Source organism: Macaca mulatta, chromosome X (assembly GCF_049350105.2).
Source record: "Macaca mulatta isolate MMU2019108-1 chromosome X, T2T-MMU8v2.0, whole genome shotgun sequence".
Lineage (NCBI taxonomy): Eukaryota > Metazoa > Chordata > Mammalia > Primates > Cercopithecidae > Macaca > Macaca mulatta.
Window position 1 is genome coordinate 121,834,977 of NC_133426.1, and position 72,089 is coordinate 121,907,065.

General features: G+C 40.0%; 1 protein-coding gene across 1 annotated transcript; it reads left to right on the forward strand.

Moving 5' to 3' along the window:
- Positions 1–5,937: 5,937 nt before the first annotated feature.
- Positions 5,938–23,749, forward strand: LUZP4 (leucine zipper protein 4). Its single transcript, XM_015128001.3, has 4 exons — positions 5,938–6,074; positions 17,896–18,030; positions 19,220–19,338; positions 22,438–23,749. Exons 1-4 carry the CDS (start codon positions 5,984–5,986, stop codon positions 23,005–23,007), a joined length of 915 nt encoding a protein of 304 aa, XP_014983487.1. The 5' UTR covers positions 5,938–5,983; the 3' UTR covers positions 23,008–23,749.
- Positions 23,750–72,089: the final 48,340 nt, after the last annotated feature.

The following is a 72,089-nucleotide window of genomic DNA, read 5'->3' on the forward strand; positions in this document are numbered from 1 at the left end:
CCCCACCCTGTTGCTTGGCTATCAGTTCCCACTTGCCTATGAAGTATTCAGAGTTGAGCTTAATCTCTTAATCTCTGGTAACTGGGATATCCATCACTTCAAACATTTATCTTTTCTTTGTGTTGGGAACATTACATATCTTCTCTTCCAGTTATTTTGACATATACAATAAATTATTGTTAACTATAATTTCCTACTGTACCATTAAATGCTAAATTCAAAATTTTTTAACATAGAAAGTGTGGCTAGAAGTAAATAAATAAGATGTTTAAAATGATTTGGTTCTATTTATTTACTTTTTTTTTTTCTTTTTTTTTGAACTGGAGTCTCACTCTGTCACCTAGGATGGAATGCAGTGGTGCAATCTCGGCTCACTGCAACCTCCGCCTCCCGGGTTCCAGCGATTCTCCTGCCTCAGCCCCTCAAGTAGCTGGAATTACAGGCATGCACCACCACGCCTGACTAATTTTTGTATTTTTAGTAGAGACGGTGTTTCACCATGTTGACCAGGCTGGTCTCGAACTCCTGACGTCAGGTGATCTGCCCACCTCAGCCTCCCAAAATGCTGGGATCACAGGCGTGAGCCACTGCGTCCAGCCTATTTATTTACTTTTTTATATTTTCCAGACTGCCTACAAAAATATGAGTGAAACTGATCATTTAAATTTATAATTTAAAAATTGGGGGTTTTTTTTTTGGAAAAAGGAACAAATAGAGGTTTGCCCTAAATATCGTTGGAACATATATCTATTTAGGGATCAACTGGTTACCCACCAAAGAATAAATTAAGCTTATCTTAAAAAGCACACAACCTAGCAATAGAAATTATTTTATTCCTAAAAAATGTTGGCCAAAAACCATATAACCGAGCTCTTTCTCTAAAGAACTTAACCTTGGCCAGGTGTGGTGGCCCACACCTGTAATCCCAACACTCTGGGAGACCTACGCGACTGGATTGCCTGAGATCAAGAGTTCGAGAGCAGCCTGGACAACATGGTGAAAACCCGTATCTACAAATAATTTTAAAAATTAGCAAAATGTGGTGGCATGCACCTGTGGGCCTGGTTTTGCAAAGGAAATCTGCAAGAATTGATAGCTAAGGCCAGACACGGCAGCTCATGCCTGTAAATCCCAGCACTTTGGGAGGCCGAGGAGGGCAAGACACTTGAGCCCAGGATTTCGAGACCAGCCTGGGCAATGCAGGGAGACCCCTATATCTACAAAAAAATCAAAAAATTAGCGGGTTCAGTTTTTTACTGAAATATAGTGCTTAATTTCCATTCTAGGTACTTAAAATCGTTTATGTTGCTATTGCCTCTCTAGTGCAATGATTAACTATATGTTCCTTTATTACTATGTTCATTTGTATTTTAAAAATCTGAGAAATTGAGAATGGTCTTAAGTCATGTGATTTAAATAACCAGCAAGAGAAGTCTCTGTATGTCTGTTTTTTCTGCAATATCAGATTAAAAGGAAGCTCGGTAACCACTGAACCTATCTCATTGAAGTAGGCAGTAATCTAGCTTCTGCTTTAATATTCACAGTGCCAAGTATGTCCATTCAATGCAGCTTCTCCCACTGTAGTTTTGTCCCATTGTTTTAGTTTTCATTATTAGAAAGTTTATCTCTATATAGTGCAGAAATCTGTTTTCCTGTAATTTGGGTCCACTTGGGGTAATAATGCTGCCCTCTCCTGCCAGACCAAATAATAAATTCACTTCCTCTTCCCATAAAATTATTTGAAGAGTTATTATAGTCCCCTGAGATTTCTGTTCTACGGGCAAAATTTCTTCAACCATACTTCAGATGACATGATTTAAACCTCCTCACAAACCTGGTCGGTTTTCTTTGGTTTCACTGTAGTTTGTCCAGTAACAACTGGTGCCCAAAACTGAAGCAAAAACCAGTGAATTATCTCCTTTATATTGCTCTTGATGCCAGTAGAAGCAGAGTTCTTAGTTGAATGCAACAAATCCTAGCTGCTTTAAGCATAGAAGAAATGTATTGAGAGCCTGTTATGTTACTTAGTTCAAGGAACAGCCAGTATGTCTAAAGAACCGAGCTCAGGAAGAAGTGCAGGAACCAAGAGAGGCGAGAAATTTATAGTATCAGCTAAAATCACACATCAAAACAAATCTGAAGAGGCCACCACTGCTAGACACTAGATACCATGATTTGTAACACTGCCATTGCTGCCTTTTGAAACTGGCTTTTGCTGTTCCCACTACTGTGGCCAGTATTCCACATTGTCCCTGCTATTTTGTTTTGTTTCGTTTGAGACAGGATCTTGCTCTGTCTCTCACATTGGAGTTGCAGTGGCGAGATAATGGCTCACCTCAACTTCTGCCTTCCTGGCTCAAGCGATTCCCCTACCTTAGCCTCTAGAGTAGCTGGGACCACAGGTACGCACCACTATGCCCGGCTAATTTTTTAATTTTTTGTAGAGACGGAGTCTCACGTTGTTGTCACTTTGTTGGCTGACCTCGAACTCCAAGGCTCAAGGGATCCTCCTGCCTCAACCTCTCAAAGTGCTGAGATTACAGGCATGAGCACCACGCCAAGACTGATGTTTTAAAAGACTCACTTTGGTTTCTGCGTGGTTTTGCAAGTCTGTCTCTAGATGCTAGATTTCTGCTCGCTCTTTGAATTTGAGAGAACCTATTTGAATGAAGGTAGAGAAGTTCAACTAAGAGAAGTGAAAGTTATGCAAGATCAAATTAATCAAATAATAAGCAATTTCAAGCAAAGCACAATGTCTTTCAAAGTTATCTCCCGGTCCCATCTCTACTATGGCTCAATTCTGAAACCTAGGGAGAAAGGAAATTCATTGATTATTTCCTTACTCCCTTTTCTTTGTTTTTATTTATTTATTTATTTATTTATTTATTTATTTATTTATCTGAAACAGAGTCTGGCTCTGTCGCCCAGGCTGGAGTGTGGTGGTGCAATTTCAGTTCACTGTAATCTCCGCCTCCCGTGTTCAAGCAATTCTTCTGCCTCAGCTTCCCAAGCAGCTGGGATTACAGGCGCACACCACCATGCACGGCTAATTTTTGTATTTTTAGTACAGTTGGGGTTTCACCATGTTGGCCAGGCTGGTCTGGAAGTCCTGACCTCAAGTGATCTGCCTGTCTTGGCCTCCCAAAGTGCTGGGACTACAGGTGTTAGCCACTAGACCAGCCTCCCTTTTCTTTATTTTTAATGTGTCTCTCTTTGCTAGCTCCTTTCTCATGACCTATAAGCATGTTTAATTTAATCTCTTCCATTAAAAAAAAACACACCCTATACTACCTTGTGTAAAGGTAGGAGTTACAGGCATGATTTTTAGAGCTGAACTGCATGGGTTTCAATGTAATTCCAACATTTACTAGCTCTGTGTCCTTGGGCAATTTTTTAAATGTCTTTGTGCCTTCTTTTCCTTGCCGGTAAAAGGAGATATTATTTCTCATGAGGTTATTGTGAAGACTAAATTATTGAATATTTGTAAAGCTCTCAGAACAAGGCCTGGCAGATAGTAAATGCTATATGTGTTTGTTTAAAAAAAATTAGTTATTTATCAGTTTATAGCCTGCTAGAAATCTGCAGAAGGTAAAAACCAGATCTCATAATTACTAAATTTAATGAATTAATCAGTTCTTAGCTCATTTGACCTTCCATCAACCCTTGACAAGATGGACCTGTCGGTTCCTCCTGGAGCTCTCCCTTAATAAATGAATACTTCTTTCCTGATTCTACCCATATCTCTCTGATATTTTCTACTCAATATTCTTTTCAATTTTCTTGGGGTTCTATCTTTGATGCTTTTTCATTCTCACTTCATACCTGACAGAAAAATAAATCTGACAGAAAAAAAGCCCCAAACCATTAGCATAATATATTATAAAAGTCACTCCATGATCTAATATCTCTTGATCTCTTTAGAGTCATCTCTCAGTACCCACCACACAGAATTAACAGAACTTTCCACAGTGTGTTAGTAGTGCTACTTCCTCTGCCAAGAAATACCATTCCCACCCCTACCATTATTCCCTAATTTTTCAGGATTTAAATAATTTTTTCTTGATTCCTTAGGTGAATTTTCTCCTTTCAATCCCAAATACATTTTGTACATACCTACATCCTCAGAACCTAACACAGCAGGAGCTCAGTATTTGTTGACAGACTAAATTACAGCACCTAAATTAATATTTTGCAGGCATTTATTGTCTTCAGCCAATTGTATATGCATGGAGAAAAAGATTTATTAATCTTTAGGTCTTAGGTGTGAAGCATTTACTTAAATGCAATAAAGAGTTAAATAATTTACATTTTTCAAAATCTCTTCAGACATTTATTTATGTTGTGGCTTCTGTAATAGCTTGAATATATTTTCAGCTTTGAAAATGTATTAATTTGATCTTTATTTCTACTGAAGAGCCAGTGACAAGATTTCTCTAACATTTTAAAACAGCGTTTGATTGAGCAGTATTAGGTGATAACAGGAACAATTACATTTTTCTTAAGAAATGTCATGGACACAACTTTAAGGCCATCGAACAGCATGTGGCAGGTCGGGTATGGTGGGTCATGCCTGTAATCCCAACACTTTGGGAGGCCAAGGTGGGAGGATTGCTTGAGGCCAGGAGTTTAAGATCAGCTTGGCCAACATGGTGAGATCCCCATCTCTACAGCCCGAGAGGAGCCTGGGAGGTTAAGGCATGCCAACCTGGGCAACAGATCCAGGAAAGAAAGAAAAAAGAAAGAAAGGAAGGAAGGAAGGAAAAAAGGAAGGAAGCTAGCAAGGAAGGAAGGAAGGAAGGAAGAAAGGGAAGGAAGGAAGGAAGAAAGAGGAAGGAAGGAAAAGAAATAGCCGGGTGCGGTGAGGGAGGGAGGCCGAGGCGGGTGGAAAAAAAGAAGTTAGGAAGAAGGAAGGGAGGGAGGGAGGGAGGAAGGAAGGAAGGAAGGAAGGAAGGAAAGGAGAGAAAGAGGGAAAGAAACAAAAGAAAGGAAGGAAGGAAGGAAGGAAGGAAGGAAGGAAGGAAGGAAGGAAGGAAGGAAGGAAAAGAAATAGCCAGGTGTGGTGAGGGAGGGAGGCCGAGGTGGATGGAAAGAAAGAAAGTAGGAAGAAGAAAGAGGGAAGGAGGGAGGGAGGGAAAGTGTGGGCACGGTGGTATGAGGGCAGCCGAGACGGGTGGATCACTTGAGCCCAGGAGACCAGCCTGGCCAACATGGTGAAACTCCATCTCTACTAAAAATACAAAAATTAGCCAAGCGTGGTGGCACACTCCTGTTATCTCAGCTACTTGGGAGGCTGAGGTGGGAGAATCACTTGAATCTGAGAGGCAGAGGTTGCGGTGAATGGAGATGGCACCACTTCACTCCAGCCTGGGCGACAGAGAGAGATTGTCTCAGTAAAAAAAAAAAAAAAAAAAAAAAAAAAAAAAAAAGAGGAAAGAAAGAATGAAAGATGAAAGAAAGAAACAGAGAAAGAAAGAAAGAAAAGAAAAGAAAGAAAAGAAAGCATGTGGCATTGCAAGCCTGTGAATCCTCCCTAGATGTAAATTTGGGCTCGCTCTTGGAATTTGAGAGAAGCAGAGCACCAGCCCATTAAGTCAAGAATATAAGGTTTTATTCCCCATGAATGCCAACAGCAAAGAGGAGAAATGGGTTCTAGGAACTGTGAAAGGCAAGGGTCGGAACACCACATACACTAGAAACTTGTAGCCAACTAGGTAGTGTTCTGGGTGGAGACAATATTTTTAGAAAGGGGTATGCAGTGGGAGATGAGCGGGTCTTTCCTTTTTTTTTTTTTTTTCTAGTGAGCCAAGCTCCTGATAGGAGACTTGGTGAGAGGTATACGCCAAGCTCCACCCCTTGGGGCTTAGCAACAGCAAAGGAAGAGGCTATGATTGGAGGATCAGGTTAGCCCACCATGCTCCTCCCGCGCGGTGAGGGGGCGGTACACGCGCCTGAGCTCGGAGTGTGACGCCATGATACAGAGGAGATGGCTTCGTTTCAGAAGCTAACACTTCCTGAAAAAGTGTCGCCAAATCGTCCCAGTCGGAAAAAGGTTAACTTCCTAGATATGTCTCTAGGTATGTAGATCTCGGATCCCAGTCCCCACTAGTTTGGGCTCACTGGTCTTGAGCGCAAGACCTCGGCATACCGCTGACTAGAAGTGGCGTCGGGAGGAGCACACCGCTTCAAGGAGAGGCTTCCCCCTCAGGGCATCTCCGCACCTGCCCGGCCCCTATCCCTCCTCTCCTCTTCTTCTCCTCACCTCCAGCCCTCTCCTTTCAGGTGGGGAACTCTGAGGGAGGCTGACAAAAAGTGCGTGGGGATTAAGGATTGCTGAAAGGGGCAGGCGGAGAAAATAGACCATTTCCGTGTATTTTACTCTCCCAAGAATTGATACCTAATTACTGGCCTCCTTCAAACACATGGGGCCAAGTGCTCTTCTCAGTCCAAGCGGATGTCATAAATCACTAGATTCCAGGGCCCGGAGGAGCAAGCCTCAGGCTATTTTGCTAGGGATTCCAGCGTGGTAGTGCCAAGAGTTGTTGGTGGGTTGGTGTATCTGCTTTGTTGGAAGGGGTGGTTGGTGCGTTTATTTGCTTGTTGGCTGGTGGTTATTCGCTCTGGATCGCCTTTCTTTGCAGGCACTCTCTAGTCTCTAACTTGAGACCTCTACACGGAGAGTGGAACCTTAGAAAAAATAAATCCTTTATCAATGCCCCTAACCTCCTCCATTCGCACCAAACCCAGAAAAAGTGAATTTTACTCGGACCAGTTCCTCTGCTATTATCCACCTTAGAAATGGGGAAGAGGGGAGGGAATAGACTTTCCAAGCCAGATAGGGAGTGAGCAGAGCTGAGTAGAGGATGGAAGCTGACTTTAGAAATGGAGAGGGGCATCAGAGCACGGAAGAAGGAAACTGTAGAAATGGGGGAAGGAGGACAAAACAGAAAAGGCCTACTTTATTTATTTAGGTTTGTGTGTCTGTGTGTGAAACAGGGGCTTGCTCTGTTTCTCAAGCAGGTGTGCAGTGGCATCATCTTGGCTCACTGCAACCTCCACCCCCTGGCGTCAAGCGATCCTCCCACCTCAGCCGCCCGAGTAGCTGGGACTACAGGCACATGCCACCACACCCGTCTAGGTTGTTTTTTGTTTTTGTTTTTGTTTTTTTGTATTAGTAGAACGAGGTTTCACCATGTTGCCCAGACTGGTCTCCTGGTCTCAAGTGATCTGCCCCCCTCGGCCTCCCAAAGTCCTGCAATTACAGGCGTGAGCCACCGCCCCCAGCCTGGTTAGTTGTTTTTGAGACAAGGTCAGGGACTGTTGTCTGGGCTGGAGTATAGTGGCACGATCAAGGCTCACTGTGGCCTCAAGCTCTCAGGCTCAATCAAGTGATCCTACCACCTCAGCCTCTAGAGGAACTGGAACCACAGGTGCTTGCCACCACACCTACCTAATTTTTAAATTTTTGTAGAGAATGGGTCTCCTTATGTTGCCCAGGCTGGTCTCGAACTCCTGGCCTCAAACAATCCTCCCGGCTCGGCCTCCCAAAATGCTGGGATTGTGGGCCTGAGCCACCGCGCCTGGCCAGGGGCCACTTTAGAAATGAGAGAGGGAGAGGCAGAGCAGTGGGAGCTGAGCTTCAATGTGGAAGTGCAGGGGTGGAGCGAGGAGAAGCAGGAACAAGGAGGGCGGACCTTAGAAATGGATGGAACAGTGGAAAGAGGGTTCACCTTAGAGATGAGAATAGGGGAGCAGAGCAGGGAGGGCTGAACTTTAAAAGGGGCAGGATAAGTGGAGGGAGAGTGTACCATAGAAATGAAGAAGTTTGGCTGGGCTTGGTGGCTCATTCCTGTAATCCCAGCAGTTTGGGAGGCTGAGGTGGGCGGCTTACTTGAGGCCAGGAGTTCGAGACCAGCCTGGCCAACATGGTGAAACCCCATCTGTACTAAAAATACAAAAATTAGCTGGGCATGGTGTTGTGTGCCTGTAGTCCCAGCTATGTGGGAGGCTGAGGCAGGAGAATTGCTTGAACCCGGGAGGTGGAGGCTCCAGTGAGTTGAGATCGCGGCACTGCACTCCAGCCTGGGTGCCAGAGTGAGACTCCATCTCAAAAAAAAAAAAAAAAAAAAAAAAGTACTGAAATGAAGAGGGGCGCTGTGGCTCATGCCTGTAATCGTGGGAGGCAGAGGTTAGGCTGGTCTTGAACTCCTGACCTCAAGTGATACGCTTGCCTCGGCCTCACACAGTGCTGGGATTACAGGCGTGAGCCACCTCGCCCGGCCTAAACTTTCTTTATAGTGTCCTTTGAAGTCCTGAAGTTTCAGATTCTGATAAAATACAATTTATCTGTTTTTTTGTTGTTGTTCATGCTTTGGAGTCATTTCTAGAAAATCATGAAGATATACCCTTGTTTCCTTCTGAGTTTTCTAGTTTTAACTCTTACATTTACATCTTTGATCCATTTTGAGTTCATTCTTGTATATGGGGTGAGTTAAGAGCCAACTTCATTATATTGCATTTTGATGTCTAATTGTTCCAGCACTACTTGTTAAAAAGACTAATTTTCCTCCATTGAAAGCTCTTCTTGGTGGAATTGCTTTCTTAATTTCATTTTTGGATAGTTAATTGCTGGTATATATAAATAGAATTAATTTTTGCATATAGATCTTGTATCCTGCAACCTTGCTGAGCGTGTTCATTAGTGCTAATCTCCGTGTGTGTGTGTGTGTGTGTGTGTGTGTATCTTTAGGAATTTCTACATACAAGATCATGATATCTGAGAACAGAGATAGTTTTACTTTTTTCTAATCTGCTTGTCTTTTGTTCTTTTTGACTAATTGCTCTGGATAGAATTTCTAGCAAAACGTTAATTAGATGTGGTGAGATTGGACATCTTTGACTTGTTTCTGATCTTAGGGAGAAAAGTTTTCCGTTTTTCACCATTAATCATTTTACCTTTGGTTGGGTTTTTGTAGATGCCCTTATGAGGTTGAGGAATTTACCTGCCTCCCACTTTATTTCTGAGGAGGAATGACCATGAAAAGTAACTAAGTATTTTTTGTTGTTGTTGTCTTTAAGGTGTTTAAGCAATCTATTTCAAGACTGGTATCAATTTCCTCTTCTAAGACATGGTCCCTGTTGATCCCATACTGCTACTTTCCCCCACCTCAACTTCATCACAAGTTCTGAAATATTTTGTGGCATTAAAATGACTTTAAAAATAATATTTGGTCACTGGCCAGGGCTGGGTTAAGGCGAGGTAAATGAGGCATTTGCTTCGAGTATAAAGTTCAAGGAGTCACAAAAAAATTCATTAATAGGGATAATTAATATTTTAATGAAATATTTAAAAAATTAAATGGACAAACTATAGCCATCTTTCTGGCCACCTGTTTTTGTAAATAAAGTTTTCTTCACTTAAGAACTAGGGTGAAGCAAGTGAAGGAGGGCTGTGCAAGTACAAGGTCTGATCTGATCTTTTTTTTTTTTAATGGAATCTCACTCTGTCACCCAGGCTGGAGTGCAGTGGCATGATCACAGCTCACTGCAGCCTCGACTTCCTGGGCTTAGGCAGTCCTCCCACCTCAGCCTCCCAAGTAGCTGGGATATAGGCGTGTGCCACCACGCCCAGCTAATTTTTTTGTAGTTTTGTAGAGACAGGTTCTCCCTATATTGCCTAGACTGGTCTTGACTTCTGGGCTCCAGCAATTCACCCACCTTGACCTCCCAAAGTGCTAGGATTACAGGTGTGAGCCACCACGTCCAGCCTTTGATCCTATCTTTTCAAAAAAAAGTTTGATATTTTGTTCGTCACGGATTGGTTTTGCATTGATTTTTATTTTTGAAAATATTGTGAGGCTGGGCTCGGTGGCTCACGCCTATAATCCCAGCTCTTTGGGAGGCTGAGGCAGGTGGATGACCTGAGGTCAGGAGTTCAAGACCACCCTGGCCAACATGGTGAAATCCTGTCTCTACTAGAAATACAAAAATTAGCCGGGCGTGGTCGTGGGTGCCTGTAGTCCCAGCTACTCGGGAGGCTGAGACAGGAGAATTGCTTGAACCCGGGAGGCCGAGGTTGCAGTGAGCCGAGATCACGCCACTGCACTCCAGCATGGGTTACAGAACCTAGACTCTGTCTCAAAAAAAAAAAAAAAAGAAAGAAAGAAAATATTGTGTTAAGATATTTCAATCTTGATTACTGAGTTTTGGGGGGCCTCCTTGAATTTTGTGCCTGAAGTGAATTCCTCACTTACCTCACTCTAGGTCCTGCCTTGTCACTGGGACCTTGAAGGAAGAAAAACCCAGAACTGAAGGAAATTTATAGCACTGAGTTAAAACTTCATGCTTCCTGCACTTTTCTTTGTGTTGATTTCACTGACATTTTTGCAATTGCCAACAGAAAAGAAAAAACAAAACTGATAAATAGCTAAAGCAATGGGTTTATCTCAAAATTCAGGGAAATAAGGGCCATAGTTGCAGAGTGGCTTGGTCCCAAAAATGCAGTCGTTGTGTGACCTTGTGCAAGTTGCTCCATCTCTTGGGGCCTGAGTTTCCTGATCTGAATAAAATCTACATCATAGAGTTGTTGAAGATTAAATGAGATAATACAGGTAATGTTCACAAAGTATGCTGCCTGACGTGGATAAAGCTGAGTAAATATTTGCTATATGTGCCCCGGAAAGTGGGCCTAAACCCTCCCTTTTGCGTAGCCAGCAATTTGGCAAGCTGGAGAAATTACCTCTCCTCTCAGGATTTTGTTATCAAACTTCAGAGATGCAGTAGTTATGAAAGAGATTAAAAACTATCCAGGTGAAAGATGGGGTTTAAACAGCTCGCCTAAGTCTCTGGGAGACTGAGAGAGGAGGTGGTGTCGTGTAACTTGAATAATAGTGAAGTAAACAGACTTAGGAGGCACTTACATTTTAGTAGACTATTACAGCTGGAAGGATACTGGAGAGTCTGCTTTGGGAAAGATTAGTTCAGTTATTTGAAAGGCTGAGGAAAGATGTTGAGTTGAATTTGGTAGGTTAGCTGGAGATTAAGTATAACTGTAAGACCTCATAGTCACTGAGTTGTTAAAAATCTTGAAGTCATTGTTTTATCCTTTTAAACGCTGGTTCTGTGTATCCGTGTTTTAAATGTTGGTTCTCTATATCCATGTTTATACCTTTTTAGACAGATGAGAATCCCAGTTTTGATCATGTCAGGAGGAACAGCAAACTTTCGACTAGTCATCACAGGCCCTTGCAATTTATTTTATTTTTATTTTTATTTAATTTTTTGAGACAGGGTCTCTGTCGCTGAGGCTGGAGTGCAGTGGCGCAATCACAGCTCACTGCAGCCTGGACCTCCCAGGCTCAAGCGATCCTCCCACCTTTGCCCCTAGAGTAGCTGGGACCCTAGGTGTGCACCACCACACCTGGCTTATTTTTGTATTTTCTTTGGTAGAGACAGAGTTTCACCATGTTGCCCAGGCTGGTCTCGAACTCCTGGGCTCGAGGAATCTTCTCGCCTTGGCCTCCCAAAGTGCTGGGATTACAGCCGTGAGCCACCACGCCAGGCTGAGGCCCTTGCAGTTTGAAGGCAAGAAAAATACACAATAAGTAGCAAATACATGTTGCTTTCTACGGTGTAATGAGAAAGCCATACTTTTTCCTGATAAATTTCCCCATGTTTTTCTCAGTGAAAATAATACTTTTTAATAATACATATCTTTGTTTTTATATAACTAAACACATGCTTTAGAAAAGCAGTAGTATGTTGGATGCAAGGTTTTTACTTCCATTGTAGTACATGCTAAAGTAGGAAAAGGCTCTACAAATGAATTTTTGTTTTTGTGCTCAGTAAACATACCCAAAAGGTATTAGAGTCTTTTTTTTTTTTTAAACAAATAAAAGGCAAAAAGAAGACCAAAATTCGAACTGGTAACAGCAAGAACTTAATAGGAACTCCACTCCTCTGTTCATTACTTTTACCTAAAAGAGACATGCAAAAGTGTTGTAGTTAGAAAGAAAAGAACTTTTTCTGCCTGCTAGATGTATTGGACCACGAATTCACAAATATGGATTATCCACTCTGTATTCTGTGCTAGGCACTTAGTACACTAATAAATAAACAGTGGTCTCTTCTCAAGTACCTCCTAATCTAGTTGGAGAGACAGCTAAGTAAATATGTGCAATTATACATTGTTTTAAGTATTCTAGAAGTATGTATAGTCAGAATTTTTCAGAAATTGAGAGGAACCTAAGTCACTTACATTTTTTGAGGTTTCCAGCATTTTAAATATTTAAAAAATGGCAAAACAAAAATTGTGGTTCATTTTACATGTTTATAAATGTAAAATAGTGCTTTCAACCCACTGTAAAATAAAATGCAATATAAGTATGCTTTTCACAAGAAAATTACACAATTTAAATAAAAACGTAATTATTCATATGGCATCTCAAGCAGTGCAATCAGTTTTAAACTGTGTGAGGAATACTGTCTTTCTTCAGTCCTGACAGTTTATTTCTGAGACTAAGTATATCAAGAATTCAAATTTAAGGCTCTTTGGTGAGGCCTGAATCAAATGTCTCTCCTTGAGAGATTGGCTAAGTGTTCTCTAGGTGGATTCGGTGGAGAATATCATTACAGAGAGCAGAATGAACAAAGCCCCATGTCTTTATAATGATGTATTCTGAGAACTAAGGAAAAGGACATGAGAATCTGGAAAAATACTGTAGTATTAAGGACGCTTTCTTCATAACCTCATAGCCTATGTTGGAAGGGCATTTACACAGCTTACCCAGGTTCATAGGCATTTGCTTTCTCTTCAATATGAAAGGCTGAGCAGCAATTTGATTTCATCTCTAAATTGTAGCTGGTGAGATCTACCCAATTCCATTACAATCCGACAAATCAAATGGTGGTCTCTGGAATTACAAAGTCTAAGGATTAAAATTACATATGATTTCACTTAAAAAAAAATCCAGCAACACATTCCAGGATGTGGATAATTCAAAAACATTTTTTAAAATAAGTTTTAGGCCGGGTGTGGTAGTTCACATCTGTAATTCCAGGAGATGTCAGCCTTTTCAAAGAAAATCAGAATCAGATTTTTTCTTATTATTTTAATTTTTATTTATTTGTAATTTTTGTGGTTATATAGTAGGTGTATATATTTATGGGGTACATGAGATGTTTTGATACAGGCATGCATGTAATTGCAATGTGAAATAAGCACATCATAGAGATTATCCATCCTCTTAAGCATTCATCCTTCGAGTTACAAACAATCCAATTATTACACTCTTTATTTTAAAATATATAGTTATTATTGACTATAGTCACCCTGTTGTGCTATCAAATAGTAGGTCTTATTCATTCTTTCTATTTATATTTTATTGTACTGCCTATGTACTGAAAAGTTGTTGTAGTTATTATTTTTTATTGGTTCATCATTTACTACTTAGGATGAGAGTAGTTTATACACCACAGTTACAGTATTTTAATATTCTGTGTTTTTCTGTGTACTTACTATTACCCATGAGTTTTATACCCTCAGATGATGACTTACTACTCATTAATGTCTTTTCTTCCTGGTTGAAGCACTCCCTTTAGCCTTTTTTGTAGGACAGGTCTGGTGTTGATGAAATCCCTCAGCTTTTGTTTGTCTGTGAAACTTTTTATTTCTCCTTCATGTTTGAAGGATATTCTCACTGGGTGTGCTATTCTAGGGTAAAGTTTTTCCTTTCAGCACTTTAAATATATCAGCCCACTCTCTCCTGACTTGTAAGGTTTCCACTGAAGGGGTTGCTGCCGGACATATTAGAGCTCTGTTGTTTGTTATTTGTTTCTTTTCTCTTGCTGCTTTTAGGATCCTTTCTTTATCCTTGACCTTTAAGAGTCTGATTATTAAATGCCTTGAGGTAGTCTTCTTTGGGTTAAATCTGCTTAGTGTTCTATAACCTTCTTGTACTTGGATATTGATATCTTTCTCTAGGTTTGAGAACTATTTTTTTTCTTTCTTTTTTCTTTTTTTTGACAGAGGGTTGCTCTGTAGCTCAGGCTGGAGAGCAGTGGCATAATCTCAACTCACTGCAACCTCAGCCTCACAGGTTCAAACAATTCTCCTGCCTCAGCCTCCCAAGTAGCTGGTATTACAGGTGCGCACCACCACACCCAGCTAATTTTTGTAGAGGTGGTGTTTAATCATGTTGGCCAGGCTGTTCTTAAACTCCTGACATCAAGCGATCCACCCGTGAGCCACCACTCCCAGCCCCGTTGAATAAACGTTCTACCCCTATCTCCTTCTCTACATCCTCTTTAAAGCCAATAACTCTCAGATTTGCCATTTTGAGGCTGTTTTCTAGATCCTGTAGGTATGTTTCATTGTTTGTTTGTTTTCTTTTGTCTCCTCTGATTGTACATTTTCAAATAGCCTTTCTTCAAGCTCACTAATTCTTCTACCAGATTCATTCTGTTATTAAAGGACTGATGCATTCTTCAGTATGCCAATTGCATTTTTCCAGTTCCGGAATTTCTGCTTGACACTTTTTAATCATTTCTATCTCTTTGTTACATTTATCTGATAGAATTCTGAATTCCTTCTGTGTTTGCTTGAATTTATTTGAGTTTTCTCAACACAGCTATTTGGAATTCTCTGTCTGAAAAGTCACATATCTCTGTTTTTCCAGGACTCGTCCTTAGTGCCTTATTTAGTTCATTTGGTGAGGTCATGTTTTCCTGGAACCTACTGATACTAGTAGATGTTCTTCAGTGTCTGGGCATTGAAGGGTTAGGTATTTATTGTAGTCTTTACTGTCTGGGCTTCTTTGTACTCATCCTTTTTGGGAAGGCTTTCCAGATATTTGAAAAGACTTCAGTGTTGTGATCTGAGCAGTTTCTACTTTAGGGGACATCCCAAGCGCAGTAATGCCGTGGTTCTTGCAGACTCATAGAGGTACCGCCTTGATGGTTTTGGACAGGATCTGGGAGAATTCTCTGGATCACCAGGCAGAGCCTCTTGTTCTTTTCCCTTATTTTCTCCTAAACAAACAGAGTGTCTCTGTTCTGAGCCACCCAGAGCTGGGGTGGAGTGACACAAGCACCCCTGTGGCCACCACCACTATGACTGCACTGGGTCAGACCCGAAGCCAGCACAGCTCTGGGTCTCACCCAAGGTCTGCTGCAAATACTCCTGGCTACTGCCTAGCTTACTCAAGGCTCTGGAGCTCTACAATCAGCCAGTGGCAAAACCAACCAGGCCTGTGTCCTTTCCTTCAGGGTGGCAAGGTCCCCCAAGCCCGAGGTGGGTCCAGAAGTGACATCTGGGACTCAGGACCTAGAGTCAAAAACCTTAGAAGTCTACCTGGTGTTCTATTGTATTATGGCTGAGCTGGCACTCATACCACAAAATGCAGTCCTTCCCACTCTTCCCTTCCCTTTCTAAAGGCAGAGGATCCTCACCCCATAACCAGTCATCCTAGGCCAGGAAGAGTATTGTTTACTGTGGACTACCATAGATGTTCCCTTAAGACTCAGGGGCTCTTAAGTCACTTTGCGATGAATGCTGCCTGGTCTGAGACTCACCCTTCAGAGCAGTGAGCTCCCCTCTGGCCTAGGGCAGTTCCAGAAGTGCTATCCAAGAGTCAAGTCCTGGAATCAGGGATTCCAAGAGCCCACTTGGTGCTCTACCCTTCTGTGGCTGTGCTGGTACCTGAAGCCAGCAAGTCTCAGAGGCTCACCCAAGGCCCTCAACATAGTACCTGGGTATTGCTGCTAGTTATTCAGTGCCCAAGAGCTTTTCAGTTAACAGTTGATGAATTCTGCCAGGGCTGAGTCCTTTCCTTCAAGGCAGTCGGTTCCCTTCTGGCCTAGGGTATGTCTAGAAATGTGGTCCAGGAGCTAGAGCCTGAAACAGGAACCTCATAACTCTAACCGGTGCCCTAGCCTTCTGTGGCTGAGCTAGTATCCAAGATGTAAGACAAAGTCCTCCCCACTCTTCCCTCTCTTCTCAAGTGGAAGGAAGGGGTCTCTTTTGGAGCTGTGAGCTGTCCAGCCTGGGGTTAGGGGAGAGGCGATGCCACCACTCCCTTGGCTGCCCCAGCTGGTGTCTCAGTATGTCGTGTGGCCCCCCAAGTCCACACTCTGTTGGCCCAGTTCAGCACTAAGGCTTGCCTAAGAGTTGCAGCCCTTATGGCCTAGACCAGGTGTTTCCAATCTTTTGGCTTCCCTGGGCCACACTGAAAGAATAATTGTCTTGAGCCACACATAAAATACACTAACATTAACAATAGCTGATGAGCTAAAAAAAAAAAAAATTGCAAAAAAAATCTCATAATGTTTTAAGAAAGTTTACGAATTTGTGTCGGGCTGCATTCAAAACCATCCTGGGCCATGTGCGGCCTGCAGGCTGCGGGTTAGAAAAGCTTGGCCTAGACTGCCTTTCAGGTTTACTTGGAGATCCAGAGCACTGTAACCCTTGATGGAGAGGTTTGTGGGAACTCATGCTCGGGCTGCCGAGATGGGTGATTCCTCTCTGACTGGGGCTAGTTTAAATCTTCCTTCCAATGGGCAGGTGTCAGGTGAGTTTGGTCCAGTTTTCCTTTCTGCTCTAACAGGACAGCACTAAATTCAATGCCTCACGATTGCTGTGTTCTTCCTCCCCCAGTGCCCAGAGATGCTCTTGGCACCACCATGCCATTGCTGCCGGGGGTGGGGGAGGGGTGGCATTGGCGATTCAGGACTGTTTTTTCTGTCTCTTCAGTGCCTCTTTCAGTGATATGAAGTTAAAACCAGTTACTATGAGTGCTCACATGATTTTTGGTTTTTATGAAGGTGATTTTTCTGTGTAGATAGTTGTTAAATTTGTGTCCTTGCTGGGGGGACAATTGGTGGAGGCTTCCATTCTGCCATCTTGCTCCCTATCCCAGAATCAGATATTTAGAGACCTGAAGCAGGACTAGTACTAAGCAAAATAAAAAAGGAGTGATTAATCTGTGTCACCCAACTGCCTCTTTTGTACCCTTTTCAGCTCTTCTTTTCTTTTAGAATCTCCAGTTTTTTCCAAATACCTAGCTTGTCCTTCCCCCCCCCCCTTCCTGAGTGTAGCTTCCGGAAGGTGTGGGGACTTGTGCTTATTTCTAAAGATGCCTTGACATGAGTATAGTTTTATCCACTGATAGAGCATCCCACCTGTAGACTCTTCCATTCTAGATGTTAGGAGAGATATTTTAGAGCAAGTTGTACCTGTCTCCCAATCTTTAAATTATGCCATGTAAGTGCTGTCTGCCTGAGTACGTGTAAGTACGTGCCTGACTACAGAGTCAAGTCTGATTGCTTCCTGCTGCTACAATAATCTAGGTTCCTCACTTCTGTGGTGTCTCCTGTGAACTTCCATCACCACTTTCTTACTTTTGTCACTTCCTTTTTCTTTGTTACTTTTTGATAATATACATGTAACTAATTGTCTATTACTTACATTTAATCAGATAGACATTTAATGGTCTATCACTTTACATTTAATTACTGATTTACATTTATTTATTAAGCAACTTAATGACTGTATTGCTCTATATTTCTGTGACACTGAAATAACATTTAGTAAAATCATTTATTTAGATGATATCCCCCCTGAGCTATTGCAGTGTGAAAGTATTTTGCCTTTGCGTAAATAAAGTTACCATAAATCTAACAGGAATTTTTCTTTCTTATTCCAGCAAACCCTAAGATGTCGGTATTGATTGACCTTTGTTACAGTTTAACAAATTTATTATTATTATTGTATTATCATGTTTTAGGGATACCAGTTTTTAGGTATTCTGAAATATCATGAGATAGGATATAGATTATTCACTTGAGACATTATTATTTGGTTTTTGCCATTTTATTGATTTTTTTATGTATTTTCTAATATAGATGACATTATAATCTATAAAGAGTTAGAAGGGACAAATGCTGAAAAAGAAGAAAAGAGTAAACGACAGAACCATAGTAAAAAGGAATCGTCTTCAAGACAGCAATCAAATACTCATGGATATTGCCATCAGAGAGGTAAAGTATGCTGAAAATAGTCACACATGGTAAAAAGAGTCTGAAATATTTGTGAATAACTAGGTAAGTAAAATCAAGAATTCACAATATTGTTCTAAAGTTGCATTATATTGCTTGTTTTATTTTTTCTGGGCATGGACTTATACAGGGTTGGTAAGAATTTATGCCATGTCATATGAATACAAATTTATTTTAATTTATAAGAATTATTTCCCTAATGGAGAGTGGGATAAGAAAAGTAACCATATGAGCTGAGAGATATTTTGTACTTGTTTACAAGCCTGGGTTGGTTGGTCCAGTTCTGCTTTTAGGAGGCAATAAAGGAGGGTTAAGAGCATAGTCAATAATCTGAACACTATGGCATCCACATTTTGAAAATACAAATGTTGTAAGACAAAAAGAGTAGGGTAGAACATGACAAATGTCCTCTGTATACCTAACCTCATTGGTAAGTGCAGTGTGCATTTTTTAATATGAATGTGCTACAGATTGCCACGATACAGAAGTCTTTTCAACAATTAAAGGTCTTTATAATCTAGTCAACAGATTGGAACCATTTTGACATCATGATTACTATAAGCCCCAACAGTTGCCTATGCAGCTTCATTTCAGTTCTTGTGTGAATCTCCAGTAGCTCAACATGTTCTGAGAAGAGAAGATAAATGATGGTAGTTATTACAGGGGCAGAGCAGCCAAAAAGGGTAACATGGCCCATTCTTATGTGCCTAACCAGTCATCACAAAATTGATCTTTGTGAGCCTTTTGGAGATATTCTTTGATGGGTTTTCTACTGTCTTTGTTTGTTTACCCAAACAAAGCAGACAATTGAGACAAATATTCACATGATTAATACAAAGCAGACAGTTTCTCTCCATCTCTCCTTTTTCTACTGGAGTATTCTTTCATTTAATTTCAGATAGTATGTCCCAACTTTGGTGGCATATGAAACCAAAATTGAGGTATTATATACTGAGAAGACTACCCTATTAAGGTATGCAAATTGAAATAGTATGGCAAAGACTGTTCTAGAATTCAGTGAGACTCCCAGATGATACCAGAGTAATGAAATATCAAAAGTTTTGCAAAACCCAGTGCATAGCTTTAAAAAAATGAGATCAGAGATAATACTTCTCTGAGAGATACGTTGAATTTACTACTTGAAAATACAGAAAATATTTTTTTTTCAAAGGCTACTCAAGATTCAGAAGCAACTCTGAGGAAAGAAATCATGATAAAAAAACATCCCAAGAACCTTCTGGATTCAAGTCTGGACAACACCCTTTAAATGAGCAGCCTTTAATTGAACAGGTAGATAACTACCAAGAATTAACCAATATTAAAAATCCTACATTTAATATATTTCCTAATATTAATGATTTACTTTAAATTCTATTGAAAGCAGGGATTGTTTCTTGGTATTCCTCCATGGTGCCTTGAATGTACTTTAAATTCAATGTTTGTTAGTTGATTTTTCCCCTGTAACTATTTTAAAAAACATTTGATTTTTGCTGTTTTCAGTCATTACTAAAACTTCTGAATTTATGAAATGCCAAAACAGATTATTAGTTATTGTCATTAATCCTATGTAATCATTTTTATTTGTCCTCATACAGAGGCTTTGAGCTTAAGTTATAATATAAAAAGTTTTAGTATCTTTGTGAATGAACTGTAAAAGTCAGAAGTCAGATGATATCAGATATGAAATATACTCTAGAAGCAACAGGTGGCACAGACTATACCTGTACGAATCCATTTCCTCTAACCACGTATAGGTGAGCCAGTCAATAGAGAGGAATTTGAGAGGTGCTCAGATCCAGATTCACTAGCTAACATTGGTGCTAATGTTTCATCCTAGCTTATAAACTGATTCTTCTTAAGGTGTTACGTGGTCATTTAGCAAAAATGGCAGTTCCGGGAGCTTAAATCATTTTTGCCAAATCATGTAAAAGCAAATGTTTATTTATTTGCTTATCGATTTATTTTGGAGAAAAACATATTGCATTTTCAAATATTTAAAGGATTATTTTAAATTGTTCAAATGGACCGGGCGCGGTGGCTCACGCCTGTAATCCCAGCACTTTAGGAGGCCGAGGCAGGCGGATCACGAGGTCAGGAGATCGAGACCATCCTGGCTAACACGGTGAAACCCCGTTTCTACTAAAAATACAAAAAATGAGCCGGGCGTTGTGGTGGGCACCCGTAGTCCAGCTACTCGGGAGGCTGAGGCAGAAGAATGGCGTGAACCCGGGAGGCGGAGCTTGCAGTGAGCCGAGATCGCGCCACTGCACTCCAGCCCAGGCGACAGAGCAAGACTCTGTCTCAAAAAAAAAAAAAAAAAAAAATTGTTCAAATGATGATTCAATGCCTACTCTATGCAGGCACTATGATACCAGAACAGCCTGCTTCAAATAGTCTGTACGGTGGTGGAAGAGAAAGATAGGAAAGAAATGTAATGCCAGACAGTATGCAGTATGTGCATAATAGGGCATAAGTTATATATTGTGGGGATGTAGTAATTCATTCTGATTGGGGTTCTTGAGAAACTTTGGTGGAAGAGATGGCATATGATCTGTGCCTTATAGGATGAGGAGATTTATTTATAAAGTTTGGAAAGAAGAGCATGAGCTTCCTTCTGATACAGTCCAAGATGCATAAACTGAGAATAAATATTAAACAATATTTTCAAATTGAAAGCATCCTTTTCCTTTTATTTATTTTTTGTTTGTTTGTTTTTTTGAGACAGGGTCTCATTCCGTTGCCCAGGCTGGAATGTAGTGGTGTGATCATGGCTCACTGCCCCTTCTACCTCCTGGGCTCAAGTAATCCTCCCACTACAGCCTCCCAAGTAGCTGGGACTATACCCTGCCACCATGCCCTGCGAATTTTTTTTTTCTTTTCTGTAGAGATGAGGTCTCACTGTGTTGCTCAGGCTGGGAAAGTATCCTATTATTCATACTTTCGAAACTTTTGAGACTATCATAGCTGAACTCACCAGAAAAAAAAAATTACCCTGCAATAAAGAAATGTGTTAAAATTTAAGCATAATTATTTTACCAATAAATTGAAATAATTACAGTTTTCAATAATACTTTACAATTCTATTAAGCTAGTTTTGTACTCAACAAGATTTAGTCTTATTATCAGTGGAACACAGTTTTATTTGTTCACCCCATGTATTTATTCAACACAACCTTTTGATAGAAGGCTTCACTTGTTTATAAGGAAAGAAAACTAATGTGCACTTTGTTTTCCAAAGGTAGGAAATACATAGTACACAAGTTGATGAAAACATTTCTTATATAAACATTCATAAAAGGGACTGCAAGCTCCTTTGGAGAGGTACTTGGATACATATGGGTCTTTAGAAGATGGAACTCAGTCCTATCTTTCCTACTGACCTACTGTGCTCCCAACACCAGTCACTTAGAAAAGAGAAAAGGTACATGTGCATTTCACCCAATCTCCCTATTTAGGTTTTTCAGTACAAAAGCTGGAGAGTGGCTATAGCTTTATGTTTTAGCAAAACAACTAATTTTTTACATTTTTTATTTTAAAAAAAGTTTTCTGTGCATAATATCTTTTGTACTGGTACCTCCCCTGCTGTTTAGCAGTTGCATCCAGCTTCTGTTAGTGTTAAACTAAAAAGTCATAATGCCAAATTTAGGGCATGTTGTGCTTGTCAGGCAACATATACTAGTAGAAAGCTTGATTTCTCAGCATGGTCTATAGGACTTTATCCACTTACATTTATGTAGCATCATAGAGTTTTGTCAGAGGTTTCATTATTTCCATTTGGCTGATTCACTCCACTGCCTTTTTGGCTTAAAAACTGAAAAGGTAGAAAGGCTGTGTTGTTGCCAAGCTAATTTACTTGAATAGTATTAAGCCAACCTTCCGCTTTTTTACAGCTTCCTTTCCCCTTACTTACTTCGTCTTTCTCTCTAGAATTAAGTATTAATTTATAATGAAAAGATAGTTTCTTTTTAATGATCATTGAGTAGGCAGAGAGTAAATATGATTTTGAACACTTTCCTTTTCATCCTAAGGACTTACACTACAAAATATTCTATCAAAGTCGCAGAATCTGTTGTTTGTTTAGTAAAACATACATTCAGAAATTAGTAGGTAGAACATGACCATAGAATACAGTCAAACTCATAAAACAACTAATTTTCCATACTTTTATTTTATTAAAGTTTTAGTTGCATAGCATTTTTGTGCCAATGACATGATACAATGGAGCTATTCTGTAAGTTAGTTCTAAAAGCTGGTTGATAAATAAAATTAAGGACAGCGGAATTCTAAAAGAAACAGTTGCCCCTGAAAATGGTCTTGAGAATATATCATTATGACTTAAATCATGAAGTATATGTTTCATTTGTTTTTCATAATTGGGATCTTTTTCAGGAGAAGTGCAATGACAATTATGAGGCCCAAGCAGAGAAGAATCAAGGCCAATCAGAGGGGAATCAGCATCAATCAGAAGGAAATCCGGACAAATCAGAAGAATCTCAGGGCCAACCAGAAGAAAATCATCATTCTGAGCGATCCCGAAACCACTTAGAGAGATCTTATTATCATTTAGAGAGATCTCAAGGGCAACTAAAGATATATCATGCCCAATCTGAGAGATCTCACAGCCAATCCAAGAGATCTCATGGTCAGTCTGAGAGATCTCATGGCCAATCAAAGAGATCACATGGTCAATTAGAGAGATCTCATGGTCACTCCAAGAGATCTCATATCCAGGGAGATCTTGTGGTCACTCAGAATGATCTCCTGGTCACTCAGAGAGATCTCATAGCCACTCAGAGAGATCTCATAGCCACTCAGAAAGATCTCATAGCTACTCAGAGAGATCTCATAGTCACTCAGAGAGATCTCATGGCCACTGAGAGAGATCTCATGGTCAGTCAGGGAGATCTCATGGCCAATCAGAGAGACATCAGAGATACTCAACAGGTAAAAATACAGTGACTTCTTAATCATCAGAACAATGTGTTGAATTCTGTGAAACTAGAAAAGCATATATCTATATTCTAATGGCTAATACATATTTGTTGAAACAGACATATATTGGGACAAAGACATAAATATTAGAATGGAGGCAATGTATACATGGTATCAATATTCTTTCAACTTGATGTCCTCTAAGCTATCATCCAGTTACCCAAGATGTCCCATTAAGTTGTTCCCTGTAGATCTGCTTTCCCTGGAAGAGCCCTATGTACTCAGCCTTTCCTATTGGGCCTTTCCCACAATTAGAATATTTTGATTTAGTGTCCTGTCTCCCTTGGACATTCCAACCTGGTAAGCAAGCTAATCTAACAACTAATTGCCAAATTGATAATATATAATCTATGATAATGAATATCTCTGCTTCCCACTCTCTCTCCTTCCTAAACCGTCCTCAGAGAGTCCTTAGCAGACAAATGGTAGATGTATCTTTGGGCAGCTGAACTTTTCTGCTTTCCTCAAATCAGACCATAGGAGAGGATATATTCTATGCATAGATGTAATGCTAACCTTCTGAATATATTTTGAATACATTTATATATTCACTGTTGCCTTATAAAACTGTTAGGGTAGGTCTGTCTACCCTAGCAAAAGAAACAGAGAAATTTAAATGTACTGGGAGTTATGTTTTTAAAAACACAAGGTATGTTTATTGCAATTGCAATTTGTTTGGTTATTCAATAAAAGTTTTAGTTTTAGTTTCTCAGTGATTTCCTTGCTTGTATTGACTGTAAATGTCTAGTCAAATATTTTAGGTTCATATTAACTGCTGCACAGAATTACTTACTTCAGCTAAAAAAAATTATTTCCGGCTGAGCGCGGTGGCTCATGCCTATAATCCCAGCACTTCGGGAGGCCAAGGTGGGCGGATCACTTGAGGTCAGGAGTTTGAGACCAGCCTAGCCAACATGGTCAAACTCCATCTCTACTAAAAATACAAAAATTAGCCAGGCGTGGTGGTGAGTGCCTGTAATCCAGCTACTCGGGAGGCTGAGGCAGGAGAATTGCTTGAACCCGGGAGGCAGAGGTTGCAGTGAGCTGAGATCTTGCCACTGTACTCTAGCCTGGGTGACAGAGCAAGAATCTGTCTCAGAGGAAAAAAAAAAAACTATTTCCAAGATGTGTGTATGAGTTATTGTGTATGTAGACGATGTCTGATGCAGGGATAATTTTAATGCAAAAGGTCCCACCCTACTTACATTAGCAGTATACACATAATTTGCTATAAAAATGAAAATGTTTAACACTGATGACAAGCAATCCATATTTCTGCATTTATTAGGGATTTGTACACATTTTACTTAATTTTACATACCAATTTTTGTTTGTCAAGTGGTATAATACTTCCATTAAGGGCGCGGAGGCTCACGCCTGTAATCCCAGCACTTTGGGAAGCTGAGGTAGGTGGATCCCGAGGTCAGGAGATCGAGACCATCCTAGCTAACACGGTGAAATCCTGTCTCTACTAAAAATACCAAAAATTAGCCGGGCATGGTGGCAGGCATCTGCAGTCCCAGCTACTTGGGAAGCTGAGGCAGGAGAATGGCGTGAACCCGGGAGGCAGAGCTTGCAGTGAGCTGACATCACGCCACTGCACTCCAGCCTGGGTGACAGAGCGAGACTCCGTCTCAAAAAAAAAAAAAAGAAACTTCCATTAAGGCACTGAAAATTCTATTTAAATTATTGTCCATTGGCATATTCCTATCGTTTTGCAAATACATTTTAAAATATAATAAACAAGTCCACTCAGTTTTTTTCCTTTATTTTCCATTATAATTTTTTCATATGCTGAGCACAAATAAGTACCACCTGAATGGTTAAGGTTAAATTAATCACATGTAGAGCTATTACTAAAGAATACATAAATTACAGAAAATTAACATGTATTAATTGATCCTTTGGAGATTAATTATTCTACTCCATAACTTTCTATTCTAATATGTATTAGAATAACAATAAGTTGACCAGATGGGCTTAATAGCACCCTTCAGAACTAAAATTTGCTTCTATGTCAAGTATAAAATAAAGATTTCAGTAATTTCATGATCCCACTCAAAATCTTCCCCTCAGGCCAGGTTCACCAGAAGGTAAAGACATGCCAGAGAAGCTACATTTCTGCTTTAAACAAACAAGTTAAATCTAGAAGGCCATTGTGGCCTTAATAAATAGCTGGGCAAACACCTCAAATAAAATATGATAGCATATACAGAATATTATTTATGAAGTTTGGAATAACATTTTCATTTTTGAAAAACTAATATGCCTCCCAATAAAAACTCTAAACAGGATGTATGCAAACAAGGTGGAAATTTGAATTTTTAACTCCCTTAAAATACCTGATAATTTCAGCTTTTTGTCTTCTTTCCTGATATGGTAATAATATTCATAGTCAAATGCCTTCCTTGGCTGGATTGATAGGTAAATAGAGAGGGATAGCAGAACAAAAACTGTCTTTTGTACCCCCACTAGGTGTGGCAAAATGAAATGTGTGGCAAAATATGCATATCTTTACATTAGTTGGGCTGTCCACCAGATTAAAGCTTTTGTAAACATAGATAATAGCTTCAGAGGAAATTACGTATTTAATTTAGTAGTGCTTGCTATTTGAACTCCAATTATAGAGTGACAACTAATACCTCATTATTATTTAGCATCTCTTTGAATTTTAATACTAGACAGCATTCCAAGTAATTCTTAAAATAGATTCAGGCTTGATTATAATTGACAATCTGATCTTTGGGTCTCAAATCCTTAATATTCATTCTGAAGACAGAAGTTTTTTCTGATATTTGACTTTATTATTTGATTTTCCTATTTTTATTCCCAAGTTCTTCACTTTTCCCTAGCCCCATTTGTTACCCAGTTGTTCGTATTTTTCTTATTTCTTGAAAGAAGATGCCAGTGAAAATCTGGTTTGCATTTTTCTAAGGAATTGGCCTCTAATGTGGCATGAGTAGCATGAGTAAGTGAAAATGACATAAGAATAAGAAGACATGTCTCCATGTCCCAAATCTGTCAAAGTATATAACATTAGACAAATTAGTTAATAACTATGCATCTCAATTTCCTAATACATGAAAGGAGGAGTTTGGACTACATGTCTTTAAAAACCTATACCAACTAAAAACGTCGTATGAGTCATGAAAAATGAATGATTTATTCATTTTTTCATTCTAAAAACTGTGGTTAAAAAGATACAAAATTCACCATCTTATCCATTTTTAAATGTACAGTTCAGTAGTAAATACATTCACATTATTATGCAATACATCTCTAGAACTTTTTCATCTTGTAGATCTTAATTCTATACCCATTAAACAATAACTCCCCTTTTCCCACTTCCCTCAGCATTCCCTACCATTTATCTTTTTCCTACAATTTTGGCTACTTCATATACCTCATATAAGTGGAGTCATACAAGATTTGTCTTTTTGTGACTGTTTTATTTCACTTAGCATCATCAACATTCATCTATACTGTAGCATGTGACAAGAATTCCTTCATCCATTAGGCTAGAATGTATATACCACATTTTCTTTATCTACTCATCTATTGATAAACATTTGGCTTGCTTCCACAACTTGACTGTTAATAAACAGTACTGCTACGAACATGGATGTGTAAATCTCGTTGAGACTACCCTTTCATTTCTTTTGGTAATATACCCAGAAGTGGGAATACTGGATCTTATGGTAGCTCTATTTTGAATTTTCTGAAGAACCCCCATACTGTTTTTATACCAGTGGAACCATTTTACAGTCTCAACAGCACACAACTGTTCCAATTTCTCCACATGCTCAACAATACTTGTTATTTTCCATTTTTCTGGTAATAGACAACCTAATGGGTATGAAATTATATCTAATTGTGGCTTTAATTTTCATTTATCTAATGATTAGTGATGTTGAGCATCTTTTCACATGCTTGCTGTGCATTTATATATCATCTTTGCAGAAATGGCTGTTCAAGTCCTTTCCCTGCTTTTTAATTGGGTTATTTGAGTTTTTGATGTTGTAGGAGTTTCTTATATATTCTGGATATTAACCATTTATTGATATATGATTTGCAAATATTTTCTCCCGTTCCATAGGTTGTCATTTCACCTTGTTGATCGTGTCTTTTGATGCACAAAAGTTCTTAACTTTAATATAATCTCATTTGCATATTTTTTTGTTTTTCTTGTTTGTACTTTTGATGTCCTTTCCAAGAAATTATTGCTAATTCCAGCATCATGAAGCTTCCCCCTATGTTTACTTTAGGAGTTTTATTGTTTTAGATCTTTAATCCATTTTCAGTTAATTTTTGTATATGGTATATGATAAGGGTCGAACTCCCTTCTTTTGCATGTGGATATCCAGTTTTCCTAATACCCTTTTTTGAAAAGATTGTCTTTTCCCCAGTGAGTGGTCTTGGCACTCTGGTAGAAGATCATTTAATCATATAACCAAGGGTTTATTTCTGGGCTTTTTATTCTATTCTAGTGGTTTGTCTTTATGCCAGTATGATGCCAGTTTTTGGTAGGAAAAACAAAATTCCCAGTTCTCTTGTCATGACAGTGGGAGCTAGCAATCTACTTAGGTAGGTACACAGAGAGAAGCTAGGATATGCCAAGAAATGGAGGTATCCTAGATTGCCCCTACACAATAGGCGCCAAGTCCTCACTTTTTATTTTTCTTTCTATCATGTCTTCTGCAGTGTTACCTCTTATTCCACCAGCATCTGTCCCCAGGCAGTTGGTCGATGCTGGAGCTAATTCCCATCAGCTATTTCCCATGCAAATTTTCTAAGCACACAGCAGGCATCTCTCTTCTGGTGCCCCAGACATTACAGAATATTAAACTTCACATTGGAAGGTGCAGAAAAGGAAGGTGACCACATCCTCGACAAGGCATGCACCTGATAAATAGTTCATATTTTCTTTTTCTATATATATATAGAGAGAGCTCTATGTAAACAGCATTGGGGTGTCTGTTTCTGCAACTGGATTTACAAAGGGTTCCCCCAGTGCTGTGCTCCAGGCCCTGTCTTTACTCTCTTCTTCCTTCTCAAAGTGCCAACCACAGCCTTTCAAACCCTGGGTTTCCCCTCTGGAAAATGGGAACCAGCTTTCTCCAAGGACACAGGGTTTTTACCAACCTGTTGATCACTCTGGCCAGCTGTCTGCTCAGGCCTCACCAAGAAGTCCCGTGTTCATACAAGCTCTGCCTGCCAAGCAGCCAGGCCGCCAGTGTCACCAGCTGTGGGGCGGCTTACAGCCAAGGCCAGTAGCTAGGGAGCTCGCTGGGCATGGGGCTGCCTGCCATGTGATGCACAGGTGCTGCTCCTTTCTGGGCTGTGGTGAGCTGCGCTGCCCCAGGCGACCCGTGCTGCAGGCATACAAGGCCAGGGAGCTGTGGCCACAGTGCAGGGGGCCCGGGAGCATGACAGCAGGCCTCACTCCCTCCCTGCACTCCGGCAGCCCCTGGCCTCCTCTCCTGGCCTCTGCGCCCGCTGGCCGGCTGCTGCCTGCCGCCGGGGGCCTCCCATGGACAACAAGTTTCTTCCTTTGTTGTGTGTGTGTTGTGCTGATGGCACTCACTATTTTGATTGCTATAGTTTGTACTATGTTTTGAAATCAAAAAGTGTGAGTTCTCCAACTTGTTTTTTTTTCCGTCAAAATTGTTTTGTCTATTTGGGGTCCCTTGAGATTGCATATGAAATTTAGAATGAATTTCTTATTTCCGCAAAAAATGTCATTGGATTTTGATAGGGATTTCACTGAATCTATAGATTTCTTTGGGTATTATAGACATTTTAACCATATTAAGTCGTATAATCCATGAACGTGAGACATCTATTTGTTACCGGTGGAGGGTGTCCAGGTTCTTGGTGTCTTGAACACAGAATTGGACAAAATGCACAAACAAAGCAAGGAAAGAATGAAATAACAAAAGCAGAGAGTTATTGAAAATGAAAGTACACTCTACAGTGTGGGTGCAGCTGAAGCATAGGGGCCCAAGAGCCCCATAACAGTTTTTGGGGGGTTTAAATACCCTCCAGAGGTTTCCTTTGGTTGCTTGGCATGTGCCCTTTGTAAATGAAGAGGATGAAGTAAAGTTACAAAGTAATTTACTTGGCATACGCCCTATATAAATGGGGAGGATATTTCCTGTCATAGCTGAAGTGTTTCCATTTGATTTAGCTCTAGGAAGCCAGCGTGAATTGGCCTTATATTCCCTGCCTCCAGACCCTATTCTCCTGCTTCAGTTCCCACCTGAGAGATGTGATACCCACAAATCTTTATGGCTGGTGGAGGAACCAATGGTCTTTGTTCTGTAACTGCTTCATACTGGCTTGAGGCATAGTCTCTACCTATTGCGGATAATGGAACTCTCACCTTGCTCTGTCTAGTGGAGGCAGGTTAATTCCTTGATGGCCAGGGTTGGTGTCTTCACCTGGAACTGACTGGAACCCTTGTTGCATGATCATCTGAAGCTTGATGGTCTCTAGGCAACAGGAAATGAATTTGGTTAAAAGATTTAATGGGAACTTCAGGAAGTGGATACCTCTACTGTCAGGAATGTTTATTATAGAGATTTGCAGGAGAAAAAACAAAACCTAGTCTGTTCTAGGATCTATGTGTTTGCTTAAAGTCTTAGCACAAGTAACTCCATTTTAGTTTGGTTTGGTCTGTTGGGGCCTAGTGAATGAGCTCAGTCCAAAACAATGGCCTCCAATAATTTTGTTTAAAAATATTTCCCCTTTCTGCTTAGGTTCTCACTTAGGTGAGAGTGTGACCAAAACTTAGGGCCTTAGTGCCACCCTCAGTTACCATCATTTTGCATTTCCATTCTCAGCACATTTTGCATAGGTTATGGTGTCCTCATAGTAGCACATTTTTTTCAGCTCTTGTCATTCCAGTTGAAGAGAGACCACTTGACATTGTAGAGATGGCTCCATGCAAGCATTTGAAACCTTTGAGAGAATACGGTGCACTAGGGAGACTATTACTATGACTATTGGGAGAATCATACCAAGAGTTTGGAGTATGCTTCTTTCCTAGTGTCCCCATAAAACAAACCTCCTAAAATCAAATAGATCAAAGAATGAGCTAAAGAGTCTCCTCACTTAACCAAGCAGTCTCTTTGTTAATCCACTGCAACTGAATCTCTGTAATACCCAATGTTTTCTCCATAGGCCATGAGTACCAGCAGCTGCACAGCTACTTCTTTGTTCAACCAATTCTATCATAACTTTCACAAGAGAATTTAAAGTTTATTGTATAACTGTAGCCTGTACAGTAGGATTTGCTATAAGCCTATCATAAGGGATACATTTTTAATCATTGCTTCTTTTACTCCAAACCATGGAAAAAGTACCTAACTAATGATGCCCTTCTAGAAGGGTGAAGGCCTCCTAGAAATGTTCTTTTTAACCCGTGATGTGAGTTAACAGGAGTGAACCAATGTTGTTTCCGACTGATTATGAGGCAGTGAATGTACTATTAAAACTTCTTGGCAGGGCACATTGGCTCATGCTTGTAATCCCAGCACTTTGGGAGGCCAAGGCGGGCGGATCACAAGGTCAGGAGATCGAGATCATCCTGGTTAACATGGTGAAACCCCGTCTCTACTAAAAATACAAAAAATTAGCCGGGTGCAGTGGCGGGCGTCTGTAGTCCCAGCTACTCAGGAAGCTGAGGCAGGAGAATGGCGTGAACCCGGGAGGCAGAGCTTGCAGTCTGCCGAGATCATGCCACTGCACTCCAGCCTGGGTGACAGAGCGAGACTCTGTCTCAAAAAAGTAAAATAAAATAAAATAACTTCTTACCTACATTGGGAACATAATAAGCATAATTATGATAGCATATACTCAGGCATATTAGAATTTTATAAATCCAATACAATTTTGGAACATATGTTAATATTATTCACTAAAATATAACCTGAAGATGATTAAACACTTTTTTTTTTATTTTGACAATGCTTCCCATGTAACTAAACATGTCAAAGAATAAAAGACAATTGTAAAGCTTAAATTTCATTTGGGGAAACCTATTAATATTTTAAAGGTTTAAAAAATTTATATTCCCATGTCTTCTTATAATTTTCTGCCAAAAACACATTTCACTTTTCTACACACCTTGCATGTAAAACTGTTTCTTCAATAGTTTCAATTACATGTTACCATGTTAACTCTTAGTGACTTTCACTTTTGGTGAAAACCTTGGTAAGTTCAGGATTTTAATTGTGTATTAGATGTGGAGCCTAGGACCCAGATAGAGCACAGATAAGGTCTGACTCTCTAGCATCTAACTCCAAGTGTCCCAGGCATTACCTAGCTGTAAAGCAGGCAAGTTGTACAGTTAAGAGTCATAGTGGCATTTAATGTAGCATTTAGGAGGCCTAATCGCCTTTAAATTGTGTAACATTTTTTGCGTAAATTCTTGTTCATAAATTCTTTCACAGCTTACACAGACCATCTATGACATGATTGGACTTCTGACTTGTCCTAAACATCCCTCTTTTAAACAATCAGCTATTTTACTTTAGGACAAGAATTTACCATACAATATCCTTTCTTATATATAATCTCTTTTCTTTATAACCTTCTTTGCATAGCTGTGGGGCGTGGCTAATTTCACATGTCCCTAGGCCTTCTCTAGAATCTAATGCTCCAAAATAAATTGAACAGTTTTTAAAAGTCAAAGAAGCAGTTTATGACCTTAAAGCATTTAGCATACCTACTATTTGACCTGCATAATTTAGACCAAATGTTTACATTTTAGAAGATATTTTTATTTTACCAATAATCTTTAAAACTGTCTTTATTTCCCAGAGATTACTTCAGTCACGTAAAGTAAAAGGCATTATACTTTTTACTTTCCTGACAAAATAGTGGATTTAAGCTCTTATTATTATTAAACCAGTTAAAGCTCTTTTATATTACACACACAACACATATAAATACGCAGAAGATAAAGGACTCATTCCCTAATCCAGGAATTGGACCCTAAACCCAGGCAACCATTTTGAAAAAAGAAAGCATGGCCACATGGTTACAAAGTCAAGCTCCCAAGAACGTGACTGACCAGTTTGCTGGGCCATGTTGAACAACAGACCTATGGAGATACTAGGCACACATATTATCTTAAGGTATCCCTCTTTATGACAGAACAATACGGAAAGACACACAAAGCACACCAGATTTGCTACAGCATAAGACCAACATCAGAGTTCTTTTTTATATTAATTACGACTTTACAGAGGAGATAAACAGTGACTTTTACCTTTCATTTAACCGGTTTGCACAGAGAGAGAGGCCAGAGTGTGACTGCTAAGAAATTCTTACCATTTTGCTGGCATGTCAGGTTTTTGTGTTCTCTCTCCCTGAGCAGTCCTAGCAACTCTGCTTGACTTTATGCAAACAAACACATTGCCATGAATTAAGAATGTTCACAAATAGTTTACAAATGTTGGACAAATTAGGCAGAAAGTGAGAAACATGACTCAAATTCTATTTACAAAAGTATACTCAACACACTTAAAGTATCAGGAAGCCTAAGCTCCAAAAAGTTAGTTTAAGGTGAAAAAGTTGATGTGTTCCATTAATTCCTGTAGCCCAACAAAGGTAGCCTAGGAATTCCAGTTAAATGTAACAAATGATAACTTGCTAGAAACACATAAGAAACAAAGTATTCACAGAACCAAATAAAAGACTTCCACTAGAAACCAAAAAAAAAAATATATATATATATATGGTTTTACATATGCATACACAAGCAAAGCCAGAGAAGAATAAACAGCAAATGAATGAAAACTAGAAGCAAAAACAAACAGGAACCCAACCCTAAACCTTTTCTATTCAATCTTCCCTGGAGTCTACAGTGTTACCCAGGGCCCCCTAAAAACCATGTAATGAATATTTTATTCCTGATACACAATTTAATATCCTTAAGTCCACCAGTATCACCATACATCCTATGCAATAAAGAAATTCACTCTAGACACATGACCAATAATTCCTCTAAGCACAAAACAGTAAACATAGTGTGAAGCAATGCAAGCATGTATGTGAAATTTGGCTCCATGCTAAATTCAGGTTTAACTGTATTTTAAAAAAAAGAATTGCCTAACTGCTGATGCATTTATTTACAATACTTCTTATTTTACTTTAATCAGGCCTAAGACCTTTAACTTTGAAAATGTTAATTAGCCAAATGTCTCCAATTCTCTATCAGGTTTTAAAGAATATTTTATTATCTAAACTTTGTCCACAATCTTCTCTCCTACTTACTGGTTCCTTAATACATTGTTTAACCAACTTTCAGATAATTAGACAAAATTATTCTTTTTCTCACTAATAATATAACCCTTTCTGGCACATTTTGTGTACAGAATTATGTGTTAACTAGAATTCTTATCCTTAGTAACCTAAAACTTTAGTGAAACCCTAAAAAGCAAGAAATCCTGAACCATAAGATATGGGCATTTATAGATAAGAACAATTCCACAATTTTAGAAACATATTTCCGCATATCACAACCCTTTCTTAATTGGAAATGACCCAGATAGTAAATGAGCATCAAAAATAATTTTAAGATTTTAATTTACACAAAAAGTTTACCTAAAACATTTACTCCATTAACTGTACTCAGTTCTTTCACTTTTAACAAAGCAGACATGAGACATCAATCAACATATGTAAAATGAACATTGGTTCAGTCTGGAAAGGCGGGACAAAGTGGGCAGGGGTCTTCCAGGTCACAGGTAGGTGAGAAACAAACGGCTGCATTCTTTTGAGATTCTGATGAGCCTTTCCGAGGAAGGCAGTCAAATATGCATTTATCTCAGTGAGCAGAGGGATGGCTTTGAATAGAGTGGAAGATAGGTTTGCCCTAAGCAGGTCTCAGCTTGAATTTTCCCTTTAGCTTAGTGATTTTTGTGGCCCAAGATAATATTTTCCTTTCACGAATTACTCTCACTCGTAAAAAAAAAAACAAAAAACAAAAAAAAAAAAAACAAAACAACAACAACAAAAAAAAACAGGCACGCAAACCAAGATCATTTTGTTTTGGCTAGGTTTATAGTTTTATAACCTTCTATGCCAAACACTGACATATCCAATAGTTTGGAGCCCTAGCCATGAGATAGGCTTGCCAGTTTTACTTTGTTTACCCCAATAGCTAATCCGATGAAGGCTGTGAACCAAAATTTCAGGTAAAGCAGTTTCCATGGCAGTGTAATTTTTAAAGGCCAAACCTCCTTACTCCAAAGAACACTGGGGCCAAACAGCACCAAAGGAGAGCATCACACGTTGATCAGGCCACTTGCTTAGAACTGCTAGCAGCACAAAAGCCTGGATACATGTAATGCCATCACACTTTGCCATTCAACAGTAAACTCCAGGTTCCAAACAATATTGGGGCCAAACAGTATTGCAACTGCAAGAGAAAATTCTAAGGATGGTTTAGTACTAGACCTCAGAACCTCTGCTGAGGGTATCCCATTTGGAGATGTTGAGGTCTAGAGGATTCCCCCAGGGTATCCCCCTCTGAGGTCCAGTCTTAGATTGTCAAACGTCTCTGACCTTAGGAGGGCACCAGTGCCACTTGCATGTTTTCTTTCCAGAGGTGATGGCCTACTATGAGCTTTCCTTTTGTCCCTGGATGAAGGCCTCAACTTCTAGCAGCCTTTTAATATGTAAGGCCACCTTTTCCCATGCTTCCTGTTCTTCACTAGAGTGATAGCTATGAACTTTAATGATAGGAAACTAAAGGCTAGGTGGGTTTCTTTTGTCCTTAGCCAGTCAAGTAGGAGAAGGGAAGAATTTAGCATAAGAAAAGGTTTAAGTCACCTGAAAAGCATGTGAGTTTGCTCCAAGCTGCGCCACATGTAAGGATCAGGGACCACAACCAGAAAAGATAGAAAAGAGTAAAGAAAGAGGGGGGAAAAAAAGGAAAAAGACCCAGATCCTTTACCCGAACTGGGTGGTGGTGGTTAGGTGCCTCCACATGGACACCCCTTAGTTTCACCTGCCATGGCCGGAAACTTCCAGTTGCCTCCATGTTTAGCTGCTGCTCACCGAGGGTCCTGAGTTGGAAAGAAAAAGAGAGAGAGATTCCCTTGTATGAAGCAGAAAGGAAAAAGAGAAAATTAAATTCCAAACTTTGGGCTTACCTCCTGAGTGGCTCACCAAAGTGTGTTACCGGTGGAGGATGTCCGGGTTCTTGGCGTCTTGAAGAAAAAACGACAAAATGCACAAAGCAAGGAAAGAATGAAACAGCAAAAGCAGAGATTTATTGAAAACGAAAATGCACTCCACAGTATGGGAGTGGTCAAGAGCATAGGGACTGAAAAACCCTGTTTCAGAATTTTCTGGGGTTTAATTACCCTCTAGAGGTTTCCATTGATTGCTTGGTGTAAGCCCGATATGAATGAAGAGGATGAAGTAAAGTTACGAAGTAACTTACTTAGTGTGCACCCTGTGTAAATGGAGAGGATATTTCCTGTCATAGCTGAAGTGTTTCCATTTGATTTAGTTCTCGGAAATAAGGGTGAATTAACCTTATGTTCCCTGACTCCAGACCTTATTCTCCTGCCTTATATCCATTTATTTGTGTCTTCTTTAATTTCTTTCAGTGATGTTTTCAGTGTACAAATCTTTAGCCTCCTTGGTTAGGTTTATTCCTAAATATTTTGTTCTTTTTGATACTATTGTAAAAGGAATTTTTTTCTTAATTTCCTTTTTGGATGGTTTATTGTTAGTTTGTAGAAATCAAACTGCTTTTTGTGTGTTGATTTTGTGTTCTGCAACTTTGGTGACTTTGTTTATTAGTTCTAACAGTTTTTAGTGGAATCTTTAAGGTTCTGTACATATGAGATCATGTGATCTACAAACAGATAATTTTACTTCTTCCTTTCCAATTTGGATGCATTTTATTTCTTGTGCTTGCCTAATTGCTCTGGCTAGCATGTCCAACACTATGTTGAATAGAAGTAGTAAAAGCAGGCATTCATGTCTTGTCTAGAGCAATCAGTCAAGAGAAAAATATAAAGGGCATCCAAATTGGAAAAGAAGAAGTAAAATTATCCTTGCTTGCAGATTATATGATCTTATATTTGGAAAAAACTCAAAGACTCCACAAAAAAACTATTAGAACTGACTTTAAAAATTTAGTATGGTCACAGGACACAAAATCAACATACAAAAATTAATAGCGTTTCTATAAATCAATAGTGAACAATGTGGAGAAAGTGATTTTAAAAAGTAATCCCATTTATAATAGACACACATAAAATGAAATGCGTAGGAATTAACTTAACCAATGAAGTAAATGATATCTACAATGCAAACTATAAAACACTGATAAAGGAAATTGAAGAGGACACCAGAAAATGGAAAAATATTCCATGTTCATGGATTGACTCAGCTATTGTTACAGGCACATATTACTAAGTTAAGGTTTCAATATTGTCTACTCTTTTGGTTCATCTGCAAGAACCTAAATATAGAAGTATGGAGTCCGTCTCAGGTCATATTTACTTTGCTTTAACAGTGGGAATGTAAATTAGTACAACCACTGTGGAGAACAGCTTGGAGGTTCCTCAAAAAAGTCAAAATAGAACTGAAGTATGATTCAGCAATCCTACTACTGGTTATGCATCTAAAGGAAATTAAATCAATATGTCGAAGAGATATCTGCCTTGCCATGCTTGTTGCAGCTGTGTTCACAATTGCCAAGATTTGGAAGCAACGTAAGTGTCCATCAACAGATAAATGGATTAAAATATGCTACTTGTACATAATGGACACCTCTTCAGCCATAAAAATGAATAAGATCCAGTCATTTGCAACAGTATGGATGGAACTGCAGGACATTATGTTAGGTGAAATAAGCCAGGCATAGAAAGACAAGCATTACATGTTCTCACTTATTTGTGGGATCTAAAAATCGAAACTATTGAACTCATGGACATAAAGAGTAGAAGTAGAAGGATGGTTACCAGAGGCTGTGAAGGGTAGTGGGGGGCTTGGGGAGAAGTGGGGATGGTTAATGGGTACAAAAAATAGAATAAATAAGGCCTACTATTTCATAGCACAATAGGATGACTATAGTCAAGAATAACTTAATTGTACACTTTAAAATAACTTAAAAAGTGTAACTGGATTGTTTGCAACTCAAAGGATGAATGCTTGAGGGAATCAATACCCCATTCTCCACGATGTGCTTATTTCACACTGAATGCCTGTATCAAAACATCTCGTGTACCCCATAAATACATGCAGCTACTATTTACCCTCCACATTTGAAAAGAAAAATTTTAAAATAATAATAAAGAGTAAATTAAGTTATTGGGATAATATAGTTTTCTATCTCACTTAGCTATTATGAATACAGTCAAAGTCACGGGCCTAGTATATGTAAAGATTTTCAGGGCACTATTTGTAGATTTTATCTCCAACTATGATATCTTCTCTAGATTCTGACAAGCAGTGTTTGGATCCAGGCCCCATCGAGATCTTAAGAGAGTTTGCTTCTGGGTCACTACTAGCTATAAGGCCTTCAGGAAGTCTTTTGACTCTTCTGAATCCCAGTTTCCTTATCTCTTAAGTGAAGAAGTTGATCTGCTTGATCTCTAGGTTTCACTGGCTTTGACATTCTTGCATCTGGTAATAGTGGCAAAAAATGTGAAATTGAATGTCAGACTGAGGATCAAGCAAAGAGAATATTGTCACTGAAAATGCTGAGTCAATTTTAAATATAGACAATAAACGCCTTGTGCTGAGTAAGGATGACTTTTGGATGATTCGTTTCAACTTTTCCCATTTAGATAACACCAGAAAATGAGTGTAATTCCTATGAAAATCATAGAAGACAGAAAGGTAATTGCACTCAGACATATGTACAACTATATTTAATTATTCTAAATGGACAATATGAAACAAAAAAATGTAATTTTCAGCAGGGAGCTTCAAGAATCTGACGGAACAATCCATAACAACTTCTGTAACAATCGTAATGCAGAACCAGAAAATTCTTAAGTAAAACTACCTGGCTTGCTTCTTTTGTTTTGTTTTGTTTTTTGTTTTTGTTTTTGTTTTTAAGACGGAGTCTTGCTCTGACGCCCAGGCTGCAGTGCAGTGACGTGATCTCAGCTCACTGCAACCTCTGCCTCCGGGGTTCAAGCAATTCTCCTGCCTCAGCCTCACAAGTAGCTGGGACTACAGTTGTTTGCCACCACACCTGGCTAATTTTTTGTATTTTTAGTAGAGATGGAATTTCACCAGGTTACCCAGGATAGTCTCGATGTCCTGACCTTGTAATCCACGTGTCTTGGCCTTCCAAAGTGCTGGGATTATAGGAGTGAACCACCGCGCTCAGCCATCTGGCTTGGTTTTATTTTTACATTTGAGATTTCCATGCATCAGTTTTCTCTGGTGATTATAAATATCTTGATGTTGTACCCTTTCTGCTTAAAGCATGCAGGCAATGTCATGTTGAAGAATTCAATGCCATGAAGATTTTTCCTCGATTTCAATCTTAAAATTTAAAATTCTTCTTCTCTTTAATAATACAAACGTACTAGACATGCTAAATAAATTTCAGTATTCCAAATGCTATTGGCTCCAATAGCAGAGGACTTTGCCTGGTGATGATGTAAGGGAAAAAAGAATAATTTTTCCTCTACCTTTTCTGAGTTAGTTGAGACAGACCCCTGTAACAAAAGACAGATTAACAGGAGAAAAATAATTAGAAGTTTATTTGCGTATACAGGCATACCACAGATAGTGCAGGCTTACCACAATAAAGTGAATATCCCAATAGAGTAAATATAGCAATAAAGCTATCACACAATTCTTTTGGTTTTCCAGTGCATGTACAAGTGAAAGAGGAGAAAAGAAAAAACCCAGTCAGGCAGGCAGTTAAGGTGGGTCCTGAGTTTAATCCTTTTGTCCAACAGAACAGCTGGCATGCACTGATAAGGGAACTTGCACAAGGGGGCTTTCCTAAGATATGCCCACAGCTGCACAGATAAGAAAGGCTACACGGGTGACTTGCCCAGACATGCCTGCAATAGAAAATTCTGTTCCCTGACACATGCACAGTAAGGGAAACAAAACAATATGAAGTAACTCAAGCTAAGGACCAGCATGTGCATTAGGAGGACAGGGCGGAGCTACAAGAAATTCATGGTTTATGCAAATGAGATGCCCAGCCCTCATCGACTTCCTATAAAAACCTTTGTGTTCAACTGTAAAAATGGCTACCCACTTCTGGGTCCCCTCTCTGCAGCAGAGAGCTTTCTTTTTTGCTTATTAAACTTTCACTCCAACCTCACCCTTTGCGTCCATGCTCCTTAATTCTCTTGGTTGTGAGACAAAAAACTTCAGGTAATGCCTCACAATAAGAAACTGCTACATTGTGGTGCATTGGCAAGACTGTAACACAAGTTTTATGTATACTATACTATAGTCTATTAAGTGTGCAATAGCATTATGTCTACAAAGACAATGTGCATATCTTATCTTAAAAATATTTTATTGTGAGAGAATGGAATCATGTCCTTTGCAGCAATATGGATGCAGCTGGAGGTCATTATCCTAAGCAAATTAACACAGGAACAGAAAACCAATTACCGCATGATCTCATTTATTTAAGTGGAAGCTAAATATTAAGTACAAATGGACACAAAGAAGGGAACAACAGACACTGGGGCCTACTTTAGCATGCAGAGTGGGAGGAGGTTGAGGGTTGAATATTACCTATCAGGTAATATGCCCACTATCTGGGTGATGAAATAATTTATACACCAAACCCCATAAGTACAAGTAAAGAAGTTAAATTCTTTAAAAGTATTAGTTTTCTATTGCTGCCAGATTACCACAGGCGGGGTGGCTCACGCCTGTAATCCCAGCACTTTGGGAGGATGAGGTGGGTGGATCACTTGAGGTCAGGAATTCAAGACCAGCCTGGCCAACATGGTGAAACCCCGTGTCTACCACAAAATACACAAATTAGCTAGGTGTGCTGGTGTGCACCCATGGTCCCAGCTACTCAGTAGTCTGAGGTGGGAGAATCACTTGAACCTTGGAGGTGGAGGTTGCAGTGACCTGAGATCATGCCACTGCACTCCAGCCTGGGCAACAGACACCCTGTCTCAAAAACAAAACAAAGCAAAACAAAAATTACCACAAAAAGCAGCTTAAAATAGCACCCATTCATTATCTCACAGTTCTATAGGTCAGATGTCCAGGCATGGTTGGCTAGTTCTCTCCCTAGGGTTCCATAGAGCTGAAATTGTCACCTGAAAGGGGTCCCGATCCAGATCTCAAGAGAGGGTTCTTGGATCTTGTGCAAGAAAGAATTCAAGGCAAATTCATAAAGTGAAAGTAAGTTTATTAAGAAAGTAAAGGAATAAAGAATGGCTACTCCATAGGCAGGGCAGACCTGAGGGCTGCTGGTTGCTCATTATTATGGTTATTTTTTGATTATATGCTAAAGAATGGGTGGATTATTCATCCCTCCCCTTTTAAGACCATATAGGGTATTTCTTGACTTTGCCATGGCATTTGTAAACTGTCATGGATCTGGTGGGAGTGTAGCAGTAAGGACGACTAGAGGTCATCTTGTCACCATCTTGGTTTTGGTGGGTTTTGGCCAGCTGCTTTACTGCAAACTGTTTTATCAGCAAGGTCTTTTTGATCTGTATCTTGTGCCAACCTCATATCTCATCCCGTGACTTAGAATGCCTAACCATCTGGGAATGCATTCCTGTAGGTCTCAGCCTTATTTTACCCAGCCCCTATTCAAGCTGATTCAAACGCCTCTGACAAAATCAAGGTGCCAGCCAGGCTGCCCTCTAACTTGGAAGTTCTGGGGAAAAATCTGCTTCCAAGCTCCTTCCAGTTGTTAGCAAATTTCAGTTCCTTGGGATTGTGAGAATGAGGTTCCCATTTGCTTGCTGGCTGTCATCCAGGGGCACTCTGCTTCTAGAGGCAGCTTGAATTCCCTCCATCTTTAAACCAGCAACAGGTTATGTCCTTCTCACTCTTTGAATCATTCTGACTTACTCTTTTGCTTTTATCATATGATTAGATTAGGCCAACCCCGATGTATGTTGTCAAAGAAAATAAAGAAAAAGAATGCGAAATCACAACTGAAAAGCAATTAGGAAACTAACATGTATTTAATTACTCAGAGCATTCTCTCCCTTTTTTCCAAAATAAACAGTTTTTGTCCAGTTGGGTCATAGTAGGAAAAACATTTATAACCAGACTGAAAAAAAATAAACTGTGAAAAAAATACCTGATTTATTTGGAACTACTAACTACAGCAACTCAACTGACAAAGACAGAATCACCACACAGCATTTGGGCTTTTGCTGCATTTTACCTCTAACAGAATGTGACTACATGTGATAAACATATTCCCTTGAAATATCTAACTACCCATTTAAAAAAGTCTTCAGCCAGGTGCTATGGTTCATGCCTATAATCCCAACACTTTGGGAGCCCAAGGTGGACTGATTGCTCGAGCCCAGGAGTTTGAGACCAGCCAAGTAACATGGCCAAACTCCATCTCTACTAAAAGTACAAAAAATTAGCTGGGCAGTGGTGGTGTGTGCCTGTAGTCCCAGCTACTTGGGAGGCTGAGGTGGGAGAATCAACTGAGCTGGGGAAGGTGAGAATGCAATGAGCTATGATCCTAGGGGACTGGAGTGAGACCTTGTCTTAATGTCTCAAAAAAAAAAAAATGGAAAGAAAAGAAAACTCTTCTGTACTGTTTATTTACGTGAAGAGCTGTTTTAGTAAGACAAAGCAAGAATCAGGCCCCACTAGCAGCCTTTCAGGAGACCTCGTGTAGAACATATCTCTACAATGTGGCAGAATGAAATTTTGGATAACTGAGCTGCTTTTCATATTAACTGCTATGAATCCATGTGGTCCAGCTACTTTTTTGGTAACAACTTTATTGAGATATAATTCTCATACTATAAGGTTCACCAAGTTAAAGTATACGGTTCAGTTAGTATATTAACAGAGTGTGCAACCAATACTAAAGTCTAATTTTAGAACATTTTCAATGTCCCCCAAAGAAACTCTGTGCCCATTAGTAGTCACTCCCCCTTTCCCTCCTTTCCTCCCCTTCTCACAGCCCAAGGCAACCATGAATCTATTTTTTTTTCTCTATATGAAGGCTCTGGCTGCTTTTGTTCCAAAATGCATATAGGTATTACCATACTTTAAAAATAGTAAGACTGATTTGGCATTTAAACAGTAGAATCTGCGCACGGTGGCTCACACCTATTATCCTAGCACTATGGGAGGCCAAGATGGGCTGATCACTTGAGCCCAGAAGTTTGAGTCCAGCCTGGGCAACAGAGTGAGATCCTGTCTCTACAAAAAAAAAAAAGATATAAAAAATTAGCTGGGCGTGGTGGCACGTGCTGTAGTACTAGCTACTCAGGAGGCTGAGGTGGGAGGATCACCTGAGCCCAGGAAGAAGAAGAAATTTTTTTAAATAAACAGTAGAAAAACTCATCTAGGGATTTTGAAGTAACAATATAAAAACGACTAGATTAATGCATGCATGCAATTCTTAAAAAAGATAAACGATAGAAAAACTCACCTAGATATTTTGATGTAATGATTTTAAAAAGACTAGATTAATGCAAGTTTAAAATCCTTCTGAATGCTGCACTAATACTCCCTGATTCAGAACTTGGAATCTACTAAAAAGGAAGCTTGAGGTGGAATATACCTTCTTCATTTTATAGCTGGTTTTAATGAGACCTAGGTGAAGTTGAATGGCCCAAAATTGCTCATCTAATTAGTGGCTGTCAAATATATTTTTATTAATTATTATGCTTAAATGACACAAATGTGAGACATACAGTTAAAACTTTACTCCTAAGGATAAAATATACTACAACCAAGAGTTTCTGTACCAGCCCAGAGGAATATACTTGAAATTCAACTTTCAAGCAATGGGTAAACAGGTGAATGTAATAGAATTGCACAATAAGCTTGTTCACGTGATGTTAAAGAACTCATGTCTGTTTTAGGACTACCTAATGTATAAAAAGATATCTTTTATGTATCAGAAAAAAAATGCAGTTAACTAGATTCTACCTGGAGCCCTTAATTCACAAAGAGTCTCTTCCTGTACTGCACCTTCATGAAGGATACAAAGGTCAAAGAAATAAGTCAACTTCAATTAGTTATTTTTAAAACAAACTTCAAGTTGAACGTGGATTTAGTTCAATCTACTACATTTGTCCCTCAGTGTCTGTGGGGGATTAGCTCCAGGACCCCAGTGGATACCAAAATCATGGGTCCGTAGGTCCCTGATATGAAATAACATAGTAATTGCATATAAGCTATACACATCTTCTTGTATACTTTTTTTTTTGAGACGTGGTCTCACTCTGTTGCCCAATGTGCATGAAGTTTCCTACTGTAATTAGTGGCAAATGATTTGGAGAGAGAATGTTTCTTCATATCGCAAAAATAATACATGTTAATTGCAGAAATTTTTCAAAATACAAAATACCAAAAATTATCTCTCTCTCTCTCTCTCTCTCTCACACACACACACACACACACACACACACACACACACGCAAACTTGTAATATCTACCTCTGTATTTATTTTACTGCCACTAAGCCTTCTTCCACAGTAAAGCTTTCTACACTATTACACTATTTACCCAGTTCCCCATTGCTGGACAGTTAGGCCGTTTTCAGTTTAAGTTTTTGTAAATTATGCTTGTGGCGAGTTTTCATGTACTTATATATTTGCAGTACCTCTTCAGTTCATTACGTATGATAATTTTCCAGAAGTGAAATTGCTGAATCAAATAGTACATATTTGGAATGCTACAAAAAAGTTGCTGTACAGAAAGGTTGTACCGTTTGACATCCCCACTACCAGAATACTAAAAAGCTTGTTTTCTCATAATCTTATTTACAAAGAATATGGGATGGATATATTATTTTCAATGTCTTGCTTGCTAATGGGTAATTACGGGTAAAGAGCAACAGTATGGCCAGGCGCAGTGACTCATACCTATAATCCCAGCACTTTGGGAGGCCAAGGCAGGTAGATTGCTTGAGCCCAGGAGTTCCAGACCAGCCTGGGCAACATGGAGAAACCCTGCCTCTACAGAAAATAATAGCCCAGTGGGGCAGTGTGTGCCTGTAATCCCAGCTACTTGGGAGGCTGAAGTGAGAGAATCATCTGAACCTGGAAGGTGGAGACTGCAGTGAGTGGTGCCACTGCACTCCAGTCTGGGCGACAGAGCTAGAAACTGTCTAAAAAAAAAAAGAAAGAAAGAAAAAGAAAAAACAAGAAGCAAAAGAAACAGCATAAGGCAATGAACCCAGAAATATTTCCCAAGCTTCAAATGGTTTTTCCCCTGTATGAAACAGCATCTATATAAGTCACAAACCTCTCCCACTCTGCCTTGAATAACATCAGAAGTACAACATTGTCACAACAATCAGTTGGGACAATGCCAAGAGATGTGAAGTCTATCTGTTTGGCAGTATGTGAACAAAGAAACAGGCTGACTGAATTTTCCATTTTTGCCTCATTTGGCACCAATCATAGCATGAGTTTTCTGAGTGTGGTCTTCAAACCAGCATTCTCAGTCTCATCTGGGAACTTGCAAATTCTCAGGCTTCACATCAGACCTATTGAATCAAAAACTCTTGGTGTGGGTCCCAGAAATCTGTGTTTTAACAAACCCTCCAGAAAATTTTGATGTATACTAAAGTTTGAGATTTTGCAGGATCTTACTTCTTAGTGGTAGCTAAAACACCTGCCCAAGATCAGGTGAAATTATAGTGCTTCCCCATTGTCTCCATCTCTCCATCCATCAATCTTTCTGCTTCTTACTTTTTAATGTGCCAAACTCCCTCCCTCTCTCCCATCTACTACATCCCCACTCTAATACTCTATCCAATAATAATAGTGGATGTTGGGTGACCCTCTGCTTGGCTGGACCTTTAGCACTCTATCAGTGTAGCCAGCCTCGTCTGATCTTAGGGTTCCTAGAGATAGGGTCTATGATGTACTAACTGATTACACTCTATTTATTGGTTCGAGAAAAGGGAATCATGGTACAACCAGAAGTGGCAGAGCTGGGAGATCTCTCTCAAGTCCCAGAGCTCATACTCTTAACCTTAAAAGCACTCATGCCAAGAATGATCTATCACAAGAACAGAAAACCAAACACCGCATGTTCTCACTCATAGGTGGGAACTGAACAATGAGATCACTCGGACTCAGGAAGGGGAACATCACACACCGGGGCCTATCATAGGGAGGGGGGAGGGGGGAGGGATTGCATTGGGAGTTATACCTCATGTAAATGACGAGTTGATGGGTGCAGCACAGCAACATGGCACAAGTATACATATGTAACAAAACTGCACGTTATGCACATGTACCCTACAACTTAAAGTATAATAATAATAAATAAATTTAAAAAAAAAAAAAAAAAAAAAAAAAAAGAAATTGCTCGAACTCAAGGAAAAAAAAAAAAAAAAAAAAAAAAAAAAAAAAAAAAAGCACTCATGCCTTTGCTTGCTTCAACATTGTCTCTTTCTGGGATGTTCTTTCCCTCCTTTGCTGACTGTGGATCCTGCCCCATCCTTCAAGATGCAGCTCTGTTGTGTTAAATGGATTTAAATGGGGGAAAATAAAGTTTTTACATGGTTTGGCCCTGTTGTGGTTTGATCTCTGGCTGTACTCTCCTATTTTATTTCCTTCCTGTTTTTATCTCCCGCACATCTTTCCAGCCACACCAACTTCCTTACTATGCTGCTAATACAGTAAGCATGCTCCTGCCTCAGAGCATTTGCACTTGTCTTTCCTCTTAGAACACTTTTCACACCTAGGGCAGAGGTCCCCAACCTTTTTGGCACTAAAGACAGGTTTTGTGGAAGACAATTTTATCATGGATTAGGTGTGGGCCCGGGGGATGGTTTCGGGATGATTCAAGTGCATTACATTTATTGTGCACGTTATTTCTATTATTATTACATTGTAATATATAATGAATATACTGAATGAATATAATGAATGTAATATATAATGAAATATACAATTTAATGTAGAATCAGTGGGAGCCCTGAACTTGTTTTCCTGCAACTAGACAGTCCCATCTGGATGGAGGTGATGGGAGACAATGACAGATCATCAAGCATTAGATTCTCACAAGAAGCTTGCAACCTAGATCCCTTGCATACACAGTTCACAATAGGGTTCACGCTTCTATGAGAATCTAATGCTACCACTGGTCTGACAAGAGGCAGCTCTCAGGTGGTAATGCCAGTGATGGGGAGAAGCTGCAGATACAGATGAAGCTCAGCCTCCTCTCACCTCCTGCTCTGCGGCCTGGTTCTGATCAGGCCATGGACAGATATCGGTCTGTGGCCTGGGGGTTGGGGACCCCTGCCCTATGGGACTCTTCTCCTACACATTTACATGGCTTTCTCCTTCTGGTCATTCAGAATGCTGTTCAAATGTTACTTCTTACACTACCTCAGAGGGACCTTTCATGACCACCCTATCTGAAGTAGCTCTGTAATCATTCTATTTCCTTTTGTGATGCCTTATTTTTCTTCATAGCATTTCTCATGATTTAACCTTTAATTATGTCTTCCTTTGTTTATTGTTGCTCCTGACCCCGAATGCAAGCTCTGTGAGGACGGGGACTTTCTAGAGTTTTTTCTTTATTATTTTATCTCTAGTGCCTAATGAAGTACTTGGTATATAAAAAGTGCTCAAGAAATATTTTTGGATGAAAGTCAGAGTTATGAAAAAAACTGAATTTTTAATGAAAGTTGGGATATTGCAAAGAATGCAATAAACAAAGATTGGAAAAAAGTGCACCAAAATGCGTTAGAATTTAAGAACTGTAGGAAATTTGTATTTTCCCACATTTACTTCAACATGTTTTATAAATTCCTGAAATAATCATATTTTACTTATATTAGGAAAAAAAAACCACATTTGTACATCTCATGCTTTTTTTCCCTTTAAGAGATGGCAGGGGGACGGTGGTCTCACTGTGTTGCCCAGCTGGTCTCGAACTCTTGCCTCAGGTAATCCTCCCACATACGCCTCCAAAAGTTTGGGATTACAGGCGTGGGCCACTGCGTCCGGCCCTACATCTTATGCCTTCAGTCCTGTGGGGTTTTTTGTTTGTTTTCTGCCGTGGGTCTGGCGGAAAGATTTCCCTACTCCAGCTCAGTGCTACCTGTCAACCACCAGATGGCAGCATTCAACTTCCGAAATCTGGCTTTTAGCTAACTTCTCACAAACCGCAATAAAATAAAAGAAAAAAGAAAACCTTTATGGTTAAACAAATTGTGGAGTTTTGGGATACTTCAGAAAATAGATATTCGGTTGAAGCTGGAAAATATTTTATCCTTAAACCACAGTTTCCCAATGTAATTCGGACAGTTGATCTTCAGGGTATTCAAACAACTAATCCTGAAAGTCTACTAGTAAAGAGGAGTTATGGCATAATTTTGCATTTCTCAGAACCACATCTGGCAGTTGTGGTAGTCAAGACCAACTTTCTTTGGAAATGTTTTGGCATCTGCGCGAAAAGCGTAACTTTAAGACCTCTGAACAATTCTTCTCCCATCTGCACAGCTATAACTAATGCTCCCCCAAATCACTTTCCTTTGCCAGATAAGTAACCAGGGAGCATTAAACGTCAGTTCCCTTTTTAAATTCAAATATCCTTCCAGGAATTTGAATTGTTACACGTTTTTGTGTTTTGTTTTGTTTTTGAGACAAGGAGGTCTTGCTCTGTCCCCCAGACTGGAGTGTAGTGGCACGATCTCGGCTCACTGCAACCTCTGCCTCCTGGGTTCAAGGGATTCTTGTGCCTCAGCCTCCCAAGTAGTTGGGGCTACAGGCATGTGCCACAAAACCCAGCTAATTTTTGCATTTTTAGTAGAGATGAGGTTTCACCATACTGGCCAGGCTGGTCTCGAACTCCTGACCTCAGTTGATCTGCCCACCTTGGCCTTCCAAAGTGCTGGGATTACAGGCGTGAGCCACCGTGTCCAGCCATGAGTTGTCATAGAATTTTAATGTTGTAAGGTAATAAATAAAATATAGTTTTATTTTGTTTTTAAGGAAATAAATCTGGGACTAAGGGCTTAAACAACTTTCCCATGATTAGATAGCTACTTAGTGGCAGAGCTAAGTAAAACAAGGCCTAGGTCTCCTACCTTCAGCCCACTGTAGGCTTTACGTTTATTTGGGTTCTGCTATTATATATATCACATCGCTTTTCTTTATGAATATATACCTTGCAATAGTATGCTGTCTGGGACTTGCTTTAAAATATTTTAGAAATCAGTCACCCATTCAGCAAAATATATAAATTATGTATAATTTATAAATAAATATTAGCTGGGCATGATGGGGCGCACCCGTCGTCCCAGGTACTCGGGAGGCTGAGGTGGGAGGATTGCTTGAGCCAGGGAGACAGAGGCTGCAGTGAGCCGAGATCATGCCACTGCACTACAGCCTGAGTTATGGAGTGAGACCCTGCCTCAAAAAAAAAAAAAAAAAAAAAAAAGAGAAAAGAGAAAAAAACAAGAAATTTATAAAATAATAATATACAGTATATGCAATTTTATAATAAAGGTTTTTTTAAGAGTATATCTGATTGAGATACCAATGAAGGAACATTAAAAAAGATGGAATGGAAAATGGAGAAGTTGAGGATGAGGACAAATTTCTTCCAGTTATTTCTTCATCTACTGGTGATGCTTGACCGAATCAGCTGTGTGATCTTAGGGAAGTCATTTCCCCTCTATAAGCTTGTTTCTTCATCTGGTAAGTGAGGTCTTTAGAAATGATGGTCCTAAAGGTACCTGGAAGCAATATGCATCTCAGCTCCCTACGAAAACCCCCAAATATTTAAATTCCTCTTTGGAATTTCTGAAAGGATGACAAAAGAAGCCTCAGATCAGGTAGAGCCCCCATGGTTCTGACTAAATCATTTCTGACAGCTAGGCAGTTCCACAGCCCCACAGTTCCTCAGAAGGCTCCAAAGCCACCAGTTCTGAACTGGGACTGAAGTCTTTAGGAAGCAGCCGTACTTAGTGTTGCAGTTTCCCCATAGCTTGAGGGTACCCAAGGAACATGGCTATGTACCACTCCCACGGCTCCCTGAGGCTTCCATTTGAATGTAAGAACACAGACTGAGGTGGACCAAAGTTTAAATCCCACCTCTCCACTTCCTAGATGTGTATGATCTTAGTTATTTCTAGTTCTCAATCTCCCCATAAATAAAACTATTGGAAAAATTAAGTATTCAATAAAGGTGAGTAAGAAGGTAGATAGAGAGGTAGACAGAGAGGGGATAGGATAATATATTTGAGATATTGAATTTTTGCCCTCCAGGAGTTCGCCCCCTTCCCATTCAAAGTGCTAGTCATTTCAGTACTCATTTTCTCAGTGGTGGCATGTGACTATCGTAAGGCATAAACAGTAAGATCTGTCTGACTTAAGAGGACAAAATCTTCAAGCAGTGATGTGCTGGAGCCGGCTCCAACTGACTCCTTGAGCTAAAATTAACCATTTTAAAGTAAACAACTCAGTGCACATCTTGTTCCAAAACATTTCCATCCATCACTACAGAATAAAACCCCACACCAATTAAGCAGTTACTCACCATTCATCCCCCTTTCAGGCTCTGGTAACAACCATTCTACTTTTTATTTATCTGGATTTTCCTATTCTGGATATTTCATATAAGTGGAATCATGTGACCTTTTGTTCCTGACTTCTTTCACCTAGTGTAACGTTTCCAAAGTTCATTCACTTTGTAGCATATATCAGTACTTCATTCCTTTTTATGACTGAATAATGTTCAGTTGTATGAATATACCCCTTTTGTTTGTCCATTCAATAATTGATGGACATTTGGACTGTTTCCTCATTTGTTATGAATAATACTACTGTGAACATTTCTGTATAATTTTTTGTGTAAGCATGTTTTAAATTTTCTTGGGTATATACATGGGAGTCGAATTTCTGGGTCATATGGTAACTGTGTTACCAGAGTTGTGAATAAATGCCTACAATCAGCAATCAAGAGCTATTTGGAAATCAGTACGTGGAAACATATTCAACATCATTCGCCCTGGGAAGGGGGAAATGCAAACCAAACCACAATGAGATACCACGTTACATCTACTAGGCAGACAATAACAAGTGTCAGGGAGAATGCAGAGAAACTGAAACCCTCATACATTGCCAGTGAGATTGTAAAATGGTGCCACTGCTTTGGAAAACAGTCTGGTAGTTCCTCAAATGGTTAAACTTCGAGCCTTCATTTGTGAATGTCTCCTGGGCATGGGAGGGGGTGGTCAGGCCCTGAACAGAATAGCTAGAGAAGCTTCCTCCCTCCTCCCCTTGGGATGGGATACTCATTAAACACATGCCCATTCAGATAGACAGATGGATATGTGGATCTGATATTCATCTCTTTGGTGTCCCCTCACGTCCTATCCCCACCCCCATCCCCAATTCTCACCTTCCTGAGTGGTAGCTATCCTACTGCAATACAAATTCTCTCCAAAACAACTAGTGCAGAAAAGATAATCCATGGTTTCCCCTCTTTGTTATAACTGATTTTCTGGGGATTTTTTGAAAGTGTGAGCAGAGGCTTACCATGTAACTTACATATGCAGTTCACATTACATATTGTCCTGCCCCTGGATCTGATTGGCACCATTCTGCTCCTGGAAATGCCCCCTTCATTCCTTTCATCTTGTCTAGCTCCTTCCCATCCTGTGAGATACAGGTCAAATCTCGTGCCCTCTGTAAAATTTTTGCTCAGTTAAATCCGGGATAAAAGTGCCCAGTGACTGGGTAGCATAGCTCCCGGATATCCCAGTACTCGTAACTAAACACCATAAAATGCTGCTTTTAAAAACTTAACATAGTGAAGCACATGATTTTTTTGGATTTATGTTCCACCTTATGCTAAAGAAATGGTGGCAGGCACAAAGAGTTTCAGAAATATTTAAGGGGCCAGGAGGGATGGCTCATGCATGTAATCCTAGCACTCTGTGGGGCCGAGGCAGGTGGATGGCTTAACCTCATGAGTTCAAGACCAGCCTGGGCAACATGGTGAAACCCATCTCTACAAGAAATACAAAAATCAAAAATTAGCTGTGCTTGGTGGCATGTGCCTGTAGTCCCACCTACTTGGGAGGCTGAAACAGGAGGATTGCTTGACTGCAGGAGGTTGAGGCTGCAGTGAGCTGAGATCACTCCACTGCACTCCAGCCTGGGTGACAAAGTGAGTCCCTGTCTGAAAACAAAAAAAAAAAAAAGAAAGAAAGAAAGAAAAGAAATGGTTAAGGGAGATAAGTTTGAAGTAAATGTGAACTGAATTTTGTGTAGACTGCGCTGGTTAAAGACTTTCATTGTTTGGTTTTACTGGGAATACTAATGCTTTGTAGCCATATTGTTTACCTTCCCTTGGGTGGTAAATAGGTGGGATGAGGAATTGATAGGTTTGGGTTCTGGTCCTAGGTTAGTTGTTACCTAGGTATATAATCTTTCAGCTCCTTTAACCCTCCCGATGAATCAATAGGAAAATGGGAAAGGTACTACCTATTGATAAACAATTCCTAGAGAGTCTATCTTATTTTCTTTGTCAACCCTTTATTACTCCCAATATTACTTCCCTGGTTCAGATTTTCATCACTCTTAGCCTAGGCTCTTGCTACCCAAAATGTGGTCTTCAGCCAAGTAGCAGCTTGTTGGAAACACAGAATCTTGGGCTTCACTCCAGACCCTAACAAATCAGAATCCACATTTTAACGAGATCTTTAGGTGATTCATATGCACATTAAAATCTGAGAAGTACTGGCCTACACTAATTACAGCCTTTTAGCTGGTTTTTCTGTCCCCACTCTGGGCCCTTCCAATCTACCTTCTACATTGTAACTAAGAAGAACTTTTCTAAGCCAAGATTATATCACTTCCCTGTTTAAAATCCCTCAGGAAGCCAGGCACGGTGGCATGTGTCTATAGTCCCAGCTACTCAGGAGGCCGAGGCAGGAGGATTGCTTGAGGCCAAGAGTTCAAGGTGGCAGTGTACTATGATCTTGCCTATGAATAGCCACTGCACTCGAGTCTGGGCAACACAGTGATAACCTGGCTCTTAAGTACACAAAATAAAATCCCTCTGTGGCTCACCATTATAAAATAGCAATATAAAAAGAGCCTAGGCAGTAGAATCAAACATATTAGGGAATCATATGTTTGAAACAGTAAGTTTTGTGGCTTTCCTTGTTGTTGTTGTTACAGGTTCTCACTCTGTTGCCCAGCCTGGAGTGCAGTGGTGCAATCAAGGTTAACTGCAGCCTCGACCTCCTGGGCTCAAGCCTCAGCCTCTGCCTCCCGAATAGCTGGGACCATAGGTGTATGCCACCACACCTGGCTAATTTTTTTTATTTTGTAAAGGCTAGTTTGTGACTTTTGACAAGAGATACAAGCTTCTCTTGGTTCTAGTTTCTTCATTTGTTAATGGCAAAAAAAAAAAAAAAAGCCCACTAACGAGTCTATATATGCAGAAATATTTGCAGGTGAAAATGTGATGTCTGAGATTTGGTTTCACATAGTCCATGGAAATGGAGGATGTGTAGGGGTATAGATAAAACAGGAATGGTGTGGCAGATTGTGTTTTCAAATATAGCTGCAACACTATCTCCCATTCTACGTGCTCTTCTACAAGGTGACCTTGACACCCACCCCATTTAAGAGGTTGAATATAATTCTGCTCTCTTTGCATCCTAGCAAACCTTGTAGCTCACTTAGAACCAGTATAGCAGAAGTGATGCTGTGTGACATCTGAGACAAAATCAGAAAACTTCATGAAGCTTCCACCTAGTTCTCTCTGGACACTTGCTAAGGGAGAAGCTAGTAAGAACTTTGACTACCCTGAGACCGTCATGCCAGAGACACTACATTTAGGTATTCCAGTCAACAGTTGCAGTTCATCTCAGCCTTCCAGCCATTTCCATCAAGCCACCAGACATAGGAGTGCAGCTTTGTTTGGACCCTCCAGACCAGTTCATCTATTAGTCACTACTATCAGCCATCTATCAGTAGGCCACTCCTGAGCGGCCTCAGTTGGTGCTGCAACCAACAGAATTGCCCAGGTAAGCCCTGCCCACATTCCTGGCTCCCCAAGTTGCAGAATCTAATAAAATTCTTGTTTTATCCCATGAAGTTTGGAGGGTGGTTTTTCAATGCAGCTGCAGATTACCAGAACAATTGGCATGAGTTGATAACTGTTGAAGCTGGGTAATTGGGTACATGGAGGTTCATTCTATTATTCTTTCTACTTATACATATGTGTGGAATTTTCTATAAGAAAGAGTTTTTTAGGAAAGAAATGTATGTAAAGTACTCAGCTCAAAGTTAATAGTCAATAAATAGTATCTATTACTATTGTGAATAGAAGTAGTCAACAAATAGTAGCCATTATTATTGTCATTGGAATGAAGTTCAGTCTGGGTAGCACAGCATTCACAGTCCTTCTGCTAATTTGGTTTTTGCTTCTTCAAGTTCATCTTTTACCAACTCACACCCTTCACTTCGCTCCTACATGCTCCAGAAATTACCAAAATACCTACAATTCCTAGAATATGGCTCCGTGCTTATGTCTCCATGCTACTGCCTAAGTTGCTTTCTCTTTTGGGAAGTATTTCCCCACCTTTGTTTCTGTATAATGCTTCAAGATTCAGCTCAGATGTAACTCCATCAGGGAAGCTTTTTCTAACACATAGAAATAGAATTTGTTCCTCTTGTTATTAGGACCCTACTCTAAACAGACTTCTTCCAAGGCATCAAGAGTAGTTTCTTATGCTTCTGTGTATGCTTGTCTGTTTCTCTACCAGACTATGAAACCTTCCCCACTGTGCTATGTGTGGGGAATCACTGGGGAACACTACCAAATCTTAACCCTCTTGAAGCTCACAGTGCAAGTAGAGAAGCCAGACAATAAACAAATAAATCTAAAATTAAATTGTGATAAGTCCTATGAAGGATACAAGCAGGAAATTAGGAGAAAGCAGAGGGCCGGAAAGGGAAATCCTCTCAGAAAAGGATGACATTTGTGTTGAGCTGAGAGAATGAGTAGGAGTTAGCCTTATTCATAGGCTTAAGCCAAGGCCTAGCTCAAGGCTTGGCAGGTAGTAGGTTGCATTAAATGCTTATTGAATGAACTTGCTCTGCCTCGCTCAGAAGTTTCTTGTGAGCATCACATGTGATAACATCTGCAAAAGTTCTTTGGATTGTATAAAGTGCAACACAAATGCAACTTTATTACAGACGATATCGTGAGAAGATGGGAAGCAGAATTCCCTCTTTCATCAGAGTGAACTTCTGCAGACAGGCAAGTTCTGCCCTAGCCAAGTGTATCCAGGCTTACGGTCTTCTCTCCAAACATAATTTTCTTATTTTTTTTTTTTAATTGTCAACATGGCCTTTAATGAGATACAGGAGGGAGTAGACACATGGCTTGTGTGGGTGTAGGTTTGGATGAAGTCCTATAGCAGGAAAGCAGCCAGCTCTAGTGCAATGACTTGAAGATCAAACTGGATGATTTTCAAGGGTGGAGGGGAGGATGCTAAGGAAAGTGGGAAGTAGGGAAAGTGATTAAGAATAGTAATATTAACTCCATGTTTGCCCGTCCATATGATCTGATTCTATCAAATGCTTAAGTTCCTCCCCTCCCTTTTCTTTACCTCCCCGACTTATGGTTGTCCAAATATCTCCTGTTTTCAATAAGACCAGAAGAGAATTAACGTATATTTAGCATCTACTACGTGAAAGCCACTATGGCATGTGCTTTCAAAACATAAAGGTGTGGTGGCTCATGCATATAGTGCCAACTACGAGGGATGCCGAGGCTCTAGGATCACTTGAGCTCAGGAAGCGGAGGTTGCAGTGAGCCATGATTGCACCACTGCCTGCCAGCCCGGGTGACAGAGTGAGACCTAGTCTCAAACAAACAAAAGCATAAACAAAAACAAAAAAACCAAAACAAAACAAAATACAAAAACCAACAAAAAGAGCACAGGTTCTGGAGTGAGACTGTCTGGAATTGTACCCCTCACATCAAAATACCTGCTACTTAATGTGTATTTGCCCTAATTCAGATACTTCATGTCGAATAAAGTATCCTTGCCTATCTCTTGATCAAAATTACCATTATGCAAGACAAGTATATTGCCATATTATGGGTGAGCTGTGTGCTTTCTAATTCCAGTTCTCCCTCTATGAGGTGGATGGCACTAGGCAAGTCCATTTCCTTCTCTGGATATCAGGCCCATCTGTACATGAGAGTTTGGATTATGTAAGTGATTTTCAAACTGTGTTTCTTTGGGAACTTAAGGTTTCAAACAGGAGACTCAGGGAACTCTATAATGGTAAAAAGCAGAATTGGCAGGGAACTCAGTACACCCACTTTTGCTTCAACCAGAGCAACTAAATTCTGCTTCTACCTTTTTATTTATTGCTTTTTCTAATAAGTTTTCTATTGAAATAAGGGTTTTATTTATAAATTTATTTAACCACTGAAGTAGATCCTAACACCTTTTCCATGCTAAAATTTCATGACTGTAAAGGAATTATGTAACTAGTTAAATGTTGAATGCAACGATGTATTTCTTTTTTTTTTTTTTTTTTCTTCTGGTTTTATTTTTTATTTTTATTTATTTTTCTTTATTTTTCTTTTTTTTTATTATTATACTTTAAGTTCTAGGGTACACGTGCACAACGTGCAGGTTTGTTATATATGTATACATGTGCCATGTTGGTGTGCTGCACCCATTAACTCGTCATTTACATTAGGTATATCTCCTTATGCTATCCCTCCCCCTTACCTCCTCCCCACAATAGGACCCGGTGTGTGATGTTCCCCTTCCTGTGTCCAAGTGATCTCATTGTTCAATTCCCACCTATGAGTGAGAACATGCAGTATTTGATTTTCTGTTCTTGCGATAGTTTGCTGAGAATGATGGTTTCCAGCTGCATCCATGTCCCTACAAAGGACACAAACTCATCCTTTTTTGTGGCTGCATAGTATTCCATGGTGTATATGTGCCACATTTTCTTAATCCAGTCTGTCACTGATGGACATTTGGGTTGATTCCAAGTCTTTGCTATTGTGAATAGTGCCACAGTAAACATACGTGTGTATGTGTCTTTATAGCAGCATGACTTATAGTCCTTTGGGTATATACCCAGTAATGGGATGGCTGGGTCAAATGGTATTTCTAGTTCTAGATCCTTGAGGAATCACCACACTGTTTTCCACAGTCGTTGAACTAGTTTACAGTCCCACCAACAGTGTAAAAGTGTTCCTATTTCTCCACATCCTCTCCAACACCTATTGTTTCCTGATTTTTTAATGATCACCATTCTAACTGGTGTGAGATGGTATCTCATTGTGGTTTTGATTTGCATTTCTCTGATGACCAGTGATGATGATCATTTTTTTCATGTGTCTGTTGGCTGTATGAATGTCTTCTTTTGAGAAGTGTCTGTTCATATCCTTTGCCCACTTTTTGACGGGGCTGTTTGTTTTTTTCTTGTAAATTTGATTGAGTTCTTTACAGGTTCTGTATATTAGCCCTTTGTCAGATGAGTAGATTGCAAAAATTTTTTCCCATTCTGTAGGTTGCCTGTTCACTCTGATGGTAGTTTCTTTTGCTGTGCAGAAGCTCTTTAGTTTAATTGGATCCCATTTGTCAATTTTGGCTTTTGTTGCTGTTGCTTTTGGTGTTTTAGACATGAAGTCCTTGCCCATGCCTATGTCCTGAATGGTATTACCTAGGTTTTCTTCTAGGGTTTTTATGGTTTTAGGTCTAACATTTAAGTCTCTAATCCATCTTGAATTAATTTTCGTATAAGGAGTAAGGAAAGGATCCAGCTTCAGCTTTCTACTTACGGCTAGCTAATTTTCCCAGCACTATTTATTAAATAGGAATCCTTTCCCCATTTCTTGTTTTTGTCAGGTTCGTCAAAGATCAGATGGCTATAGATGTGTGGTATTATTTCTGAGGGCTCTGTTCTGTTCCATTGGTCTATATCACTGTTTTGGTACCAGTACCATGCTGTTTTGGTTACTGTAGCCTTGTAGTATAGTTTGAAGTCAGGTAGTGTGATGCCTCCAGCTTTGTTCTTTTGGCTTAGGATTGTTTTGGCAATGCAGGGTCTTTTTTGGTTCCATATGGACTTTAAAGCAGTTTTTTCCAATTCTGTGAAGAAAGTCATTGGTAGCTTAATGGGGATGGCATTGAATCTATATGTTACCTTGGGCAGTATGGCCATTTTCATGATATTGATTCTTCCTATCCATGAGCATGGTATGTTCTTCCATTTGTTTGTGTCCTCTTTTATTTCACTGAGCAGTGGTTTGTAGTTCTCCTTGAAGAGGTCCTTTACATCCCTTGTAAGTTGGATTCCTAGGTATTTTATTCTCTTTGAAGCTATTGTGAATGGGAGTTCATTCATGATTTGGCTCTCTGTTTGTCTGTTACTGGTGTATAGGAATGCTTGTGATTTTTGCACACTGATTTTGTATCCTGAGACTTTGCTGAAGTTGCTTATCAGCTTAAGGAGATTTGGGGCTGAGACAATGGGTTTTTCTAAATACACAATCACATCATATGCAAACAGGGACAATTTGACTTCTTCTTTTCCTAACTGAATACCCTTTATTTCTTTCTCTTGCAATGATGTATTTCTAAAGGAAAATATAGCTTAAAAAGCACATTGACACCATTATCTCATTTGATACCCAGAACAACCCCATGAGGGTTAAAGAATGAGAGATCAGACCAGGCATGGTGATTCAGGCCTGTAATCCTAACACTTTGGGAGGCTGAGGCAGGAGAATCGCTTGAGCTCAGGAGTTCGAGATCAGCCTGGGCAACATAGTGAGACCCCATCTCTACAAAAAGTTTTTAAAAATTAGCCAGGCGTGGTGGTGTGCACCTGTATGCCCAACTACTCACGAGGCTGAAGTGGGAGGATTGCTCAAACTCAGGAGGTCAAGGTTGCAGTGAGTTGTGATCATGCCACTATATTCCAGCCTGGGTGACAGAGCAAGACCTTGTCTCAAAAAAAATTTGTTTAAAAAAATAATGAGACATTAAGAGACAGGGAAGTCCTTGCCTGAACTTCTGTAGCCAGGTATGGAAGAACCATGACTGGAACCTAGGTCTTTTTTATGTTGATTGCTTATCTAGCTTCCACTGCACTATATTACAACACTTCTCAAAACTTGATTGTAGTGGGAACCAATAAGCAGAAAATTTCCTCAGAAGTGATGTTGGGCAACATAGACACGAAAGTTGGAAAGTTCTTTGGCATCCTGAGAATTTCAGTTACAGAAGCAGAAGCAACTAATTCTACCTTCAAAATGTTCAGTTCCCACACACCACACTTGGAAAGTACCCAGCCAGAGAGTTAAGCTGTTCTTCCTCTCTTCATCCCAGAGAGAACGTATCAAGGAAAATGACACAACTGATTGTCTAATGAAAGCACTCCCCATATGGGAATGACTAGAGTATACACAAATGCCTTGTGGACTCCTTGAACAAAGACCTTAACTTACACCTTGACGTAGATAGTTATGGCTGGAAAAGGCCTAGAGATCACTGAAACAAAGAATACAAAGCTAGGATCCCAGAATTCTCCTTACCCATGTAGAGTTGCCTTAGTGACCAATATAGTACAAAGACATTTGCAGGCAGAGCGGTATAATGAAATGAATGGATCTCTGAGTCAGATAGATCTGGGCTTGAATTTGAACTCTTGCTTTTCTACTTGTGCATCGTGGGGCAATTTATTTAATCTCTCTGAGCCTCAGTTTCCTAATCTGTAAAATTAGGATAATATCTCCTAAGGGGTATTCAAAAAGGGGTAAATGAGATAATTCTCATAAAACTCCATTTCTGGCTGTAGATTCACTTAACTTCACTAAGCCTTACTTTGAAATGTAGACAAAAATAACTACTTTGTAGGATTAATACATATTATGTAGGCTTGCTGTGGTTTTAAATGATATTTCAAGTATTTAACTACTGATAGAGTCTGGGCACTGACCAATCAGAGTGGCACCTGCTGAAAACAATTGGTTTGGCCGGGCGCGGTGGCTCACGCCTGTAATCCCAGCACTTTGGGAGGCCGAGGCGGGCGGATCACAAGGTCAGGAGATCGAGACCACGGTGAAACCCCGTCTCTACTAAAAAATATAAAAAATTAGCCGGGCGCGGTTGTGGGCGCCTGTAGTCCCAGCTACTCGGGAGGCTGAGGCAGGAGAATGGCGTGAACCCGGGAGGCGGAGCTTGCAGTGAGCCGAGATCGCGCCACTGCACTCCAGCCTGGGCTGGGAGACAGAGCGAGACTCCGTCTCAAAAAAAAAAAAAAAAAAAAAAAAATTGGTTTGACCATTCTAGTGCCTAATTGATGCACAGCCAAATATCAGCCTTCATGTGGAAATTAAGTTAAATGACACGAAACATAATAGATATGTAATGTATTATATTTATGTCTCTTTCCCTTCCTGCTCTTTTAGTTTTCTATCATATCAAACTACTTAACTAGAGGAATCTAGCTCCTCCCCTATCTGAATTACGGTGAATTATGTTTGCCTTTCTGATTTCGTAATTATATTTGGTTTCCTTATTCGATCCTGTTTTAAAGTTTTGGCATTCCAATGTAAAAATTTCACATTTTCACGATAATATCAGGGTATTCATAATATCTATTCTAAGGAAGTTGGAGAGAGTAAGTTACACATCTTAGGAAGCTGCAATAGAGCGAGCTCACTGGAATCATTTTTGAGGGAAAGGTCCCTTTGTGATGTGAAAAGGTAGATGTGTCTTGGAAAAAAAACAAAACAAAAAACAAAAACAAAAAAATGAAACAGCCCACTTCAGATCTAGAGTGTGCACTGGTTTAAAAAGCTACAAATAGGAATGGAAACAGTAAGAAAAAAAGATGTTATGAATCTCCGGAGTCACAGATTAGTAACTAAAATAGTGCCTAATACTGTTGTCAACAAATGCATTAAGAAGGATGGGAGGGTGAGAAGAAAGGAGTGGTGAATAATGTGCGACTGGGGTAGAAATGGCTTAGAAAAGGAATTAGTAAGGTGACCCAGTTCAGCAAAAGTCAAAGAACTATTGCATATCCAGCACAGAGACACTTCCAACTCCCCCTTATAAAGCTGTCGCTTTCTCAAAAGACCCAACTAGCCCTTTCATCTTTGTGTACTTCTGAAGTTGAGGCAGAAGTCGAGTCAAAAAATAAAAAAGGCTGCATAGTATTCCATGGTGTATATGTGCCACATTTTCTTAATCCAGTCTGTCACTGATGGACATTTGGGTTGATTCCAAGTCTTTGCTATTGTGAATAGTGCCGCAATAAACATATGTGTGCATGTGTCTTTATAGCAGCATGATTTATAATCCTTTGGGTATATACCCAGTAATGGGATGGCTGGGTCATATGGTACATCTAGTTCTAGATCCTTGAGGAATCGCCATACTGTTTTCCATAATGGTTGAACTAGTTTACAATCCCACCAACAGTGTAAAAGTGTTCCTATTTCTCCACATCCTCTCCAACACCTATTGTTTCCTGATTTTTTAATGATCGCCATTCTAACTGGTGTGAGATGGTATCTCATTGTGGTTTTGATTTGCATTTCTCTGATGGCCAGTGATGATGAGCATTTTTTCATGTGTCTGTTGGCTGTATGGTGTCCTTTGTAGGGACATGGATGCAGCTGGAAACCATCATTCTTAGCAAACTATCACAAGAACAGAAAACCAAACACCGCATGTTCTCACTCATAGGTGAGAACTGAACAATGAGATCACTTGGACTCGGGAAGGGGAACATCACACACCGGAGCCTATCATGGGGAGGGGGGAGGGGGGAGGGATTGCATTGGGAGTTATACCTGATGTAAATGACGAGTTGATGGGTGCTGACGAGTTGATGGGTGCAGCACAGCAACATGGCACAAGTATACATATGTAACAAACCTGCACGTTATGCACATGTACCCTAGAACTTAAAGTATAATAATAATAATAAATTAATTAATTAATTAAAAAAAAAGAAAAAAGTAAAAAAATTTAAAAGGATCCCTTTTTGCTTAGAGGGAATAGGACGTTGTAGGCATTACAGAGAGATTAGTGGCAGTTGGGAGCTCTTCCCAAAGGGACTAGGGGTCAGTCCCATCCTGACTAGGGCACCTGAAAAAAACAAGGGAACCTTTAACTTTTAAAAGAGAATTTGCAGAGTCAAAAGATTTTTGATGCATCGTTGTGGAAAAAATCAGGGCTTTGTTCAGTGTTTTGTTGACTTTTTTCCTAAAATCAACATTGTCATCACAGAAAGTAGCAAATATGGTTACTATATGTCTGTTTACATTATCTCCTGCATTTCCCAGGGAGAGGATGTTCTGAATTCTGATAATTGGGCAAAAGTCTGACAAAAAATATTTAGGTGATAGAAGTTGTTCCATTAGGGAGATGAAAAGACCTCTTAGTTCCATTATTCAGATTTTTTTTTTTTAGACAGGTTCTCACTCTGTCTCCTAGGCTAGGGTGCAGTAGGGCAACCTCGGCTCACTGCAACCTCCACCTCCCGAGCTCAATCGATCCTCCCACCTCAGCCTGGCAAGTAGCTAGGACTACAGGTGTGTGCCACCATGACCAGCTAGTTTTTGTATTTTTTGTAGAGACAAGATTTCGCTATGTTGCCCAGGCTGGTCTTGAACTCCTGGGCTCAAGCGATCCACCAGCTTCAGCTTCCCAAAGTGCTGGGAGTACAGGTGTGAGCCACTGCATGTGGTCTACTCTGACTTTATATCATTTAATTATACCACAATATAAAATCTAGACAGTATGTTGTTTCTCTAAATGGACTTCCTGACAAAGGAGATGAGGCCTGTGCAGAAAACAGGGTGTTCAGACTTAGATTTTGGTGCAGTTCAGATTAGGAATAGTATAAGTCATTCTGGGGCTCAGTCATCCATGGGTAAGTTGACTCTCAAGGTTTTGGGCCTACAGAGCTGAGAGAGAGAGAGCACTTTACCTTCGAGAACCAATTTCTTTGTCTTCTCTCACCCTACATAGACAAAGTGTGACCATCCATGAAGACTCTGTCCAGATGTGCCTTGCTCTATTTTACACCATTGCCAACAGGTTTCCACCACAGCCCTGCCAGCTTACTTTTTTACTTTGCACCCTAGATTGGTTTTTAAAATTGACTCTTGGCCTTTTAATTTCTGAATGTCTAGGTCATTCCTGCCTCTCAGAAAAGAATGTCTGTCCATTCTTGTCCATTCCCCGAGTGCTCCAGTTTGGTGCCTTTCCCCTCTGCCATTCTGACTTTCCAACAGGTAAATACATTTCATGACCTTTAGCTTGCAGAGCAGAGGCTGTACCTGAGGTGATCCCAAAATTCATCCAAATACTCTATCCAAGGGCAGGCAAATGCTGCATGGGAAATCACAAAGAGGAAGAAAAAAAGAGAGAGAAGAGACAAAATGAAGCTTTGACAAGCAGCTCAGCTGGGCCATGCCTGTAATCCCAAGCAGTGGCTCATGCCTGTAATCTCAGCACTTTGGGAGGCTGAAGTGGGAGGATCGCTTGAGCTCAGGAGTTCAAGACCAGGCTGGGCAACATGGCAAAACTTCATCTCTACTGAAATTTAAAAATAAATTTAAAAAATAAAATAAAATAAAATAGACTCTTAGAGAACACTTTCTGACACAATAGTCTGTTCTGTATTCTGTTGTGCCCAATAATTAACTCTTAATAATTGTAGTACAATGGGCTGCTGTTTACAGTGACTATTAAAATATCCTTCACTGCCTTTTGCTGTTAAAATGCCTAGAACCCACTTTATAATATTTTAGCATTCTTAAACAGTAATATAAAATGACATCTGCATATGTTTTTCCTTCTTGAAAATTAACAAAAGAGTAGTTCGTTAATGACTGTGTCTGTAGAGAGCAAGGCAAGGCTTCCAAAGGGGGCTAACCATCTGTGTCTCTTCCTTCTCAGTTCTGGTGAAGAATTCTGAGATGATGGGGTGAGAACAAGAGAGCTGAGAAGAGCCTCAGAGGGGTGAAATTAATTAGATATCAGGAAATCTCTGGAAGCTGTTTTGAAGCCATGCTAAAAATCAATGACATTTGCTATGGGCCAGCCACTGCACTAAAGAGAAAAGAGAGAATTAGTTTGGACTTTGCAGAACCACAGCCACATGAAGGGTATTCCATGCAAGGATTTACATGTGCAATTCTGTAAATTTGGCCAGAAAGTCAAATGATGAAGCTATGAAGGTAAGTTCTCCAGTAACACATTAAATCACTCTCTGAGAATCTGTTGATTAGGATCTAGTTTATTTTCATGTTCCAGAATGAAGCTAGAGCAATGCTGTCCTCTTCAATCTCAATATATTTATTGCTTGAAAAACAGGAGACAATATGAGACCTTTTGCATCTTCACACAGCAAGTGCAAGAGAAAGGGGGCAACATGGATTTTTTCTAAATCATGTTTCCCAGCTGAGGAACAGGCTGGAGCATGAGAGGAGTACAGAGCCATTACAACCGTTTAGATTGGCTTCTATTTTCATCAGGGTCACACTATCTTCTCTGGAAAGATAAATCCACTTTCCATGCCAGGCAACAGGAGAGGTTTTGAGGGCCAAAATTTCTCTTCCTTGTTACCCTTCCCACCCAGGTTGTCACACCATACAACAGGAATAAAGAATACACTGAGAAATATTGAATGGGCCAAAAGTCTGACAAATAACCAAGCATTTTCATAAAAAGAAAGAGTTTGGTAATTGCCAATTTACTCTGGTTTTGCTTCCATTTGGTTCCCTTTTCAGCTGATTAGCCCAAGTGTGACTATTGAGACCATGGAAGCATCTCAGGGTTGAGGAGACAGGAGTCCCATTTTCCACTTCCTGCTCTCTTGGGTGACTCTGCTTCCTCCTGAGCAAAGAATTAATGAAGATACCGTTAGTTTTTTTCTTTTTTTTGCAAATAAGGAGAGGCAATAACTTTTCAATCTGCTTTTTGTGTATAAGGACCTATTAACAGACACTGAACGTTTATTATCCAGTATAAACATAGAGCCAAAACTAGGGGAAAAAACAGATATGAGGTTTCCAGAATTATGGAATTTTAGGCATATTTTATTATCGGTTATCATTTGTTGAGCACTTACTATGGACCAGCCACTGCATTAAGCATTTTACATAGTCTATTACATAGTTCAATTTTAAATTTTTACTTATTTACTTATTAGAGATAGAGTCCCACTCTCACCCAGGCTGGAGTGCAGTGGCATGAGATAATAGCTCACTGCACCTCAAACTCCTGGGCTCAGGTAATTCCCCTGCCTCAGTCTCCCAAGCAGCTGGGAATACAGGTGTGTGCCACCACACCTGGCTGAAGTTTATTACATAGTTTATTAGTCTTGAAAACAGCCCTATGAAATAGGTACAATTATTATCCCCATTTTACAGAGGAGGAAACTGAGGCTTATAGAGGTTAAGTAACTTTAACCAAGCCTAAACAGCTAGTAAGTGGTGGACGTGGGATTCAAACCTAAGACTGTGTTACTAAAAGAGCTATGTTCTCAATCACTCTGCCACACGGTACAAGAGAGGTGTTAGCTAGAATGCCTTCAGGGGCATAATAGTAATTATAGTTAAGGCTGTTGTGGAAGGCTTATTATATGGTAGACCCTATTCTAAACACTCACCTATGTCAACTATAGGCTCTACATCTCACACTCTATAAAGAAGGTGCTGTTATTGGGCCCATTTTACCGTAAGGAAAGTGAGGCACAGAGAGGTGTTAAGTTCATGGAACTAATAAATGGTGCAGCAGGGCTACAAATTCGGGCACTCTGACTCCAAAGATCATCCTTTTAGCTGCTAAGCTATGTTAAGGTAAAAATATTCGTTTCTGTGTGAGGAAGCCCAGTCCACTTTGAGAGTCAGCTTTCTTTGTTAGAAAGTTGTGTCTGCAGCTCTAATAGACTTCTCAGAAGCAAACAGAAGAGTTCAAGAGTCCAACCGACAGCAGAGGCTCTTGCTCAATCCCTTCCCAGAATGCTTGTCTCCATTACCCTTTAACCTGCATCTTTGAACAAACTGATATATGGGGAGTTCAGCAATGGCAGATCTCAGCTGTGCCTTTAATGTTTGATATGTCTGCTAGCACACCATGTTTTTCATTTGATCTAAAGGAGATCTAATGAGAGATCATTTCCTGATAACACATTGCTTTCAACATCACTAGGAAAGCACTTTGCTACAAACAATCCCTATGTTGGTTTAATTGCCTTTGAAAAGGGCACAAGAGGGAGCATCAACTCTTCAGAGCTTGGGTCTGATTTCCTGAGGTGTTCCATTTCAGAAGAGGCCCCTGACAACAGGCAGAGAATAAAAACAAGTGTGGTTTAGGGCAGACAGTGTTTTTCAAACAGTTGGCCAGATCTCTCCTGGCAGCCGGGAAGCAGCTGAATCATCAAACACTAGACCTCTAACGAGATGGAGGCTGGGCTGTATTGAAGTGCATTCCAGACTGACTGTGAAACCCAGAGCTGCTGCTGCTTTCCCAATGCTGGCTCCCATCCAAGGGGCTGGCCCAGCTGAGCTGCTTGTCAAAGCTTCATTTTGTCTCTTCTCTCTCTTTTTTTCTTCCTCTTTGTGATTTCCCATGCAGCATTTGCCTGCCCTTGGATAGAGTATTTGGATGAATTTTGGGATCACCTCAGGTATAGCCTCTGCTCTGCAAGCTAAAGTTCATGAAGTGTGTTTACCTGTTGGAAAGTCAGAATGGCAGAGGGGAAAGGCACCAAGCTGGAGCGCTCAGGGAATGGACAAGAATGGACAGACATTCTTTTCTGAGAGGCAGGAATGACCTAGACATTCAGAAATTGAAAGCCAGATGTTGGAATAAAACTCTAGACTCAATTTGAATCCTAGGAGTGTTGATAACCTTGATGAAATCCTATTACTAAAACTTTCTAGAGTAGAGGGGAATTAATGGGGCCTAAGTAGGGTAACACATCTTGAAAATAACCAGATCCCTCTATTTATATCAGAAACAAACGTTTTGACTCTTTAAGTGCCATGGTCTGAATATTTTTGTCTCCCCCAAAATTCATATATTGAAATCTTATCCCCAATGTGGTGGCAATTGAAGGTAGAGCCTTTAGGTGGTAATTAGGTCGTGAGGGCAGAGCCCTCATGGATGGGATTAGTGCCCTTATAAAAGAAGCCAGAGGGAGCTTGTTTGGCCCTTCAGCCATGTGAAGATGCAGCAAGAAAGTGCCATCCATGAAACAGATAGTGAGGCCCCATCACACACTGAATCTGCTGATGCCTTGATCTGGGACTTCCCAGCCTTCAGAACTGTAAGCAATAATGTTCTATTGTTTATAAATTACCCAGGGTAATGTATTTTGTTATAGCAGTCTATTAAACATGAAGAATAAACAATATTTTCTGTGCCTTTTATGATGACTGCCTGTGGCATGTACCATCCCCATGCCTAACTATAAATGAGCACAAAAATATCTATTGTTTTCCATCTCTGCTGATATGTAGATGACTATTGTTTAATTACATTTGCCCCTAATAAGGAAGAGGAAACATCCAATGTCTTCCTGACTGACAGTGCCATGTTGGCCACTGGTCTCAACTTGGAGCTGACCTCAACCTGCTCAGATAGGTTTTTCACCTAAATAAATATTGTGGAAGAGAGAAGCCTCCTTCTTCACTGTTAATAGTAAACTGCAAAAGCATGGAGGTAGGGGGAGGGAGACTGCGTCTTGGAAAGAACCTTGAAGTTCCACAATACTATAATCCATTGTCTGGACTCTGGTGGGAAAGAGAAAAAAACTGGATTCCCCTCCCATCAGTCTTTGCCAACAGCATTCCTTCTTCAGTTTGTTCTCCCTGACCCCACCCATACTACTACTACTACTACTAATAATAATAATAATGTGTGTTTTTATAATCTCTAAAGAAGTTTCTCACACATTTATATTTGATCTATACAACTTTGGGAGGATGAAAAGAAGAGACTTGTCCCTTTTTACAGATGAGAAAACTGAGGTCCAGGGAAATTAATTGATTTGCCCAAAGTCACACAGGAAATTAGTTGTAGAGCCAGATCTATTAGGTCATCAGTTTCCAGGGTTGTTACGTCTTTTACACACCAAACTATGGAGTGCTGGTTCTCAAATAGTCAGTTGCATCATAATCACCTGGGAAGCACTTCACAAATGCATACCTATGGACTCTACCCTCAGAGATACCACGGGTCTAGAATATGTATCTGGAGTCTGCATTTTTAACAAGGTTCCCAAATGCTTCTGATAAACGTGGTCTCTGGGCCATACCTCAATTGGAAGTGAATCTATAGCCTTGAACTGTTCAGGAATCTCTTTTAAATCTCTATAGATAATCTGTTTATTTTAAGGTTCACATAGGAATAGAAGAAAAATAACAGGGTTATCCTTAAGAGGACCGTGAGATGAGGGGTGCCGGAGAGTGGATGTTCTTTGGGAAAGGACACTTGCTACCTCAACTCTGTCTCCATAATCCCTTTTCCACATGAAATTTGATTCAAATGAACATAAAAGAAAACCTTAAAGATAATGATATGGTGAAAACTGGCCCCTAAGACAGCTGGCCAATAGCCAAAGAAAGGGGGTTTGCAAAGATGCCATGGGGGTGGCTCTAGGTCAATAGAATATATATACTTGAACTTCAGGTCTTTTTTTAAAACACAGCTGGTCAGGTCTTTTTACTGTGGAGCCCAACTGCCTGGGTTTGAATCCTCTCACTGCCAATTATTAGCTGTGTAACCTTGGGCAAGTCATTTAACTTTTCCATGCCTTAGTTTCTTTTTCTTTTTTTTTTTTTTTTTTTTTTTTTTTTTTTTGAGACGGAGTCTCGCTCTGTCACCCAGGCTGGAGTGCAGTGGCGCAATCTCGGCTCACTGCAAGCTCCTCCTCCCGGGCTCACGCCATTCTCCTGCCTCAGCCTCCCGAGTAGCTGGGACTACAGGCACCCGCCACCTCGCCTGGCTAGTTTTTTGTATTTTTTTTTTTTAGTAGAGACAGGGTTTCACCTTGTTAGCCAGGATGCTCTCGATCTCCTGACCTTGTGATCCGCCTGTCTCAGCCTCCCAAAGTGCTGGGATTACAGGCTTGACCCACCGCGCCCGGCCTGCCTTAGTTTCTTTAACTGTACAATGAGGATAATATTACTATATATTTCATAGGCATGTTGTAAACATTAAATAAAATAATGCATGTACAGCATTACATGTTCTAGGTACAGTACCTAGAACAGTGGCTGGCATCTAGTGAGTAGTGTTAGTGTTATTGTTAACTACAATCTTCCTGAATCATTGCTCTGCTGCAATCAATAAAGGATGGCTTGGGCCTAGAATTGGTCATTTCAATGGTTTTCATGTCTGTGCCTCAGTAACCTATGAAACAGGTGCTCTGAGGAACCAGAGATGGCACTATTGTGGCAGTCCACTAAGTCCATTTCCCAGACTAATAGATACATCCTGATGAGCTATGGGACTTCAAATGTTTTCTGTGGCAACATCACAGCACAGAGACATTTGACCCCCAAAGACAATACTCTTCCTGTCCTCCTAAAAACTATTCAGTAGAATTTACTAAAAATCTGGTCAGTGTTGGTAGAGAGCAAAGTATACATTCAAAACACAGGGGTGCAAAGCTGTTGTTCCTCTTTTAACCTTTCCATCTCAAGACTGTTCCATAAATGACAAAAGATGATGATAACAGGGACACCAAGGCACTGAGGCTCCTCCAAGTGTATCAGAAAGCCCTATGGGGACACAGGCCTCAGTCAACTGCACAGTATGGCATGGTAACTGGGTATAGAAGTTATGCCCAGGAACAGTCTTCCTAGAATTTGCTGATAGGTAATATTTTGGGATTTTGACAGGGTTTCAAAGTTGATAGATTTAAGGGATTCAGATTAACTGTCTGGAGACCCTAGTGTATACGGGCAGGGAATGTATGAGAAAGAGAGAGGAGGAAGGAGGGAGGGAAGACAGAGTGAGAGAAAGAAAGAGAGACAGTAACAGAGACAGAGGGCCATGATGTAAACGTATATTGGGCAGAAGTGGGGATTGGGGGTGGAAAGCAAGAGAAGAGAAGTTTTGAGAGGTAATGGTGAGAAGCAGGGAGGGGTCCAGACTTGAGTCTAGAATCTCCTTGAAGCTTCTGGAGCACATCATGTCTCACAAGGAAAGCAGAGTTTCATTCCAGCCTGAGTCAGCCTGCCTATCAGTGGCCTTGCTCCCTGCTGTCTTACTGTCACTCATGCTCACAGGCACATCTGCTTCAGTGCCCCAGGCCAATTCATGGTATATTCATCTGTATATTCGCGGCTCATGTGACTGCCAGCCAGCCAGCAAGGCGTCAGAGCACCAGCAAGTAGCCTAGGTTGAAGCACAAAGGAAACACTGACAAATATAAAATACTTATAAGTGTCTGGTGCCAATTACAGCCAGTTAGCACCTAAAAAATTCAAGAGGCTGGAAGCAGTGGTATCAATATTGGAGTCCAAAAGCTTGTGTCTTTGATTATGTGCATATGTGCATCTAAAGAACACACTTGCACGTAGAAGTCTTTCAGTAACTGGCAATCTTCATGAAAATGATGTAAGAAGGCTAAGTCCATTCCTGGTTTTCTCTTCCAGTAGGTTCAGTTAACATAGTGCAAACTGTTCACAGATCAGACCATTTATCCCCTGACGAGTGTCTGGCCAGGACCCAAGGCCTGCTAGGTTGGAAGGTGATGGCGGCTGCAGAAGCTTTGGCTACTGTGCTTTTTATGCATATGCAGCCCCCACGTTTTACCATTGGAATTGGATAGTCTCTTGCAGAGTACGTTGAACTTGGAGAGATTTTTCCATGTACTTTGCAGCCTCCAAAACATCCAAGACTTTTCTTATAATCCCAGTTCAGTTGAACTTTGACTAGCTTTTATATAGACATAGTCCACTTTAATCACTTAAACAGAAGAACATCATGAAACATGTCTTCATTCTGACGATTTTGCACCTAACTAGGAGACAGCCACCAAATAAAAAGTCTTTCCGGACTTTTTTTTTTTTTTTACAAGACTATAAAACTCTTTAATTCTTAGACGAATGTAGAGTTTGAATGAACTAAAGTCAGAGTTCATAGAAGGTCAGAATAGAAGGCTAGAATTAGTGAAAATAAATGCTTTTGCCTTTTGGAGACAAACAGAATGGGATAGAACTATTTATCTAGAGCCAGGTTATTCAGAATATCCAAAGAACCAGAGGATAAAGGCATATCCTTTCAGACTTCTTTGTAAGAAAAATTGAGGTAACTGACTTTGGTGATATACACCACTGTTAGCAAAATCCTCAGCAAGTTGCATGTACCAGTATGGTTTGAAAAAGTGGATAATCTATGCTTAATGTCCAGGACTTACATTTCAGATATAATGATTGCATACATTCGGCCAGTTATGATGATATGCACCAGCCCTTGTCTATAGACCTTTAAAAAGTTGTTGGCTGGGTGCGGTGGCTCACACCTCTAATTCCAGCACTTTGGGAGGCCAAGGCGGGCAGATCACCTGAGGTCAGGAGTTCGAGACCAGCCTGGCCAACGTGGTAAAACTCTGTCTCTACTAAAAATATAAAAATTAGCAGGGCGTGGTGACATACACCTGTAGTCCCAGCTACTCAGGAGGGTGAGGCAGGAGAATTGCTTGAACCCCAGAGACAGAGGTTGCTGTGAGCCCAGATCATGCCACTGCACTCCAGCCTTGGAGACAGAGTGAGACTCTGTCTCAAAAAAATTTTTTTGTTGTTGTTGAGGTTTGATCTCAGGAAAGCCTTCCCTAAATTCCCCACATTCAGGAAAGAATGTGGGTGAAATGTCCAGTGATACATTTCTAAGTAATTATCTGTTTAGATTTCTGTCCTTCACAATACACTGTAAGGTCTTTGAAGGCAGATACCATATTCTACTTATATTTAAAACACCACTACTAACTTGCTGTATAATATAGATTAGGTGCTAAATAAATATTTGTTTAACTGTTGGTAGAAGACAGGCAGTGGGACAAATGAAAATTGAGCAGGGGTGATCTAAAGTGAACATTCAAAATATGGTCCACTTTTTAGTCTGTTTTCCATGATGTGGATGAAAATCTGCATTCCTGAATCTGAGCCCATCTCTATGACAGGACCAGGATTATATAATATGAGTAAAAAGCCTATCTTAACTAAATCTCTTTCTCCTGAACTTCATGACTTTATTCTGTCATTTTGCCTGAAATCTCACGATAATGAGATCCGTTTTGTAAAGTCTGAGAATTCTTGAGGTTCTTTCATGTGATTTGTCTTTCATATCATAGTATGCAATTGTTGGATCAGGTTGTTCTACTTTTAACACCTAGCTGATATTGGCACACATAAAAAAAGAGTTTTGACCAGGCGCGGTGGTTCACACCTGTAATCCCAGCACTTTGGGAGATCAAGGCAGATGAATCACCTGAGGTCAGGAGTTCGAGACCAGCCTGACCAACACGGTGAAACCCCATCTCTACTGAAATTACAAAAAGTAGCTGGGTGTGATGGTGGGTGCCTGTAATCCCAGCTACTTGGGAGTCTGAGGCAGGAGAATTGCTTGAACCCAGGAGATGAAGGTTGTAGTGAACTGAGACTGCACCATTACTCTCCAGCACGGACAACAAGAGTGAAACTCTGTCTCAAAAAAAAAAAAAAAAAAAGAAAAGAAAAAGAAAAAAGTTTTGACTAAAGAGGTTGGAGGATGAAAGATGGTGCCAAAGTAAGAGAAGAGGAGTATTTTGGAGCATGGGAAAATATAGGGGAAGTTCAGTTTGGGTAGC

Coding starts and splice junctions, on each gene's coding strand:
- LUZP4 (XM_015128001.3), top strand. CDS start 5,984: ATGGCTTCGTTTCAGAAGCTAACACTTCCTGAAAAAGTGTCGCCAAAT. Junction 18,031..19,219: donor TGGATATTGCCATCAGAGAG/GTAAAGTATGCT, acceptor TTTTTTTCAAAG/GCTACTCAAGATTCAGAAGC. Junction 19,339..22,437: donor AGCAGCCTTTAATTGAACAG/GTAGATAACTAC, acceptor GATCTTTTTCAG/GAGAAGTGCAATGACAATTA.